At 38.7% G+C, this 72,089-nt stretch overlaps 1 protein-coding gene across 1 annotated transcript; it reads left to right on the forward strand.

Moving 5' to 3' along the window:
* The first annotated feature begins 222 nt into the window (after positions 1 to 222).
* ATP6V1C1 (ATPase H+ transporting V1 subunit C1) lies at positions 223 to 51,789 on the forward strand. The gene is made up of 13 exons (XM_008001268.3): positions 223 to 382; positions 20,175 to 20,345; positions 21,707 to 21,774; positions 27,595 to 27,680; positions 29,770 to 29,864; positions 31,435 to 31,526; positions 32,597 to 32,695; positions 34,583 to 34,651; positions 41,690 to 41,782; positions 41,869 to 41,962; positions 43,447 to 43,544; positions 45,037 to 45,163; positions 47,400 to 51,789. Exons 2-13 carry the CDS (start codon positions 20,214 to 20,216, stop codon positions 47,493 to 47,495), a joined length of 1,149 nt encoding a protein of 382 aa, XP_007999459.1. The 5' UTR covers positions 223 to 382; positions 20,175 to 20,213; the 3' UTR covers positions 47,496 to 51,789.
* The last annotated feature ends 20,300 nt before the right edge of the window (positions 51,790 to 72,089 follow it).

The raw sequence follows: 72,089 nt of genomic DNA on the forward strand, positions 1-72,089 counted from the left end.
CGTTTACAGGCGGCGGACAAAACGCCGCCTGCGACACTGGAAGAAGCGGAAAACCCCACCCATCCTGGAACAACCGCAACCAGCCCCAACGCTGGGGGTCCCCTTGCCGCCCGGTAGCCTCCTAGTCCCGCCCCTCTCCCAAGACCCGAGGGAGGCAGCGGCTGCGGCTGCGCAATGGCGCGCGCGTAGGCGGAGCGGCGCGCGCGCGGTCAGCTGACTGCTGGGCTGGCACGTGACTTGTTCTGTAGGCGCTGGGGTAGAGGAAGCCTTGAGGCCGGAGCTTAGGTCGGGAGGGGATGGAGCGCTGAGCCGATAGCGTCCGCCAGGCCGCCCGCCTCCGTACCTGTTACTGCTGTCACTTCCTCGTTTGACACCTTCCTGGGTCAGTGAGCGATGGCTCTCCCCCGATGGGGAGTCCTGGTCAGGCCGAAGCTTGCGCTGCGGTCGCCGTCTGGGAAGGACGGGGGTGGGTGCGGGGGCAGAGACCGTGGCGTTGGAGCTGGAGCTGGCTGGGTGGCTGTGTCTGCTTTCTCGGCGCCAATTCACCGTCTGGGGCCTAGGTTCCGTCTCTAAGGAAGAGAAGGAGGGAAAAAGAGAAAGCTCTCGTGGGTAGTTAATGACAGGCTGAAAGGAGAGATACAGCGATTTGGCACCTTTCTTCTTGGGTAGGAATGCACGCCGCCTGATTGAGGGGGATGAAGTGACAGAGAGGTCCAGGTGAGGCTATAGAGTGGTGTGTGTGAGGTCACAGCTAGCTCAAGTGCCTTCACTGGGTGTGTGTGGGGGGTAGTTCGCGGGTGTCAGGGGGTCGGGGGTGGTGGATGACAGTTTAAAGGCCTAATAGCCCCTCATTGCAGACAGGAAACCCTCACAGAGTACACAAGGTCCCTCTAGGAATGGGAAAGAAGAGGAATCCAGAGAACCCAACTATTTTTTAGTAGAATGGGGGAGGGTAGGCAAAAAACCAAAACAAAACCCTAGAAGAGAACTTGGTGAGAGTCACGTAAGGCATATTGAATCACTTGAGAAACAGGAGTGTGGGGGAAGCTAGTACTCTTTTCAGAGGAAAATTCTGATATGTTAGGGAAAAATCACATGCTTCAGTGAGAGCCCAGTACTTAGCACCGCTCTGGGAATGGAGCGGTGGGATGTAAACAGTCTATCCTTAGGAGTTTGCACTAATGTTGGAGAGAAAAGTCACACACAGGACACGTTAAAATACGATGCAGTTTATATATAATTACCAAAAAGAGAATGCGAAGTGCTTAGAAAGTGTGGAGCAACGACACGTGTAAACTGGCACTATGGGAAAGTATTCTGGAGGAAAGAAAACTTGAGTCTTGGCAAGCCCTTAGGATTTGAACAGGTTGAGAGAAATGGGAGTAATTTTACAGACGGGGAAAGCCACAGTATTTGAAAGCCTGAAGATGGGGTAGGGAATGCTTCTTGGGGAGTCAGAAGTCTAGCTTTTATAGTGGATTGCAGTGTGGAGAAGTGGGAAAGAAAGTTGGGAGTCAGGTAACGAGGACTTTTGAATGGTAGTCATTTACTTATTCATGCAAATAATGTGTATTGAATACATGCTATATGCAGGTACAGTGCTGATGGTAGGGTTTAGAAAATTGTCTTTATAGAGCTTACAGGCAAGCATAGGGGATGGATTTTAAAAATCAACCAAGCGTGAAATGTGCTTTGAAGGAGTAACAGTGGTATGAAAGAGTGTACTAGGGGCATGTGTATTATGGAAGATTTAAAAAAAGGCATTGCTAAGAATATGACTTTTTAAAAATTAAAACAATTTTATTTATTTTCTTCATACCCTCTCCCTGTGAGAGGGTATGACTTTTGACCTGAGATCTGAAAAGAGACTGAAAAAGGAATGTGAAGATGTGAATGAAAAGAATATTCTAGGCCTGGCAGGGTGGCTCATGACTGTAATCCCAACATTTTGGGAGGCTGAGGTGGGAGGATTGCTTGAGGCCAGGAGTTCAGGACCAGCCTCGGCAACAGAGTGAGACCCCCGTCTCTACAAAAAATAAAAAAATGACTAGCTGGGAGTGGCGTGTGCCTGTAGTGCTAGCTGCTCAGAAGGCTGAGGCAAGAGGATCATTTGAGCCCAGTAGTTGGAGGCTGCAGTGAGCTATGATCATGCCAATGCACTCCCTCCTGGGAAACAGAACTAGACCCTGTCTGTGAAAAACGAAAAAGGAACATTTCAGGCTGAAGCAACAGCGTATGTCAAGGCCCTGAAATGTGAAGAGGAAAAAAGCTTTTCAGCGTTTTTGAAAGGCTAGCGTGGCTGACACGGGGAGGGAGAGAGGCAGGTGGAGAAAGCTGGGGTCAGGCCAAGCAGAGCTTTTATTCTAAAAACAGAGGGAAGCCAGTGAAAATTACAGGCAGTGGATTGAGACAGGTTGTGGCTTTTTTTTGGAAATAATGGAGGGTGGCAAAAGTGAATGAGGGGAGACCCGCTCAGGGAAACATCGTTGTAATCCACTGAAGGATTTGAAGGCAGGATACCTTCTCTCTCCACTGAGGACTTCAGGAGAACGTTTAACTGTACTCACTTTTAGAGGGTTCAGGAGTTGGGGAAGGGAAAGAATGATTAGATTCTATCTGCACCCTTCACAGGGTAGTTGTAACTACCCTCGAGGCAGTCCTGAAGTATGTATCGGAGGCTGTTTTGCAAAAATTTGTTTTGGCTTTTCAAATTTATCCTTTTGTAAGGTAGTCTATTTCAGAATATCTTTTATTGAAATATAGTTAGTTACAGGGAGGGATCTCTTTCATGTCTATTTTGTTCTCACAGTTCTTTGAAAGACAGTGAATGAAAATGCTATTCTTTATATAGATGGGAACCTGGAACTAGAAACAGGTAAAGTGATTTGGCTGAGTCCGGAGTAACTGCCACAGTTTCTGACTGCTGATGTATTCCTGCTGATTACCTACACAGTACTAACCACAGTCACATCTAGAGAAAAGGGCGAGTTTTTTGAAGTGCACAGTAGTCTTTGATTCAGCAATTTTTTTTTTTTTTTTTTTTTTGGCGAACTTCTCCCTGAAGATTCAGCACTTTTGATGAACTTTTTCTAGTAGAACAGCTTCAAAGGAATTGGCAGTGGTGGGCTGTGTCTTATCTGTAATCTTGGGTAGAGCTGTTCAATTTACAGTTCATCTGGAGGAGACAATGAACAACAAGGTGAACTGAAAGTGCTCCGGTTGTCAATCACAGTTCTTTGGCAACAAGTGAGTCTCAAATTATGCTGAAGAGTGAGTCTCAGGGTTCTGTCTCAGAAGTCCTGGATCTTTTTCTCTTTTGGTATACCTTGCAGGGACTGGATAAAATCTAAAGAAACAGTACTCAGGATCTAACTAAATGTTGAGAGCTAGATAGTGTAATTCAGCTTTTAAAACTTGGCACAAAATACTCATTTTTATTTTTTTGGTATATTGGTCTTAGGAGCCTCATGTACATTAGTTTTTGCAACTTAAAAAGAAACTTTAGGGCTTCAAAAATCTGATTTTGTGATTATTTCCACAACTCCTGAGAGAATACCATTGGCCAACTGGAATGCCAAAGTAAACCTTTGCCAAAGTCTCCATGTAGTTTACCCATCCCTAAGCAGTAAGTCTTCTTTTGAACTTGATTCTGCTTAGGAGTACTGCAGTTTTGACTGAGTACCTCCTACTTACAATTTTGCTCTTGGACATACTTAAATCTCTCTACAGGTTACACCTTTTTCATTATTTGGATGTGCAATTATATATCATTTTATTTATAAATTAATTCATGTTAGATTTCCATTTTTCATCAATTTTTTAAGACAGAGTATAAACATTAGCATAGTGCCCTTGGGAAGCTTAGGCAATGAACCAGGGCAATCTAAAATTTCCTATTGACGTGAGTGATTCTTGGAACTAGAAATTTCAAACTATACTCTTGATGCTGAAACAGAATTTTTTTCCAGCGGTACATCTACTTCTAACATTATACCATGTGCAAATGTGCTATGTATTTATTGAGTTAAAAAAATGAGCCAGGTAGGCAGTGGAGGAGAGGTGCTTTGGTTACATCAGGGGATGAAAGTATTAACTGTCTATCTAAAATGTGGGGGATATGTGTGTGTCTGTGTGAGTATGTGTGTGTATTTGAAAATGCTAGGTAAGTGATGTTTTATAGAAAGGGATCAATGTATTTTCTAAGGTATTTTAAGCAGACTATCAATGAATAAGAAGTTATATATTAAGGCATGTTAACAGGTGGTTTAACTTTACCATGAAAGGTTTTCCTTTTGAATCAGCCCATTGTTTAGTGTTCCTGTGTGGGTGCTATTGGCAGTTTGGAGGTCTGTTTCGCCCCTCCCACTAAATGCTGATTAGCGATCTCCACATTGGGACAACCCAAAATGCTCCCATACATTTCCAAACTCCTCCTGGAGGAGAGAGGCACCATTTGGTTGCAAAACATGCATGTGGTGTCATTGTTTACTTGTTGGGCAACTATTAAGATGTTGAGGATACAGAGGTTAAAAGTAATATTTTAATAAACTGCATATAATGGAATTCAAGTAATTTAAAATCCAGTTTTTGATGTTTTAATGTAACTCCTTTAGTATAAAATTACTGAAACTGTATCCTAATATTTATTTGAGGCACTTGTGTTTCGTAAAACTGCATGAATAACTCAAATAGAGTCCCCTTAATCTCAATAAAATGTAGTCACTAACTGACTTTGGGCAACTAATTTCACCAGCTGTTCCCTCGTTTGCAAGTGGGAGTGGTGATAACATCTCTTTTGAACGAATTAAGTACAAAATTACTTCAGTAGATGGAAGTGCTTATCACTGGGCACGACACATGGTACATATTCAGTGATTGTTGTTACCTGTAAACAGAATCTCAACTTTACTTAGAGTCACGAATTGGGGAAAACTAACTTACCTTAAAGTCTTTAAGTTGGTGAATTTCATGCCAAAATACATTGTATTAGAGATATTAGCACCTTCTAGCAGAATGTGGTACCGTACTCCAGTCACTATTATAAATTACTGGCCCTGAAGAAAAGGGAAGTCATGTTTTGCGAGCCATGAGTGTAGATTCAGGGAATCCCCTGGCATGGAAGGAATTATTTGCCCTCTGGGTCACTGCTGAGTTGCCTGTGCAGAGGAGGAGTCTCTAGAAGCTGAGAAGGTTTTAGTGATTACTTGCAGTAATGGGTGTACGACAGGGCCCTCCTGGCCATGTCTACCAATTCAGCAGCTTTACCAGAAGTTACTAGAAATTTTTCCAGCATTGTATTGTGTATGTGTTACATCCCCAACCCCACTCCACGATGTCACAGTGTGTTTCCAGTTTTTATGATAGGCATCTGTGTGAAAGTAAGGCTTTGCTTTTACAGATTGCTTTCTAGGCAAATGTGGAATAAAAAAAATTGTAGTTGTTGATAAAATGTATCTAATAAAGATTAAATTGTCTTTCATATTTAAGTATACTTATGGCAATAAATTATGGTAGACTTAATAGGATTATGGAGCATTTATAAGTATTGTTTCCATTGAAAACAAAGCATGGAATATTTAAGATTTATTTAAGAACGGCGGGGCCGGGCGTGGTGGCTCACGCCTGTAATCCTAGTGCTTTGGGGGGCAAAGGCGGGCAGATCCCTTGAGGTCAGGAGTTCAAGAGCAGCCTGGCCAACATGGTGAAACTCCATCTCTACTGAAAATACAAAAAATAGCTGGGCATGGTGGCTCGTGCCTGTAATCCCAGCTACTCAGGAAGCTGAGGCAGGAGAATTGCTTAAACCCAGGAGGCAGAAGTTGCAGTGAGCCGAGATCGCGCCAATGGCACTCCAACCTGGGCAACAGAGTGAGACTCTGTCTCAAAAAAAAAAAAAAAAAAAAAAAAAAACCACATATATTCTGACAATTTAAACATCTCATTTCATATGAATCTTGGAAGTATTCCTTGAAAGGTAAAATCCCCCTTTTAGTTACTGAAAATGTTTAAACAAATTGTATTATGTGCAAGCCCCTTCCACAATCCCAATTAAGATGCTTCTGTTTTGAAGGATAGAATTTTTACATTCAAAGAGGAAATAGTTATTTTTACTTTTTATTTGTATGGTGTTAGTGATTTCTAGGGTAGGATGTGGCAGCTTTTTACCTGAGTGGATTGTGGTAAATGTTTCGCATAGACCAGTTCTGTTAAAAGTTGATGTGCACATTTAGAAGGTTAAATGATACTTCACTGATAGCTGAGGTATGCCTTCTTGTGCTTCTTAAAATAAGCTGCTTTAGTAAACTTGGTATTTTCAAGTATTGAAAAGGTAGTTGTTTTGCATGGAGACTACCTTCTAGGCTTAATTTATTGTGAAATTTAATTTACCATGAAAGGTGATTGCATTTAAGAGACCACGTTTGGTTTTCTTGAAAGCATTAAAATCAGTTAAGTGTTGGAGCGCTTAGTGGAGTGCAGTACTGTTTTCTGCGGTTGTCCCTATCTTGGGTCAATCCCATACCTTCCATTCACAGAAGCAGTGCCAGCAGCTGTCTTGTTCAGGCTTATAACCGCCCCCCCCCCCCACCTTTTGTGTTGTAATCGTTGTTGTTTTGTTGTCTTTGTATGCAAATCAATTGTGGTAGGAAAATAATCCATAGCCTTCAAACTCTCAGAAGTGGGAGATAAAGTAAATGAAATTAACAGTCCCAGAGCTTTGGATCCAGGTTTTTTTGTTTTTTGTTTTTTCCCTTTCCCCTTTCCTCATACTTTTTTCCCTTCCGTGTTGAAAAATAATTGTTACTTTTTTTTTTTTTTAAAGCAGGACGCTTATTGCAGTCAGACAAAATAGAAGTGCCTACAGAATTGACTAGTGTTTCCCTTTTACCTGCCTGTATCTTCAGTGTTTTTTTCTGTCTTGACATCTGTATGAAGTCTTCCTCCCACCCTCCCTGCACACACACCGACCTGCCTACTCATAAGATCTGCCACTCTCTCCCACCCCCAGTTGTAAGCTCCATGAGGACAGGTTCTACATTTTATTTGTTTTGTTTCTCAGAGCCTGCTACAGTTTTGGGAACTTAAGGACCCAAAATCTTTTGTGAGATGAATAAGAGCTTAAATTGAGAACAGTTACAGTCAGATGAGATGTGTGACAAAATATAAAATAGATGTCTACCTAATGCTGTTAATGACATGCGTGTAAGTAGACATGTGGGGGAAGTAGTGGAATTATAGTAACAGGTTTTGTGCATGGATGGACTTAGTTGGGAAAATCATTTTGTTAAGGGAGGCTTGAGTTGGCTTAAACTGGAAGAGAGAAGTTTTGTGCAAAACGAACAAAGGCAGAGTAGGAAAGAGAAAGGAGACCAGGGGTCAAGATGGATAAAGAGAGCTCAGGAGGAATGCGAGGATAAGGCAGAAAAACTCAGACAGGGACACTAGTAGTGATGACAGTGAAGACTGGCAGATTTGAGTTTTGTTTCCAAGAAAGAAGCCGGACTAGGGGTGTATGTTTTTGTGAGTTGTTCAGCCTTCTGTCCATAGCCTTCAAGAGTATTGCCATTTCTTGTAACATAAAATATACTGTATAATCATAGAAATGCCTGTTTTGTTACAATGGTTCTGAAATTTGGGTGAATTACCTGAGGGACTTAAAATAGAAAAAAAGAATCCTGGGCCTCACCTAGTATAGGTTCAGTTAATTAGTATAGGAGCAGAAGAGGATCCTGGATATTGTAATCCAGTCCTCTCATTTTACGAGTGAAGACATTTATGCAGACAATTATATGTAGAACTGGGATTAGATTTCCAGTCTTCATATCCTCAGCGCAGTGCTCTGGCGATTACATTGTGCTTCCTGAAATTGACGTTTGGGTTTCCTTTGGCTGTGATTCCCAGTGAGGTAAAAGGACTGTTTACCAACTTTGATCACCTCTTCAGACTTAGCTACAATTAACCACATTTGCCCTTCTCTTTTGTATGAACTCCAGGACTCTTTGTTATAATGCCATTTAATGGTCTCTAAACTTTTCAGTGTTTTCAATTATGAGGATACTGCCCTAATAAAGATGTGGTGGGGCATTTTTGTGTGTGTGTTTACATGTAATAATTTATTATTAAAGAATTAGGAAAAAGAAATATACAGAAAGGATGAAAACAGATGTTCATAATCACTCCCAAAAGGTAATTGTTAACAGGTTTTTTTTTTTATAATATAATGTTTATACCTATGCATATCTTTATTTCCTTTCTTAAGATTGGCATAGCTAGGTCAAAGGATATGCACATTTTGTGTGTTTTGATAAATATTTCCAAATTGTGTTCCAGAAATTGTCCATCTTTTGTTTCTTTTTTAGACAGAGTCTCTCTCTGTCACCCAGGCTGGAGTGCAGAGGTGTGATATTGGCTCACTGCAACCTCCGCCTCCTGGATTCAAGTGATTCTCCTGCCTCAGTCTCCCAAGTAGCTGAGATTACAGACGTGTGCCACCATGTCTGGCTAGTGTTTGTATTTAGTAGAGATGGAGGATTTCACCCTGTTGCCCAGGCTGGTCTTGAATTCCTGTCCTCAGGTGATCCACCCACCTCAGCCTCCCAAAGTGTTGGGATTACAGGCGTGAGCTACTGAGCCCAGCCCATCTGCAGAATTTTCTTGGGCTCTCGTGTAATATACAATTATTTTAGATTATTTTAGAAATAGATGATGCAGTGTATTTAAGATATATCTTACGTATTTTATTAATGATGACAAGTTGTTATAGTTATATTAATGCTTTATTTTATTTTATTTTTTAAAAAAATTTTTCGAGATGGAGTCTTGCTTTGTCAACCAGGCTGGAGTACAGTGGCACAATTTCGGCTCACTGCCACCTCTGCCTCCCGGGTTCAAGTGATTCTCCCACCTCAACCTCCTGAGTAACTGGGACTACAGGCGTGCACCACTATGCCCAGCTAATTTTTGTATTTTTAGTAGAGACAGGATTTTACTATGTTGGCCATAGTTGGTCTCGAACTCCTGAGCTTAAGTGATCTGCCTGTCTTGGCCTCCCAAAGTGCTGGGATTAAAGGTGTGAGCCACTGCACCTGGCCTATTAATGCTTTTAAATAAATTTATATTTTACCCATCAAGATAACACGCCTTACATTTGCAGATTACTGGCACATAAGTGAATGTTGGAGACATTTATTCAAGCTGCAGCTGTTTTTCTTTGTAAACAAAAATGAACATTTTCCTTGTTAGTACAAAAGCAATACATGTTCATTGTGTTCCATTTTTCTCTCTTTTTTTTTTTTTTTTTTTTTTGAGAAGGAGTCTCGCTCTGCCGCCCAGGCTGGAGTGCAGTGGCCGGATCTTAGCTCACTGCAAGCTCCGCCTCCCGGGTTCACGCCATTCTCCTGCCTCAGCCTCCCGAGTAGCTGGGACTACAGGCGCCCACCACCGCGCCCGGCTAATTTTTTGTATTTTTAGTAGAGACGGGGTTTCACCGTGATAGCCAGGATGGTCTCGATCTCCTGACCTTGTGATCCGCCCGTCTCGGCCTCCCAAAGTGCTGGGATTACAGGCTTGAGCCACCGCGCCCGGCCGTGTGTTCCATTTTTCACAAACACAGTAGTACACCAGTCTTTTAGCCTAGATTTGGTAAATTTTTGCCTTTTATTGTTGTCAGTCTTGTTTTCTGTTAAATGTTAAGACATGGGGCTGAGAGAGGTTGGGAGGTTGTGGCTGAATCCCTGCATAGAAACAAACAGAACAATTAGCAAAACCGAACACTTGTGACTAATACATACAACAAAACTAGATGAGACTTCAGTTTTTGTCTGTGATGGAGTAACTGGTACCATATTTGCTTTCCCACCATAAACAATTACCAATCTGGACAAGATATATTAAAAAACTGCTTCCAGACGTCGGACAATAGGCAGTATGGGAGCTGAGAAAAAAGGAAATGAGTAATTCCTCCTGCTTTTTCCTGTAGATACTCTCTGCACCATGTTTTAGGAAGCGGACACCCATGCAAAGTGTCTTGGTCTTGCTGAGTCGAGGAGACTGGACTTAGGGAGGGTTTATCTGGCTGAAATTCGCAGGTGGGATTGACAAAGAGAGGGAGCTAGGAAGAGAAATAAACACCAGAAACTTACAGGGGGATCTCTGCAGGAGCGCTAACAACGAATGACCAGAGAGCTTTAAAGAATTGACAGAGCTTATAGTGCTGGGAGGCATTTGAATTCTGACCACATATGGGGGAGAGACCTTATTGAATACCTGGGACATTCAATAGAATCCCCAAAAGGTCAGACCTCAGTATTAGAGACTAAGTTAGCCCTAGAGTAAGGCCTTAGATCTGTCCTAACAATGTTTGTAAACAAGCCTTGGGTGGATCAAGCTGATCCTCTGCTAACTTACCTGCCCACCAGAACAAAGTACAACACTCTTAAAAGGAAGACAGCAAAGTCCAGTGATAAACAGTGCAACATTTTTACAAATATGCTCAGTGTTTTAACAGAAAACATGAACATAATGAGGAAAGAAATGGAAGATATTTTAAAAATGGAACTTAAAGCAAAAAAATGCATAAGAAGTGAAATATTCACTGGTGAGAAGAATAACAGATTAGATACTCCAAAGAAAAGGTCAGCAAAGTAGAAGATACAGCAAGAGGCTGTTAGTCGTATTTGTTGCCATAAAGGAATCTGTGAGACTGGATAATTTATAAAGAGGTTTCTTTGGCTCACGGTTCTCTAGGCTGTGCAAGCATGGCATCCAGATCTCAGCCTCTGTTGAGGCTTCAGGAAGCTCTTGAGTCATGGCAGAGGGGAAGGGGAGCAGGAGTGTCACTTGGTGAGAGAAGGAGCAAGAGTTAGGGAGAAGGTAACAGTCACATCTCATGACAACTTCTTACTATGGGGAGGGCATCCTGTTTTTAACAATAAGATTTCAAGGTAGCTTATTACTCCAGGGAGAGCACCAAGCCATTTATGAGGGATCTGTCCCAGTGACCCAGACAGCCACCAGGCCCCAGCTCCAACAATGGGGTTTATTCAACATGAGATCTGGGGAGGACAGACATCCAAACTATATCACTATCCAAAATAAAACACAGTGAGAAAAACAACTGAGAAAAATGAATGAAAGCTCAGTGACCTGTGGAGCAGTATCAAGTAGTTTAACATACATGTGATCTTGTATGTTAAAAGAAGGAAGTGAAGGCAAAAACATTTGAGAAAAAATAATGGCTGAAAACATTTCAGATTTGATGAAAACTATGAATGGATCCAAGAAACTCAACAAACTCCAAGCAGAGTAAATACTTGTGACCTTGGGGTAGGCAGATTTTTCACATGCTACAGAAAGCATATATTATAAAACAAACAAACAAAAATAAACTGATAAATCGGACATTAGCAGAATTGCAAACTTCTATTCAAAAGCATCATTAAGAAAAGTCAAGCCACAGACTGAGAGAAAATATGTAAATATGTATATTTCACAAGGAAGTTGTGTCAAGATCATATAAAAATTTTGTGGAACTTAATAAGTGAATCTGGTATTCTAAAAACTGGGCAAAAGACTTGAATAGAAAATATACAAATGGCAAATAACATGAAGAGCCCCTGAACTTCATTAGTCCAATTAGAAATGCATCATGAAAATGCAACATAACCCTGCAACCCACTGGAATGGCTAAAAATGAAAAGACCAAGAACACTGAGTGTTGGTGGAGCGTCTGGAGCCTGAGTACCTTGCTGTTGGGAATATAAAATGTTATATATCTGCTTTGAAAAACAGTTTGGCAGTCTCCTCTCCCCTCCCCTCCGTTCACCTCCCCTTACTTTTTTTCTTTTTCTTTTTCTTTTCTTTTTTTCTTTCCTCACTCTGCCGCCCAGGCTGGAGTGCAGTGGCATGGCTCACTGCAACCTCCACCTTTTGGGTTCAAGCAATTCTGGTGCCTCAGCCTCCTATGTAACTGGGATTACAGGCCTGCACCACCACACCTGGCTAATTTTTGTAATTTTAGTAGAGACGGGGTTTCAGCATGTTGGCTAGACTGGTCTCGAACTCCTGGCCTCAAGTGATCCACCTGCCTCAGCTTCCCAAAGTGTTGGGATTATGGGTGTGAGCCACCACGCCTGGCCAATTTCCTATAAAATTAAATATACATTAATCATTCAACTTATAAATTCTACTTTTAGAACTTTTTATCCAAGATAAAAATATATCTTCACAGAAAGCTTTGTAGAGGAATGTTCATAGAATCTTTATTCTTAGTGGTCCCAAACCAGTAGTAACAATCCAAATGTTCATCAACTGGTGAATGTATGAACAGACTATAGTAGATGTATGCGATAGAATACTAAGTAATAAAACAGATTGAACTACTAATACACACAACATGGACAGATACCAAAGACTTGCTGAGCAAAAGCCAGATACAAAAGAGTATCTAATGCATGCTTCCATTTACAAGGAAATTCTAGATCAGGCAAAACTAATCAATAGTGACAGAAAGCAGACCAGCATTTGCCCAGGTTTGGCAGTGAGGTAGGGATTGACTGGACTGAGTGTGAGGGAAGGTTTGGGAATGATAGAAGTGTCCTTAGTCTTGGTTTTGACAGTGCTCACACAGATGTATACATTTGTCAAAAACTCATCAAACTCTTATTATGGGTGCATTTAATTCTATATACATTATATTTTAATGAAGTTGATTTTATAGAAAACAATGGGAGTGAGGGAAGCTAACCAACTATAATCCAGGTGCTTGATGTTATCTCATTTAATCCTCACAGTAGTTTTTATTGAAGAATATTCAGCAAATATTTTCTGAGATTCTACCATGCTGGTCTCTATGCCAGGTACTGAGGATAAAATGATGAGCAAAAACTATCATGATTTCCACTTACCCTCCTGGGCAGTTTATTTGAAAGACAGATATTAGTAAAAAGTGCCCCCCCTCAACCCTCAGGGAAATACTGCAAAGAAGGTGCTATGAGAGCATATAATACATTCATCCTTAGCATATATGTTCTTATATGATCTATGATGAGACACATACTACATAATATATCTTGTATAATATATAAGATGCTTTATGTGCCCCAGTTTGTAACTACTACCCCTCTACTGGGGTTTCTCTAACTACTAAATGAGTTCATACATGTGAAGTGTTTCAACTGGTGCTAGTAGGTAGGAAGTGCCCAGTAAGTGTTGGCTGCTATGAACATTTGACAGTTCTAATTGTCTAATATTGCAGGGGTACACCTGTGCTAACTCAGGGAACGCTGGAGTAGGACTGCATATTGGGGAAGAGATCATAAGTTTGACTAGAAGTGTTGGGTTTTAGCTGCTTTTGAGACATCCAAGTGGAAAATGTCTTGTAGTCAGATGTGGATACTGGTTGGGCACAACTCTAGATGCTGCAGAGGGCCCTGGGCTGGAGACATACATTTCAGAAAGTGTTCAGCATCTAGACTAGAATTGCCTCAAGTGTAGAAGAGATCATTAAGAAACGTGCTATACACACATTCACACATACACACATACACACACACACACACGTGCGGACATAGACCTGGATCCGAGCCTTGAGAAACTACCATTTAATCAGGGTGCCTTTTTGATCATCGCCTCTGTTTAGCATATGATTTGCTACATTTAGGCCAGACTTCCTTTGTATTCAAGATAAAATAAAGGGAAATAATTATGAATAAAACGAGCAGTGAAGGACGTGGTGTCAGGTTCTTGGTGAGTTGATGACAAATGGCCACCAATTTTTACAATTTGTTTCCTTGCAGCTGAGAGAAAAAGGGAAATATGTTTAGCAACATGGATCCCATTTTCCGATGAATAAAAACATACATACTCATCTGCAAAGATAATTTTTGTTTGAAACTAAACTTAAATTGTTCTTAAATTTCAAGGATAATTTTTTTTTTTTTTTTTTTTTGAAACGGAGTCTCAGTCTGTCACCCAGGCTGGAGTGCAGTGGCTCCATCTCAGCTCACTGCAACCTCTACCTCCCGGGTTCAAGTGATTCTCTTGCCTCAGCCTCCTGAGTACCTGGGATTACAGGCGCATGCCACCATGCCTGGCTAATTTTTTTGTATTTTTAGTGAAGACGTGGTTTTGCCATGTTGGGCAGACAGGTCTTGAACTCTTGATCTCAGGTGATCTGCCTACCTCAGCCTCCCAAGGTGCTGGAATTACAGGCGTGAGCCACTGTGCCTGGCCTCAAGGAGAAATTTTTTTACCTGACTTGTGTGACAAGTTGACAGTCGACATTGTTTAAAAATGGAAAAAACAGATTTTGCAAAATACTTATGATGTTACTGTCATAGGAAGTTCTTACATTCCTCCTTAGGTACTTAAGTAGCTTGTCTTTCCTATTAGGCTCTTTACTGAGAGTTAGTTTGCTTTGATGAGGGGTAGAAGAACTGAGGCCATGGCTTTGCCTGAAGTACAGATAGGTTCTTTATCAAAGCCTCTTTTTTGTATCTTTGACTTTATTCACCCTCGACATAAAAGACAAAAGCTTACTTAGGAACCTGCAGCTCTACCAATTTTTAATTTTTACTGTAAAATAAGGGTTTTCTGGAAGACTAAAAAACACATTTAAAAAACGTGAATATTTTTGCCTTTGTTTTATCTCTAATCAGACTTTTTGTTTGGTTCCATCATTGTTATATTTGAATTTGAATTTTATTTATTAATTCAACAGGCATTTATTAAGTCCCTGCTATTGCCAGGAATTTAGTGTATTCTGGCTCTCAGGGTTTCACAGAGAAGAAGATATGATTCTAGCTCTTCAGGATTTCTCAGTAAGGTGGAGAGGAAAATATGTTATAAAAATGAGGGAGAATATGATGAGTGTGTAGTAGGGGCATTTATAAAGTATGAGTAAGCAAAGGATATTTCCCATCTGGGATATGGGGGAGAGTCTTGGGAGGTAGGTTGAGGTGGGACAGCAGCAAATACAGTCACCCCCAGAAAGGGCGGCCGCATGGAAAGGGGAAGGTCTGGGTACATTATTTTATTCATACTTTCCGACAGCTGGGTGAAGAGAGGTGTCATATTTCCACTTTACAGATGAGGAAACTAGTAAGAGGGTAGAGTCAGAGTTTTAACTGTTGCAGTACTCCAAAGTTTGTGTTCCTTCCTCCATGATCTGGCAGGTCCATCGAATCTCTAGTATCTGATCTCTAGTCTCAAAGTATACTTTGAATCTTGAATTTTGTGTGTGTGTGTCCATTTGTTTGGAGGAATCATTGTTCCTTCTAGGAGGTAGGATAGTTTTGGATGCTGGGCAATGCTGCTTTAGAAATTGTGATGATCCAGGATGAAGGGAACAAGTAAAGGAAGCTTGGATCCCTTTATCAGAATTCACCGTACCAACAGGGTGCTCTGAGCCTGGAACCAAACATAGGGTGAAGGTGTTGTTGAAGCTTACATGTGGATCGCTCTTCAAAGAGGACAGCCCAGGCGCACGAGACCACAGAACATTCTTTTCTCCTAGTGTGACACAATAGAGAGAACATGGCCTGTAGAGTCAAACACAACTGAATTTGAACCCCATCTGCCAGTCTTGAAACCTTGGGTAAACTCCTGACCTCTCTGTGTATTACTGCCTATCTCATGGGTTGTAGTGATAATGGAATAAAGTTATGTATGAGAAGTGAAAAGCACGGCATCAGACTTAGAAGGCACCTTTTCCTTCCTTTCCTCCTCATCTTCTAACACCTAGGCTCTAGGGAGGTCTCACTTAAAAGCTAGAATTATGAGCACAGTGGCTCACACGTGTAATCTCAGCACTTTGGGAGGCTAAGGCAGGAGGATTGCTTGAGGCTGGAAGTTTGAGACCAACCTGAGCAACATATCAAGACTCCATCTCTACAAAAAATAGAATTTTTTAAAAGCTAAATTAGAGAACTTCTATAATATTTTTAGACTATAGTTTTGTTCAGAATTTATCATGACATTATTTCCTTTGATCCTAATAAAAGCTCAGTGAAGTAGATAGGGCAGGTATTATTTATAGATGAGAAATGAAGTCCTCTTTCCTATTCCTTGAAATCCTTTGAAAGCCTGTTAGAAGGAAAGATTTTCTGGAACTCTAAGTAGTATGATAGTGACATCTACTGTAATAGCTCATATTATTACAATCTTTGAGGAAGCGGCAGTTTAGATAATTTAGCACTATCATCAGGAAGAATTTAACGGTTGACTTTACTACCTGCCATTTTGGGAGGAGAGGAGATACAAAAATTTATCATTAAATATACTAACAGAAAACCACTTGCATAAAATTATTATAACAAAATCTCAATTTTCCAGAAACCACGATCACTTAGAAGATCTGGATTACTGAAAGAGGTTTAAAGCTGCTATTAGATTTTCTAGTAACTGAAAATGTTAAAATTCAAGATAGTTTGTGCTAAAAAAGCTAGATTCGGTAAGTGCAAGAGTATTAACTGGAAGAAACCAGAGATAGGTGGTGAGGTGATCCAGGTGTTGCGAAGAACAGAGACAGGATGACAAGAGGGCAGGAGATAGGTCCACGAGATTTCAGCAGGAATTTATTTTTAAAGCAACTTCTTGAGGTAGGTTCTGGAGTTAGTATAGGTATAGCCTGAGCCTTGCAACATTATGCAGTTAGATTGTCGAACATATTGACCCCCAAATACTTTTTTAAATTGATTTTTTAAAAATAAAAATAATTTCAAAAAAAATAGAGACAGGGCCTCGCTATGTTGACCAGGCTGATCTTGAACTCCTGAGGTCAAGTGATCCTCCTGTCTCAGGATCCAAAAATGCTTTTAAAACAAATCCTAAACTCTAAAAGCATTGTCTGCAATGTATTATACTTGGTCATAAGAAGATATAAACAGACTAGTAAGCATTTCTACTAGGTGTAAAACAAAAAGGTTGTACTTTGAGGATTAATTTGGTATCTAGATTATTCTCTGAATATCCCCTTTTAAAGTTCACTAAAATTTTATTTTTAATAAATTTGCTCTGCAGGTTATGTTTTAACTTGTAAATTAAATACATTCTTGTAACAATTTTACAAATATTTAGTTTTGAAGTATTTCAGATATACAGAAAAATTTTAATATTGCAATTAATGACATCCATGCAGATTTAGCAAGTATTAACATTTTGCTATATTTGCTCAATTTTTTTGATGAAATCTTACACACAAAACTAAAGCTCCTTTCTCCTATGCATATTTTAGTATTTTCAGTAAGTGTATATAACTCTGAACAATATATACTATTGTGTGTTTTTCAGTTGTGGAAATAGACTTACTCTGCTGGTAGGAACTTAAGTTGGTAGAGGCTTTGGAGAACAGTTTGGCAATACCCAAAAGAGTTGGCAGTGGTGTGTGTCAGTTGTCTCATGCTGCACAACAAACAACCCCAAAACTTATTGGCTTAAAACAGTGATTTCTTATTTCTCCTAATTCTGTGAGTTGCTGGGGTAGTCCTTCTGTTTGTTTTACCTGGACTCATTGATGCAGCTGCATTCAGCTGGGAGATTGGCTGGGCTGGAGGGCTCATAATGGCCTCAGTCACATGTCTGGTAGTTCATGCTGGTGGTTGGTTCTCTACATGTGGCCTTATCACTTGCAATAGGCTAAACTGGCTTCCTTATGTGGTAGTCTGAGGGTAGTGGTCCAAGACGCAAGACCTCTTGAGGTCTGAGCCCTGAACTTGCATAGTGTGGCTTCCATGTGTTTTGTTGGTCAAACCAAGTCACCAGCTCCACCTTTTGATGGAAGGAGTGGCAAAGTCACACTGCATAGAAGCATGGAAAGACATGTCGCCACTATCTTTGAAGACATATCCTGTAACTCAGCTATTTTACTTTTATCCCAGAGAAAATCTTTCATAGATAGAGACATGTACACATTGTTCACAGCAGAATTGTTTATAATAGCAATAAAGTAAAAACAATTTAACAGTCATTCCAGGAAGAAGCAGATAATAAATTTTAGTTTATTCATATAATAGAATATCATATATCAATTAAAATTAATGATCACTGGATAATTCTAAAAATAGGTTGAACGAAAAAATCAGGTTGGAAAAGAGTATGGTAGTATAATAGCCTTCAATTTCAGTATTTGAAGTTTCTCGGGTAGGCTAATGAAGATTTTGCTTTTGCTTCTGTTTTGAAATCAAAACTGATCTTTGGATGGTCTCATTAGAGCGTGGGGCTCACGAGTAGCTTCCATCCTTGGATGGCCAGTTCAGCTGTGCTGTTTTCTGACCAGACTGGCTGTCACTAAAAAGCTTGTGTTTAACGTCTTGGCCATTTGGGAAAGTGTAGCTCTTTAATTTGAGAAGGTGTAGGTAGAGCTGATAAAGGTTTAACTTCATCAGTGATGTCAGAAAAGTCCACGTACAGTACAGTTTCTTTTTAAATTTTTTATTTCTAGATTATGGTTTCTTAACATATTCATTTAATACCACTGTCTACATCTGTACTGGGTTTAACTTCCATTTCTTACCTGTAAATGGGAAGCATGATATTTACCTCGTAGAGGTGTTGGGAAGATGAATTGAGCTAATAATGCATTTAGAGCAGTACCTTTTATATGGTAGATCCTCTATAAACAGTAGTTAGAAAAATTAACAAGTATATAGGATGACATCTATGTTAAGTTCACTTTCAATGGTATTGTAATGAGTAGGTAGCATTGATTACCTAATCATAGGTACTTTAATTAAAATGGACTACTGTAATTATGAAAGTCCATTATGATTAACTATAATACTTTACATTTTAAAGAAAAGTTACATTTACAAACTTTTTTCACCTTAATTATCTGATTTTGTTCTCAGGACAACTTCGTAAGATAGTTATATTCAATTTAGAGACATTAAATATTAGTTTCAGGAGAGATTGAATAAACAGTGTTAACAGAAAGCTTATGTTGGTTTTCATGAGGGCACATTAAAATAGGAATAATGGTACCAAAATACTTTGATTTTTATCACTTGTGTTTATGTGCTTTACCTACCTAGATTCTGAATAGTTTTGTCTCTGTACTTTTTTCACCCTTCTGTGTGTGTGGGAAGGGGAAGGAGGAGGAGGAGGAGGAGGAAAAGAGATTGTAGAGGGTTAAGTGAATCTTAATGGGACTCTTTGGAAAGGGAGATCTGCAGCCTGCCTCTCAGATCCAAAAATGTTAATTAACGCTACCCTCCCAACTCCCTATATTTTAAAATAGCCAAGCAGATTGGCAAGTTTTATTTGTTTTTTTTGTTTGTTTGTTTGTTTTTTCAAATTTGTAAATGTTCAATGGCAACTAAGTGTATGCATCAAAGATTTGAGGAGATTTCTGTAGATTGACTATGGATTAGAATTAACCACCAAATTTACTAGCCTTGTAGGATTTGCTAAGCCAATGTGACAAATTTATTTGGTGACTGCTGTTTATAAATGCATTGATTCAATTAAATTCTTTCTTCAAGATAAAAGTTATGCTTTTTTTTTTTTTTTTTTTTAAATTTCCTTTTTTTGGTTGTAAGCTTTAAAAGTTTGAGATAGGTTGGGTGTGGTGGATCACTTGAGGCCAGGAGTTTCAGACCAGCCTGGCCAACATGGCAAAAACCTGTCTCTGCTAAAAATACAAAAATTAACTGAGCGTGGTGGTGCATGGCTGTAATCCCAGCTACTCAGGAGACTGAGGCACAAAAATCGCTTGAACCTGGGAGGCGGAGGTTGCAGTGAGCCGAGATTATGCCACTGCACTCCAGCCTGGACAACACAGTGAGACACTGTCTCAAAAAAAAAAAAAAAAGTTTAAGATAAACCTATAAATTTGTAACTCTCCACCTTTTTGGTTGAAGGAAACTATTGGTGGCTGGTATTTTGGGTAATCTCACTTCTTCACTAACTCCCATTAAGAATGTTTTATAATGAAAATAGGTAGGTACTTCACATACTAGGTTTTTATCACCTCACTTTCCTGATATCATAAATAAATCATTTTTTTCACCATTTATATAGATTTACTTTGAGATAGGTAAATTTCACTTTGCTTGAGATCATATGCCAATATCAGATTAGTTTTGAAACAGGTTATATGTTATAACATCTCCTATGACTCTGAAAGACTTTAGAAACAAATGATTTTAAATGTATTTCTTTTGTTTTGTTTTACATTTCAGAATCTCTCTTGATTTTTGAGGAAATACCCAGTAGCAAACATGACTGAGTTCTGGCTTATATCTGCTCCTGGGGAGAAAACCTGTCAGCAAACATGGGAGAAATTGCATGCGGCAACTTCAAAGAACAATAATCTTGCTGTGACTTCCAAGTTCAATATTCCTGACTTAAAGGTGAAGCTGCACTGTGCAGAATTGCATATGAGTTCATCATCCAGGGGAGGGCCAATTCTCTCTGTTAGTGGAAATGAGATACCCAGGTTCTTTCCAAAGAAAACCTCCTCTCCAGCCATTGGCATGATTTACAATGTATCTTCTTTGAAATACTGGAAGTAAACTACTAAATTGAAATAACATCTCTCTACTTAGGCTTTTTGTGATCTTCTAAATTGCAATGAAAAATCTTATGAAAATGTTTGATGTGTTACATTCACAAATACGATTTTCAGAAATTAAAACTCTTAGTAGTATATATTCTTAAATATCATAGTGAAGTTGTTAATAAATTTATATTACACTGATTCTTACATTGTAAATGTGTTACCATAGCACCTACTTAATCATACTTGACAAATCTAACCCAGTTATTTAATCTGGTTAATCTATTTAAGATTTACTGTATTAAAGATTAGTAATCTAGCAGCATCAAAGTGAAGCAGGTATCCACTAATCAGTTAATGGAACATTTGTAAAGAATGGAAAAGATCATGATAAATGACATTTTGCTAGTTAACTGAATGAGGGAGTCGTAGGCAACATTCATTTAAGAAATATTTAAAATGACTGATTCTTGGTGGGGTGCGGTGGGGCCTGTAAACCCAGCACTTTTGGGAGACTGAGGTAAGCGGATCTCCTGAGGTCAGGATTTTGAGACCAGCCTGGCCAACATGGCGAAACCCAGTCTCTACTGAAAATACAAAAATTAGCCAGGTGTGGTGGCAGGCGCCTATAATCCCAGCTACTTGGGAGGCTGAGGCAGAAGAATTGCTTGAATCCAGGAGGTGGAGGTTGCAGCGAGCCAAGATCACCACACTCCAGCCTGGGTGACAGAGCGAGACTCCATTTCAAAAATATAAATAAATAAATAAATACAATAAAATGACCAATTCTTAATATTTTTGGAGTTACGGATACCTTTGAGACAGGACGTTTCCTCCAAAACATACTCACTGTGCATGGTTTTGCATACCAATTTAATTACAGACCCTCTAGCACACATCTGTGGACCTCCTACTTGAGAGCCTGTGTTGTAAACTAAGATTTCAGATGATCCAGTGTCATTGAATAGTACAAGCACAAACCTGTCTTTGAGGAGTCTTCAAGTCTTAAGTGGTGCTTGTACCCATGAATTAAAGGATTATCTTGTACATATAAATAGCTTTGAAATGTCTGGCAAACATCTTTTAACATATTTACACGTTATGAAATCAAATAGGGAGAATTTAAGATTTGCAAGAACTTTAAGTCAAGATGTATCAGCTTGTATTTTTTAAAAAAGGATGCCAGCTAAATAACAGAATATATTTTCCTTTTAGGTTGGCACGCTGGATGTCTTGGTTGGCTTGTCAGATGAACTGGCTAAACTGGATGCATTTGTAGAAGGGTAATGTACTTACATTCATGGAGTAGAGCAAAATGGGAGACACTGTTATCAGGCTCCGTGGACACTGGGTTTATTATCACATGTGTACTCTGCTTACTGGAATGGTTTTAGAAAATGATGGCTTTTTTCCTTTTGCATATCAATTTTATGAAGGTACAATTTACATACTATAAAATGCACCTGTTTGAAATATGAAAATGCTGATTCTGTTTTTACTATCTTTATTAGGATATAGTTTACATGCTGTGCATTTCACCTTTACAGGTGTACAATTCAATGATTCTTAGTGTATTCAGACTTGTGTAACCATTGCCACAGTCAATTTTAAATATTTCATCATCCTCTATTCCTATTCCCATGAGCAGTCACTTCCTGTCCCCACCACCCACAAATTGTTCTGCCACTATAGATTTGCTTGGTCTGGACAATTCTTGTAAATGGAATACAATACACGGTCTTTTGTGACTGTCGTCTTTTGCTTAGCATAACGTTTTGAAGTTTATCCAAGCTGTTGCATGTATCAGTATTTCATTTCTTTTTATTGCTAAATAATATTCCACTATATATGTGTACACACACTTATCACATTAATCCATTCATCAGTTGATGGGCATTTCTTTTGCTTCCACTTTTTGGCTTATAAGAATAATGCCGCTGTGCACATTTGTGTACAAGTTTGTATTCTTAAATATCTTCATTTTTCTTGGGTTTGTACCCAGAGTGGAATTTCTGGGTCATATGGTAACTCTATGTTTCACTTTTTGAGGAACTGACAAACTGTTTCCCAGAGTGGCTGCACCATTTAATATTCCTGCCAGCAGTGTTTGAAGATTCTCATTTCTCTACATCCTTGCCAGCACTTGTTACTGTTTGTCTTTTTGATTATAGCCATCTCAGGGGGTATGAGATAATACCTTATTTTAAAAAATTTGCATTTCCCTGTTGGCTGATGTGATGTGATGTGTTGAGTATGTTTTCATGTGCTTTTTGGCCATTTGTTTTTCTTCCTTGGAGAAATGTCTATTCAGATCCTTTCCCCATTTTTAATTGGCTTGTCTTTTTGTTACTGAATTGTAAGAGTTCTTTATACAGAATATGCTAGATATAAATCCCCTATCAGATATAACTTGCAAATAGTGTCTCTTATTCTGTGAATTGTCTTCATTTTCTTTTTTTTTTTCTTGAGACAGAGTCTTGCTCTGTCAACCAGGTTGGAGTGCAGTGGCGAGATCTCGGCTCACTGCAGCCTCCGCCTCCTGGGTTCAAACGATTCTCCTGCTTCAGCCTCCCGAGTAGCTGAGATTACAGGTGCCTGCCACAACGCACAGCTTAGTTTTGTATTTTTAGTAGAGATGGGGGTTTCACCATGTTGGACAGGCTGGTCTCGAACTCCTGACATGATGCACCTGCCTCAGCCTCCCAAAGTGCTGGGATTACAGGCATAAGCCGCCGTGCCTGGCCATGTCTTCATTTTCTTGATTGTGTCCTGTGAAGCATGAAAGTTTTAAATTTTGATGAAGTCCAATTTGTTTTTTTATTTTGTTGCTTGTGTTTGTGGCATCGTGTCTAAGACACCATTGTCTAATCCACGGTCGTATCGTTTTATGTCTCTTTCCTTCTAAGAGATTTACAGTGTTAGCTTTCACATTGATTTGATTCATTTTGAGTTAAGTTTTATGTGTGTTGTGAGGTAAGGGTCCAACTTGATTCTTTTGAATGTGAATATCTAGTTGTCCCAGCACCATTTGTTGAAAAGACTGTTTTTTCCCACTGAATTGTCCTGGAACCCTTACCGAAAATCAATTGAACGTAATATGAGGGTTTATTTCTGGACTCTCAGTTCTGTTTCATTGATCTATGTTTCTCTCCTATGCCAGTACCACATTGTCTTGATTATTGTAGCTTTGTAGTTAAGTTTTAAAATCAGAAAGTATGAATTCTCCAACTTTTTTTTTTTTTTTCCAAGATTGGCTATTCTGGGTTCTTTGTCTTTTTGTATGAATTTTAGGATCACAGTGTCAAATTTCTGCATATAAGTCAGCTGGAATTTTGATGAGGATAGTGTTGAATCTCTGTATCAATTTGGGGAATGGTATCATCCTAACATTATTGTCTTTGATCCATGAACATGGGATATTACTCCATTTATTTGAAGATGGCTATGCTTTTGTCTTCAAAATTCAGTTGGAAGAATTTTTCTAAGCTGCAGTTTTTATTACTTTTGAAATTCAGGTACATGTGTATTTGAGCTGAAAATGGTTATAGGCTGTTTGATAGCTGCATTTTGATGAGTTGGCAGAATCAATCTACCGTTCCTTCAACTCTAGGGATACAAAGCTTTTATCTTAGAGTTTAGATACATAGGTGTGATTTGTAAAATACAGAATTTGGAGAATCTTAGAAATGTACATTCGATAGAAGCTTTAAGGGAATAATAGGCTTGGATAGGAGGAAATTTTTTTGTGAAGTCTATACGGAAGATTTTCTCATTTCTGCTGTTAAAATGCTTTTCTGAATTGGTAGAACCACCTCAAAGCGACGCTGTGGCAATAGAGACTGAGGTCAGGGTTGCAGAGAGAGAGATCTTTTAACATAACACCATGTAGTGAGGAAGTAAACAGATCTAAGGATGTATTGATGGTCTTTAATATTGGAATCAAGAAGGCCACTTAGCAGACAGTTTCACAGTAGATTAGTTAAGAGATAGTAAAAGCTCAATTGGGACCAGACACTTGGTCATTAGAATGGAAAAGAGAAGATGAAAGGAAAAGCAACTTTTAGGATTATAATTCCATATATTCATATAGAGCAAATGAGTATTATGAATTATTATACATATAGTGAAAATAATTATGATACACTCAAAGCACGAACTGATGGAAAGAATAGTCTCTTGGTTTCTTGCTTACACATTTTTAATTGAGAAAAAAATTTGAGGGAACTTTTTTTTTAGTTGTCATCACTGGAGTGAGTCTTTCCTGAAGTCTCATCTACCTCATTACAGTTACAAGTTATGACAACCAAAGAGACACTGAGAAAGGAGGCCCCGAGAATATAATTATTAACATTTATTTGTACCCATGTCAGTCACCTTGATGGCTTTATAGTTCTTTCTTTAAATTGTTAATGGGATGTCCTGAATATAATTTAAAGTTTGCCCAGATTTTAAATTTTATTTATTTTTTTAGAGACAGGTTCTTGGTGTCACCCAGGCTGGAGTGCAGTGGTGCATTCATAGCTCATTGCATCCTTGAACTCCTGGGCTCGAGCAATCCTTTTACCTCAGTTTCCTGAGTAGCTAAGACTATAGGCTTGCACCACCACACCCAGCTAATATTTTTATTTTTATTTTTGTGGAGACAAGGTCTCGCTATGTTGTCCAGGCTGGTCTCAAACTCTTGGCCTCGAGTGATCCTCCCACCTCAGCCTCCCAAAGTGCTGAGATTACAGGCATGAGTCACTGTGCCCAGCTGGCTCAGAGTTTTTAGGGAAGGAATCTGAAAAGTATTAAGGGCAAATGTAGTTAGTTTGGTGAGTAGAATTTAAAGTTACCTGTGCAGTGTTCTGAAGTCAGCTGTTCTTTTCTGCATTGTTCCACAAGCACATCTTCTTCAGTCCTCCTGAAAGATACGAAGAATTTAAAAATCATATTGTTGTTAGACTTGGGTAGTATTGACAGATGATAGCTTAATGACTTAAATGCTCCAAGTGTTAAAGTCCAAACATTGTAGAATATGGTATATGTGGTAAATCATAGTTTATACTTTCTTAAAAATGTAATCATTGGAGCAGATATTTTTGAGGTGACAATTTGTACATTGACACAGATCCTCTTGTAAATAGGCTTAGGGAGATCTCGAAGTTCTGGGTTATGCGACATTAAGTTTATAAATTTGACACCAGATGATTCTGCACTCTAAAGTACTTCTATGGGTGAACATGCAACATTTTAGAGTGTTCATAGCAAATGGTTCTGTTTACAAGATGCTTGTCAAATTTTATGAGAATGATTTGGCCCTTTTGAAGGAATGGGTGAATTTTGGAGACATAGGCAAATGTATCTACAAACCTCAAGTTAAGCATGTTGAAGACTTATGACTTACATGATTATTTCTGAAATTGTTCTAATTTTTAGGTTTGAGACCACTCAGCATAGGATTGTCATTTAAATTTAGCTCTTCTATCACCGTTCCTGGGCCGTTGTTTAAACTGTCGACAAGCCATGCTCTGTGGCTCATACCTGTAATCCCTCCTGCTCGAGGGGCCAAGGCAAGAGGATCATTTGAGCCCAGATGTTCAAAGCTGCAATGCACTATAATGGCACCACTGCACTCTGACATGGGCAACAGAGCGAGACTCTCTCTTAAAAATATATATTTTTGTACACACATATATATATGTACACACACACACACACACTTTTTTAAGGGGAAAAAAAACCGTTACAGGAATTTCTTAATTTGTCTTCCAGTTTCCCCTCCTAGCTGTTGAGCATATAGTCATCAAAATACTTGTCCTGAGCCCTGTTTCAGCTGTGTTATGTCCCTCTCTAGAGTGTGGCTTCAGAGGCTATATATCTGCAATCTGGCATCCCGCTTTCCTAGCCTAAGCTCCCCTCCCTACTTCTCAGGCTGCGGCTCCCATCAGTCTGGACTCCTCACCATTCTCTGGATGCCTACTGCTTTTCCAGCTCTTATCTTGACTCACATTATGCCCCATGGCAAGAATATGCTTTCTTCCCAGGTAATCATCCTTGTAAAACCATTTCTGTCCTTCATTGCCCTGCTCATGAGCCTTTGGGCTTTCTTGACTACGGTAGCTGCAAGTGATCCCTTTTCCCTTTATCTCTCTCTGTCTGCAACCTGGCAATCTCAGCTGGCACTGACCTCAGATTGTTTTATATTTAGTAATTTATATATTTTTGTATCTTTCCAATGAGATTTTAAGCAATGTGTGAAGGTAGTGATTTTGTCTTGTGTGATTCTGAATCCCACCCAGGGCCTAGAGGCAGACATGGAATGAGGAAGAGAACGCTGGACTCCAAAGTCAGGACAATGTGTTTCTAGTCACGTCTTTGATATTAACTGGTCTTGTGACTTTGGATAAGTCACTTATTGTTTTATACCTCAGTGTCTTATAAATGAAAGAATTGACAAGGTCATATGTAGGTGCCTTGGTTTAGGTTGGTGCAAAAGTAATGGAGTTTTTGCCATTTTTTTGTTTCTAAAGTAATGGGCAGAACCACAATTACTTTTGCACCAACCTAATAGTTTTGGCATTATGGCTTCCTCTATAGCATAGCTCCTTGTAGATAGTAGATGCTCAATAAACAATTAATTAATAATGTAGGACCTAATTTTTCATCATGACTATTGTTTACGTTCTCTTGCCTGTAAGATCCCTTTTTTCCTAAGGGAAACCACAGTGTCTTGCATGTCGCAGGAATATGGTGAGTGCTAGTTCTCGGCCACCTCCTTTGTTCTTGGTCCTTGCATTGTCCAGTTTTTGGCGTTTAAATATATGCCTCTTTACAGACTGCTTCTCACTAGCTTCCCACCACTTTCTTTCTAGACTAGTAGACACACTGCATGTAGTATCCTTAAAACTCTACAGTTACTCAGTTGACTTTTGCATGTAACAAAATCTTGGTCCATTTTATCCTTAAGACATTATAAGGTAAAATCCATTTATTGTATATTATGTGGATAGGTATAATGGGAACATACATAGTCAAACTCATGTCTTTATATAATATGTTCATCATATAGAATGCAATTTAGATCTTTTTCCTTAAAATGGTTAATTTTTTTTCCTCCTCAGAGTGGTTAAGAAAGTGGCTCAATACATGGCTGATGTATTGGAAGATAGTAAAGACAAAGTTCAAGAGAATCTGTTGGCTAATGGAGGTAAGCTAATGCTCATGATTGATCATTATTAACTCATATAAAGTGAATAACTAAGCTACAGAAACAAAAAGTAATGTAAAAAAGTCTATAGAAAAGGACACTAAATACAATAGAAAGCCATTAAAGTACGATTATCATTACTGAATTTGGTGATACTTCCAGGTACATCCTGTTCCCTGAAACATAATCTAGTAGAAGACAGTCTTACATAATATATAATATGGCTTATGATATGATGCCAAGTCCCCTGCAAGAGCAGTATTGTAAAGATTTGCCTTAGTTCTTTCCAGGACCTATTTGTTCACTCATTTACAAGTTTCCAAGTTGTATATCTCAGCATTGTTCCAGTTGAATACCTGCTGTCTTATGTAGGTTTTTGTATTTCATAGTATATAGCTATTAAAGCCTTAGAACAGAAATTATTAGTTTTATTGCAGAATAGTGCCTCCCCCCAATATGATTTTGGCATTTCTTTACTTAATACCCATAAAATAGCTTACTGACTTCTCTGTAGATAGAAGCCAGTATTTATATAGAGTTTGCTCTATGTAGTAATGACTTTATAAAGATGATTCTGACCCCATTGTTTTCACTTGTACTTGCATTTTTTATTTTCTTATGAAATGTCATTTTAGCATTTTACTTCATTTAAAATTAAACCCATCTTTAGTGATATGTCATTATAATAGGAAATAATGAGCTGGGCATGGTGGCTCACGCCTGTAATCCCAGCATATTGGGAGGCTGTGGCAGGAGGATTGCTTGAGTGCAGGAGTTCAAGACAAGCCTGGGCAACGTAGGGAGAGCCTGTCTCTAAAAAACCCAAACAAAAAGAAAGAAAGAAAAAGAAAAAAATTACCTGAATGTAGTGGCGTATGCCCATAGTCTCAGCTAGTCAGGAGGTTGAGGAGAGGGGATTGCTTGAGCTCAGGAGTTCAAGGCTGCAGTGAGCTATGATTGTACCTCTGTACTCTAGCCTGGGTGACAGAGCAAGACCCTGTCTCTTAAAAAAAAAAAAGAAGGAAATAACGCTTTCCTTTCATTCTCTACAGGATCGCCTACTCTGATAAGGTTACTATATTTTAAATCCAGTGTTCCTGAAATCTCATTTCTTCTTGCAAATAATAGCTGCTCAATAAATATTTAATCAGTTAAAAATGTAGTAACTTATTCTTGCTCTTTGTTATCAAAGTAATTCTGATCTCATTGTTTACTGTGTCTGTTAATTTGTGTTTTGAGAAAGAACAGAAGGTATGTTAGATATTAATAAGTTAATTTGTGTTGTCCTTACTGATCTTCTATGTATTTTATGAACTAGGGCAGTCAGTCTAGTAGGTGGAATGGTGTTGACCAAGAGGGGCAGTGCATCCAGATAGAGTTGCTTTCGGAAATACCATCTGTGTTGTTGACTCACTGGTATTATGTAAGGAGATACTGAGAAGAGAAAGATATTTTTATATGAATTACTTTTGTCAGTGAGTGCTGCCATAATTGCCATTTGGTTTCACTGTCCTTGATCCCGTTAGGGGTGAAGTCACTTTGATTACTAAACTTCCGAGGAATAAGTTGTTGAGTATTTTTTTAGCTCTGCATGTTTTATTCTTTCCATTTGAAAGTGAAAGGGTCCATGTTTTGAAAATTGTTAAAATGTGAACTCCTGGAAACAGTCATCACATGGTTTTAACAGACAAGTTTATTTTCAGTTTGCTTGGGTAAGTTATCAAAGAAAGAACATACTTTTGTGAAATTCTACTTGTCGAGGAGACAATTTGAAGTAGTTTCTTAATCTTTGTGTGTCTCTCCTACGTATGAAGCATATTAGGAATATGTACATATTTCATTTTTAAAGTAATCAAATTAGAAGGAGCATCTTAATTTGTATTACATTTTGAGTAAGAAGAGATTACAAGGTAGAAATTTTGATTAATCCATGTTACTTAATATAGTTCACATTTAATCAGGATTCTTTAGAAATGACATCTTTGCTGATTTCCTCAATGCCGATTTCAGCGTTAAAATATATTGCTGTGTAAAAAACTGAACAATTTTATTGCTTCTCTTCAGTAATTAGTTTATTCCCTTATTTCAGTGGACTTGGTTACTTATATAACAAGGTTCCAGTGGGATATGGCCAAATACCCAATCAAGCAATCCCTGAAAAATATTTCTGAAATAATTGCCAAGGTAAGATAATACTTGAGACAAGTAGGACACATTGATTTATAGTGGCTTTGCTTATTTTATAATTTCACTATGAAATACTTTTTAGGTTTTGATAAGGCAACTTATATGTCACAGATAGAGGGTATCCTTACTACAACTTTAGACATTAAAAGATGTTAAAAAGTATAACACTTTCATGTATAGATTATCTAAATTGTATACTTAGTTATGTAATTAACTTGAATATTACATCAACAGTGTTTAAGAAAGTGTGAAAATTCTGTATTATTTATACAAATTTTAAGGGTACCTGAGATTGTGTAGAATAGGAAATTGGAGTCTATTAAGATTTCTTAGTCGTTCAGGTAGGTGATAGTAGTCACTGAAGTATGTTTGTGTGCATAGTGTACTTGTTCAAACATTAAACCCTATGGGTTCTCTGACCCCTTCCGACTATTTAGTTTTGATCCTCTGCCTGGAAAAATTCCCCTATTCATGTGCCACATAATTATGTAGTTTCAGTGAGTACATGGATCTTGAAGCCAATGCATGAACTCACCAAGAACTCCTTTTATATTGAGAAATCCTTGAACTTGAGAAGAAATGTAAAAGTCTGTTTTTTCCCCCAAGATCTGTTTGTGGAATAAAAGTCTTAACAGTAACTATAATGAGACAAATAGACAAGGACCTGTTAATTGTTTGCCAGCATTCTTATTGACCTGGCTGGGGCAAGAAGTGTAAATTATTGGACAGACTTTCCTTTGCTCCCAGTAACTTTAGTTATGCAGTGTGTTACATAGTTAAATGTAAATAAATAGACTATCAAAGATTTCAACTAAAGTCATCATATAATTTGATGACTATAGTTTAAGAAACTATTATTTTACATTATTTGATAATATAAAGTGGTGTTCTTACTGTGACTGAGCCTTATTTTCTGGATCCTTAAGGAGTAGATCATTTGCTCCCTGATGCTGCTGTAGATAGGGAAGCAGGCTTAGAGACGTGAAGTGACTTACCCTCGTGCTACACAGCTAATAATGCTAGAACTATGTTAAAGTCAGTTCTTCAAATATTGTTTACTTCACATTTTCTCTCTATGTAGTTAGTTTAGTATTCGTTTGAAAAAGCAGCTTTTGTAACATTTATGAATAAATTCAACTATAATTTTAATTTCATAGAAAAATATTCTATGTAATAGTGATGTTTGCAATAATTAAAAGTCTTCATGTAATTTAGTTTATTTTGGAAAATATCCTTCAGTCTTGTGAATTGAAGCCTTGTAATTAGTAGTCTCCAAACCCAGTAGCCTAGATTCCATTTCCATGGTTTAAGAAGTAATATAATAATAATTAAAATACGTGTGGACTAAAACATTATTTTTAGTAGAAAAGATTTATGTGGAAATTATATTAAAAATGAAGTAGACTGTTTTTTAAATGATCTCCTAAAGTCGTGCTTTTAAAATAATAGAATATTCTTACACTAGAAACTAGTGGGTTTTTTTGTAGAAGTTAAAGTTTAGCTACTTTGTTAGTATTAGTAGAGGCAGATTTAGGAAAATTTTGTCTATTTTTCTTCTTTTTCGAAGGGAGTAACTCAGATTGATAATGACCTGAAATCTCGAGCATCTGCATACAATAACCTGAAAGGAAATCTTCAGAATTTGGAACGAAAGAATGCGTAAGCAGATCAAGTATATTTGAGTATTAAGAACTCGGGAAGCACACTAGCATACACCGAAGGAGATATTTTTGGGATTTAGTTAGTTTCAGTTTATGTTGTTTCTATAATCAAAATGGTATTTCTTTTACTTCATGGAGAAAAGCTCACTAAGGTAAGTTTATAGAATTCAGACTAGTCAAAACAGATGTGAGGCTGATTTATTATACTTGTTTTATAACTAATACTTGTGAACTGGGTCCTGGCGTATCCCTTTATCCATTTGATGTTTCATTGGAAAATAGTCTAAAATTAATTGTTTTAAATGAAATCATAGTTTAACTGCATAGTAATTACCTATCACTTAACTATAGAATAATCCTTTTATGATGTAACAATTATTCTCTTACTTGTTTTCAGAGTTTAGGTTTTTCACTCATTAGGTTTTTAAAAACAGGACTGAATTGTTTTGGTTGATCCCCTCGTACTATGACTACTACAAGTGCAGCTTTAAGCATGAAAGTATTCAAGTTGTGCCTTCATATCCTAGAGGGAAAGTTGGTTGGATACTATGAGTGATACAAACAGGGCAAGACATATTTATTATAGCAAAGTGATTACTGGAAGGCAAATGAAGACTGATTTGAAAGAGTTAATTATTGGGTTAGCTACCAAAATTACCTGGTATCAGGTGATACCCAAGGGAGGGAAGAACACCGAAGGTGGTGTGCTTAGATGACATAATTTCATAATTATATGATAGAATAAACTTTAATTGATATCTAATGAGTAGATAGCACTTTTCCAGTCAAGATATTACATATGTAGGCAAGAGAAGAGCTGAGTTATAATAATTAAAGCAAACACAAAACACTAGAGGCAAATTTTGATAGAAGATATTTCCTTGGTTGCCAGGGTAGGGTATATTCAGCTAAATGATGACTCCTTACAAAGTAAAACTCTTAACTAGGACTAATCTCTCTCAATGTATATATAGTATATGTGAAAGTGATTAGCCTACTGTTTCTTTACTTGTGTTACAGAAGCACATAATTATCAGCCTAATGATTTTTTTTTTTTTAATTCCTCAGAGGAAGTTTGCTAACTAGAAGTCTAGCAGAAATTGTGAAGAAGGATGACTTTGTTCTTGATTCAGAGTATCTCGTCACATTACTCGTAGTAGTTCCCAAGTAAGTCTTTCTATTACAAAAGGTTTTACTTGTTAAAATACAAGAAAAATGTTAGTATCTAGTATTGTAGTTTGAAGTTTTCCATAAAATCCAAGCGTAAAAGAAATATAACCTTGCCATTCATTCTGTCAATCAGCATTTGCTCATGTGGCACATAAAGTAGAAATTAGATCATAACCTGGCAATGGAGACTTCAATTATAAATTGAGTTTCCAAATAAAATTTAGCAACTTGGTAGAGTTGGCTCATTCAAACATTAAGTAATGCTAAATTATTGATTGTTTAACAAATACAGATTTTAAGATTTCTCAAAATAGGTCTTTGCATTTTTTCCCCAAAAAATCTTTATGACTGGTTAGGATGAATTAAGCACTGTAAGACACAAAGAATGGATTAGAGCAGAGATTAGTAATTTTTTTTCTATGAAGGGCTAGATAGTAAGTATTGTAGGCTTTGTAAACAATGTGATCTCTGTCACAACTACTCCACTGTGTCAACTTTGTGGTTATAGCTTAAGTAGCCATAGATGATATATAAATGAATGGATGTGGCTGTTTGAATAAAACTTTATTTACAAAACAGGCTTGGCTATGCGCATAGTTTGCTAACCACTGGACTAGACAACCTTTGAAATCTCCTTAGGATTAGGCCTTCTGTGTTATTTAATATTTGATCATAGTTAATCTTGAATGAAATGAAGTGAAACCTTTGGGTACTTGTAGGAAGACCTGGACTGTGTGCGTGTCTGTATAGCACTATTAATGGTTTCACTTTTGACTTACACTGAAATCTTGCTATCAGGGAATGTTTGGGGGATCCGAACTCAGGTGGGAGATTTGGGTCTTTTTCAGAGTATCATTGCATGAAGACTTCCTTGCCGTGCTCTGCATTTTTATCTGGTTCAGAGATTGGGAGTACTAGAAAATGATGCCTCCGTGGAATTTGCAGTGGCTACAATATTATCTCAGTTCTGCATTTTTCCCCCTTTATTGCCGTAAGCTACCTTTTGGATTTTTCTTTGCAGAGGGAGAAGGCCTTAAATCTAAGGATTTCACTCCAGAAGTTTTATTTTGTGTTCTAGTTACATAACTCCTCTCTGCTACACTGAAACACTGATTATTTATAACAAATTCTGTGTATCTGTGCTTTTTTATACTATGTAGGAAAATAACTTTTGCCCAGATAAAATATTTGACTGATTCAACCTTTATTTAAAACTCGGGGTCAAAACCAGAAATTTTTATGGTTTTCTGTACCTCGTAATTGAAACATAGGACCTAAGATATCTTACATGATGAATTATTCTCTATCCTGGCCCATCAACACTATAATTATTTGTTTTCAATCTCAAACATAGTTGTCTCTCCCCACACCCTGGGAAGCCAGTGGCCTCTAGAGAAGGTTGTTGCACAATGCTTTGTGGCAACATAGTTTACTGTCACTTCATTTACTTACTACCTCATGGTACTCTGTGCTTTCCATAAATACAGTTTTTTTCAGTCCTTCATAACTGCCACTGAGCAGGAATGATAGTGATTTTAGCATGACCATTTTTTAAAAATGAGGCACTGTACGTATGAACTATGCAGCTTGAAAATAATTTAGAATCTATACTGTGCTTTACTTCCTTTCCAAATGTAGTTCTAGGATGTGACTCTTCTGCAGTAGTTACTGGAGGTAGGGCGGTGATCTGTATTTCCTGCATTACTCAGTGTATTGGAAATTCATTCTCAGTAGGAAATCTGAGTTTTTTTTTGTTACATAGAGTTGGAGTTTACTTACTATAGCCAGATTTCCTATTTGTCACATAATTTTTTTCTCTTCCTTGATATGGCAGGAAATAGGACTTGTTTTTCTTTTCCAATGTGTCTTGTACCTTTCCTGCAGGTTAAACCACAACGACTGGATTAAGCAGTATGAAACACTAGCCGAAATGGTAGTTCCAAGGTCTAGCAAGTAAGTAGAAGTTTTTGTAAAACCATTTGGTTCCTAGAATTCCTTTTAGAGTTTGAATGTTGGCTGAGGAAATATGTTTGCTGTCTTGCCTTTGTGATAAGTTAACCTCATGAGTGAGTTCTGTGAACTCTAGTTGTAATAATTTTAGACCTAGAAGGGACTTGGCACAGTCTGACAACCTCCTGTTTATAGACTTAGAAGTTTGAGGCCGGTGCGGTATTAATAGTTTGCCCAGGGTCACACATCTCATTTGTGGCAGGGCTAGAACTAGAACCTAGGTGTCTGGTGTGGTACTTTTTCTGCCTCACTGTGCTGCCTTTTGAAAATTCTTTATTCACTATTGCATACCTACTATGTGTCTATAATTCCTCATTTTACTTGGCAAAGGAAGTGTACCAGAATGGCTACTGGACTGCCGTATTTATCTCCAGATGTTCACCATCACTTTGAGCTTAGATTTTACCCAATCTGTATGTTCCTTTTATTTAAAAAACAAACCTGTTTTTATTAAACACTTTTTAATTTTATAGATTTAACATGCATTGCCTAATTTGAAATTTACAAGTCTGTGAAGAAGCATGGACAGGTATCACTCTTATTCTCATGGAAGAAGAAGTTAAAATGCTTAAATAGTTCCCTGAGGCATATGGCTGTGTAAAGCGTCCAATGGCAGAGTTAGGGCTAGAACTCACATCTTTTAGCTCCAGGTCCTGTACCCTTTTAACACTATTCCATGTCACTTTTCCATGTTCTGCCATTGTCACACCAGATATTCTTTGAGAAAATATAAATACAGTGTATCTCCACCCATTCTTTGAGAAAATTTAAATACAGTGTATCTCCACCCCAAAGGATTCTTATAGATACATATATGCTTCAAGGGGAGGCAGCAGGGTGGAAGATATAGGAGGTAGTAAAGAAGTGGAATTAGTAAGGTCAGGCCCATGAAATATTTTCTTTTCCAGTTTCATTGTGTTATGTGGGAAGTAGCTTAATATAATGGAAAGAGTCCTGGACCCAGAGATCTGAGTTCTATTGCTGGTTCTATTACCGGTAGAATATGTCACTCATAGGGTCTGTCAACGGTAGGGTTGTGACTTCAGGTTGTCCAGGTTCTTGGTGTTTTAAACAAAGAATTGGACAAAATGGCCAGCAAAGCAAAATAAGAATGAAGCAACAAAAGAACAAAAGCAGGGATTTATTAAAAACGAAAGAAAGTACACTCCACAGTGTAGGAGCGAACCAAGCAGTGGCTCAAGGGTCCAGATACAGAATCTTCTTGGGTCCAGATAACTCCTACAAGTTTCCCATTGGCCACTTCATGCTCACCTCATGTAAATGAAGTGGTAGCCTGCAGTCAGTCTCATTGGTTGCAGAAAGCAGCCAACTAGAGGCTGAAGTGAAGTTACAAAGGTCACACTTCTGTGCAAACATCTGATTGGTTGCAGAAAGCAACCAATCAGAAGCTAGGGTGAAGTTACAAAGTTATACTTCTCTACAAATGAAGACTTGGCCTGGAATCAGTCTGATTTGTTGCAGACAGCGAATTTCCCATCTGCCATGCGGGAAAGATCAAAAGGAGTAGCCTCTGGTCCTTTTGTTACTTAGGCATGGAAAGTTAGGGTTTTCCTTTCAATTTAGTTCTAGGAAATCGGGGTGAAACAACCTTAGGTTCCCTGCCTCCAGACCCTATTCTCCTGCCTCAGTTCTGCTACCAACTTGCTGTGTGACCTGGGGTAAGTCTTTTAACTTCTCTGGCCTCATTTTCTTTGTCTGTAAATGAACATAGCCCCTTCCTTGTGTATATTATGAAGATATTTTAAGGCTTGATGAAGTATTCAAAATACAAGATAATGTTACTGTATTTTCACAAATGTTGATCTTTTAGGAATGAAACAACAAACTTGTGCTTATCATGAATTTTTTTTTTTTTTTTTTCATTTGAGGGAATACCTTCATTCATACCAGCTCTTCACATGGTAACCTGAAGACTACAGTTGTGTCTTCATACTAGTGTCTCACTTAGGCTGTTGATACTGACAGATCTGTAGGGCATTAGAGCCATAGAGGTTGACTCTGTGTCTAGGAGGCAGGTGGAGGAGGAGAATGAGGACCCGGTGCACACAGAATGTCCTCCAGTGGCGGACATACACCAACCCAGATGTCCAGATAGTATGTAGGCTCATTAAGTAAGCTCAGATTTACTCTGATAGAAGGACTTTAAAAATATTCCATCAGAGATTTAGATCTTTGGACAGTCACTCTAGTAGTTTAAAGGGCAAATTTCAGGCAGGGAACAGTTTAGTGCAGTCAAGACTTGTTTGCAAATGACTTGTAAGTGCACACTAATCTTCTGAGAGCTCCCAGCCTTTCCTTGCTCAGTGAAAACATCTGTTCTACCTATTTCTCAGTTCAAAGTACATTTAGAATCACTGACTCAAAAACTTACCTGTTTAAATTTAGTCAGAGACAACATAGCACTAGGTCAAATAGCACCATCAAGAGTACGTGCAGTTCATGTAGGGGCAAATAGGCTTTTTTGAGTGAGCCTGGAATTTTGTCTGCCATTTAGGAAAGATCTCTATGACCTGATGCTGAATTTTTGGTTTATCACACCCAGCATTTCTAAGTAATTACTATGAGCTGGTCATTGTTCTATGTGCTTTACACAAGTTAATTAATTATGGTAGTAACATCACTTTTTGGCATGATAACTTGAGTGATTATTGTTGGGAGTAGTGAAGATGAAAGTGGAATTCTGAGGTAGAATCGATTGAAAAATATTTATTCTAATATCCAATCTAATATTTTTCAATCTGTTATTCTAACTGTCCTCAAACCTGAAAGAATTTTAAAATTCACAAAATATAACTATTTGTAAAATGTTCTACAAAGTTTGGACAGTTTTGAAATACTACCGTTACTGTGAGGCTAAATGCAGCAATGTATATAAATGCCATGTCAAGGCTGTGGACAAAGAAGTGGAGGCTGGGCTGTTGTTCTGCTTTTTTTTGTAGAAACACTTCAGAAAGAGGTGCTTTTCACTTGTCCTTTCAGAATTACCACTTTCCTTTTTTTTTATTTTTTTATTTTTTGTCTGCTTTTGCTTATTAAAATAGTCTGATTGAACCAGATCACTGGTTAACGTTTGCCTTTTCTGTGTCATTGGAAGCAACATCACAAACTCATGGGTGCTTCACAGAAGTTCTTGTTTAGGGATCTGGAGTCCCCAGTGAAGCAGAACAGCCTAGCTAAGAAGTGCAGGAAAAATGATACTGGCCACTGTCCAGAAGTTTCTCTATGTTTCAGAGTTTCTGAGGGAGATGATCTGTTCTCCTCTCAGTATCACTTCAACCACACCCATGGCTCTAACTTCAACTGCAGTTTTCGGACCCCTAAATCTTTATCTGTGGCCAGCCTTCCCCCCATCTACAAACTCACATACCTGGGTCCTACTGGACCACTTCATGTGGTATTTCCTAGGTAACTGACGCCCCAATCTCAGATTCAAACTCTCTCGTTGCCTTGAAGTATATGGCAGCAACATCTGCCCAGTGATCCAAACCGCAAGTGTGATAGTCATTTTAGAATCTTCCTTCACCCTTGCACCCCACCACCCCAACAGGCCCCCCGCCTGCATTAGTCTAATGAGTTGTGGCATTTCCACCTTCCATAGTATTTGGTTGAACCATTAAAAATTGCTGTTTTGTAGGTCAAAAAATGGTCAAATATCTACAATTTCATATGGTTAAATCTACTCTCCCCACTCCCCCAAGACCCACTGCCACTGCTCCAGCTCTGACTCCCTCATCCCTTGCCTGGACCATGGTAGTTGACCCTAGCTGGTCTCCTTTTCTCTGATATTTTCTCTTCTCATCAGTCCTCCACATTGCTGCTGTTTTCACCTTTGTGACATACAAATGTGTTACTTCCCTGTCTAAAACCCTGCTTGTCCCTCCCCATTTTGACTGCCTGCACTCAGCGCGCGCGCGCGCGCACACACACACACACACACACACACACACCCTTCTTGTACCCTGTATTCCAGCCATATATGTGTATATATATATTTTTTCTTTTTTTTTTTGAGACACAGTCTCTCTCTGTCACCCAGGCTGGAGTGCAGAGGCGTGATCTCGGCTCACCACGACCTCTGCCTCCCAGATTCAAGTGAGTCTCCTTCCTCAGCTTCCCAAGTAGCTGGGATGTGCTACCACACTCAGCTAATTTTTGTATTTTTAGTAGCGATGAGGTTTCACTATGTCGGCCAGGCTGGTCTCGAACTCCTGACCTCAAGTGATCTGCTTGCCTTGGCCTCCCAAAGTGCTGGGATTACAGGCATGAGCTACCATGCTGAGCCCCAGTTATGCATACTTCTTGCAATTCCTCAAATGCACCATGCTATTCCACATCTGTATTCATTTGCATATGGGGTTCTGTCTGGAACGTTCTTCTCTTTTTTGCCTTTCTTTCAAACTTCCGGAAACCTGGTATATCACCTGTTTGGTAAAACTCCTTTGAATCCCCTCAGATAAAGTAACTAATTCGCCAGTGTATCATGTATATTTTCTGTTGCAGCACTTACAACTCTGTATTGCAGTTACTTGTTTATGCCTATTTCCTTTACTAAACCCATACCTGGAGATCAGGAAATGCTGTCTTAGTTTTATAGTAATGTCTAGCAAGCACTTGCATTACAGAGTCTTAGTACATGTTAAATGACTACAAATCCATTATAGTAAAGACTCATAGTTTATTTTTTTATACAGTTTTTAAGAAATACCTTTCCTTAGGGGAAAGAGGAAAAGCAAGTGGCTTTTATTTATTTTTCATAATAAGATGGCAGAGTAGAAATTTTAGTTATAAGGTGAGATGGAAGTTTTATCTTGACTTTTATCACCATCAGGATTTTGAGTAAACCATAGGAATTTGCTGTGTCCCAGATCTCTGCACAATAGCTAGGAACTTGTTTAATAGGTAACCTGTTCATTGACACAGGGCCGTGTCAAGCACCAAATGCTTTTGGAAGGGTCTTCAAAACAGCAAAGTGTTGGATACTAAAAGATTAGTATGCTAATGGTGAAGCGTTATTTGTGGCTCTGAAATAGCCTGCAAGTTAGATTTGGATTTGTTTTGATCTCAGGCAGTTCACACATCACTGAGTAAATCTTGGCAAAGCAGAAGATCCTTAAACGGCTTTTTTAATCGAGCTCTGTCCACTTGGTAGCTGCCCTTCATTGGGTTTGATTCATACCAGGAGCAGGAACCTAAGGGTAATCATTTTGAGAAGATACAGTCTAACAGGAGGTTTCAGTGTTCTAAATCCAGAGTACTTGCGTTTTCTCTGCGTGTCAGCAATGACAGTGATCAGTACTCCCAGAGCTGTCTGCTGGTCATTCGCTAGGGAGGTGCCCCTGCTGGCTGGCTGACCAGAAGTGGGGTAGATTCAGTACTTAGAGCCATCCTGTGATTAAACACTGTAGTTGCCTCCTGAATTTACTTGGCTAACCAGGTGGTTCTTAGGCTTCAGGAAAAACTACACTTGCTTTAAAATTTTTTTAATATAGTATCTTTAAATTCCCCAGCATTCCTCCATTTTGTAAAATTTACTTTTTCTGATTTCAGAAGTACCACATTGTAAGTAAAAACGAAACGTTAAAAAACAAAGAAAACAGTCAACAAAAGGGCACACAGGACCCTTTTGGTAGTGAGGGGTATATTTATTGTCTAGATTGTAGTAATGGTTTCATGGGTATATGCGTATGTCCACACTTCAGATTATAGACATGAAATGCATACAGTTTTCTGTATAATGATTATATCTCAGTAAAGCTGTTTAAAAAATACTAAACATTAGAAGACCTCCAATATGTGAAAGATAGAAAGGAGAAGAGACTCCCCTCAGTAACATTCCCTGCCCCAAGGTTATCCCTGTGAAACAGCTGCCCGTGCAGCCTCGTGGACCTCACGTAAGGACTTCTATACAGGAGGCACTGTAGGTAAATTCTGAAAGCCAAATTTGGGCCATACTATCACAAGCAATACCATTCCCCTTTCAAACAGTGGACTTTCACCCAAGGTATTACAGATTTAAATGACCATTAAAATTTCCTGGCAGTTGTATCTAGAAAGGTCTTTCCAGTGATGTCCATGGAGCTGTGACTGAATGGAAGTTCTGACCTCACTGGGACCTTCTGAAGCCTAAAATGGAGCCATGGGATGCATACAAGCGCATTTATTCAGAGATTATTTAGACAGTTGTGTTCATCAGGTTTTTTTTTTTTTTTTTTTTGACAGGATCTCACTCTGTCACCCAGGCTGGAGTGCAGTGGCACAATCTTGGCTCACTTAGCCTCAACCTCCCCAGCTTCAGTGATCCTCCCACTTCAGCCTCCTGAGTAGCTAGGACTACAGGCGTGCACCATCAAACCTGGCTAGGTTTTGTATTTTTTGTACAGACACAGTCTTGCCATGTTGCCCAGGCTGGTCTCAAAGTCCTGGACTCAAGCAATCACCCACCTCAGCCTCCCAAAGTGTTGGGATTATAGACATGAGCCACTGCACCTGGCCTGTCAGTTTTTGATTGAGAGATGTCATGGGAGCAAAGGAAAGATCCAAGGTTTGATGTACTGGCAATACAGAGAGGCTAGGCTGGGCCTCAGTGGGGCTGAGTTGGCCTGGAGAAAGGAAGAAAGAATTAGGTTTCCAGAAAAGTGTGCTTATATCAAGGAGACGCTGGAAACAAAGCAGCCTGGTGCTAATGTTGTTTGAAAAGTGTGGTTCTTAGCGTTTGGATGCTTTACTGGAGTTAATGTCTAATTTTGTTGGTTAATAAGAAAAAAAGTATCATTAGCAAAATAAATCATAAACATTCAGTGTCTTCAGTGTTTGAGGCACATTGAAAAGCTTTGAGGTAATTTGGGAAGGGCTATTATACCCTACTTTTCTCTTCCACCTGTTTCTGAATTTTGCCCTTAATATGAAAGACAGCAATACGTATAAATCTTTAAATGGACTTCTTTTTTTTTTTTTCCATAGTGTTCTTTCAGAGGACCAAGACAGTTACCTGTGTAATGTCACCTTGTTTAGGAAGGCAGTTGATGACTTCAGACACAAAGCCAGGGAAAACAAGTAAGATGATTATTTTTGTGTGTATTTACTTTGTTAGATCAGCTGTATACAACATGAACAATTTTGTTTTTTTCCCCCAAATTTAGATTCATTGTTCGTGACTTCCAGTATAACGAAGAGGAAATGAAAGCAGATAAAGAAGAAATGAACAGGCTTTCTACTGATAAGAAAAAACAATTTGTATGTGTTTTAAATATTTAGTATTATCAATATTAAGCAGAAGAAAAAGTGGTATTACTTTCCTTTGATTTAAAAGAAAGTAAAAATCTGCTTTGGTTTTAAGACATTCGATTTTAGTTTGTTTTTTTTTTAATTGGATAATTAGAATGAATTTCCTCTAGAGCTTAACTATTCTAGAGATAACTATTCTATTTCTAAGAAAGCTTTCTTCTAAAGCTTACATGTGTCTTAGATCGAATAGAATAGTTACCTTAAAATACATACTTAAATTACTCCACCTAAATCCATATCAGATATTACTTTTAAATGCAGTTTTCTGGTTAACGTCCTTGTAGGTGAAGGGAGATTTTAGTTAAGTAACAAAGTTCTTTTCAGTAAGACTTTTCACTTTCTTGAGGCAGATTTGTTCAATGCCTCAATCTTTTATTGAAGCAATTTGTATTGAAACTGTTGGAGAATTGGTGTGTTCTAGGTGTAATGGGAAACAGGTGGAATTGTGAAAATGAAAGATGGTGTTAACTTTCTTGCCATCTTCAAGTGTGGGATTACTGTGAAGACTAAAAGCTTGTTTGGAAAGGGAAACATGAGTGAAAATGTGTTTCTCTTAATAATGTGAAGGGAAATGAAGGGATATACTGAAAATTATTTCCAGGTACTTTGTAAGCCATATCATCTCAACTAGGAGGAAACTAATTCCTCCAAGTAATGTCCAAAATAACCAGCTTTTTAGGGAAAACCCAAAATCCTTTTACAGAATAGGTATTTTGACCGAAGATTTCCACTTTGTTTTGCTATTCCTTTTTGCTTAAATTAATTGGTTTGTACATCCAAATGAGCCTAATAATGTTATCCAAGTAAGTGTTAGCTGAATTGTTAATGTATGTCTTTTAAGTATCGAGAGAGAAGGTATTTAAAATCCGCTTAATCGTACTAAATATATGAAGTTTAAAAAGAACTTACACTATATAATTTAGAATGTAAAGAGATTTTAGATGTCTAGACCAACTCCCTTTTTTACAGATGGGAAAACTAAGAGCTAGGGCTGTTAAATGACTTGCCTACATAACTGTTTATCTTTGTTATGAAGTTGTTTGTAAGTTGAATTTTATTTTACATGTATTAAATGTTTTAGAGTATTGTGTAGTAAATTCAGATCTTTGTATTTTGATTTTCAAACCTAAGGCATTTCTATATTTTGTACCGGTTTAACTACTTTTATTAAAATATGTACCTTTTTCTGTGTTAGTGAATTGTTTCAATGCATTTTAGCATCTGTTGAGATCACTCAGTAGTGGCTAACCTTTTAATCTAATTTAAGGTAAAATATCTGAGATAATGAGAATAATAGTGAAACATGTAGAAAGTGAATTATATGACTTAATTCTTCTATAGATTCCTAATATGTAGTCACTTAAAAAAATTTGGTCTATCTAATTGCTATTTCTAAGACCAAATTTGTGGTAATTTTTTTTTTCTTTTTATAGGGACCACTTGTACGGTGGCTGAAAGTGAATTTTAGTGAAGCATTTATTGCATGGATTCATGTGAAAGCATTACGGGTTTTTGTTGAGTCTGTTTTAAGGTAAAGAAAGTTAATTGTCAAACTTGGAACTGAAGAGTTCATAGATTCCTTACATTGGACCTCTTTATTATAACAGAGTCCAGCAATAGGAAATTGGTTTGGAGAAACCAAAGGGCCAATCATGAGACAGAGGTTGTCAGTATCATCATACAGCTTATACAATGCATATTAGTCTTGTTCTTTAGCCCCAAGTTTAGAAAAAGAGATTTATGCTGCCGTACCCTCAGGTTCTTTTTCTTGTGTAGGTACTTAAAAGTAGATTAAATATTAACCAATATTTGTTTAAAAGGAAGATCTTTCAGATGTTTTATATGTCATTGGATACATACTATGCTGATGACTTATTGGAATCATTTCATATTAACCTAAAGTATTTTTATATTTTGAGATACTTAAAACATCACATTCTGATCCTATGTATGGGTTGCTCATATTAGAAATAGTTTTTAAAAACCCAAAACTTGGCCGGGCACAGTGGCTCACACCTGTAATCCCAGCACTTTGGGAGGCTGAGGAGGGCAGATCATGAGGTCAGGAGATTGAGACCATCCTGGCTAACATGGTGAAACCCCGTCTCTACTAAAAATATAAAAAAATTAGCCAGGTGTGGTGTCAGGCACCTGTAGTGCCAGCTACTTGGGAGGCTGAGGCAGATGAGGTGGAGGTTGCAGTGAGCCGAGATTGCACCACTGCATTATTGCACCACCGCACTCCAGCCTGGGCAACAGAGTGAGACTCCATCTGAAAAAACAAAAAAAACAAAGAAAAACACCCCAAAACTTATGTGTAACTATGCTCACTATTTTAAAATTTTTTCAAATTTTCAAAGTAGATGTGGGTAACCTCATGCTATTACCATAAAAGTATCTGCTGACCTTACTTCTTATTATTTCCTGAGGATATTCATATATTACCTTAAAAATTGAATGGTAAGCCAGGTGCAGTGGCTCACGCCTGTAATCCCAGCACTTGGGGAGGCCAAGGTGGGCAGATCACGAGGTCAAGAGATTGAGACCATGCTGGCCAACATGGTGAAACCTCGTCTCTACTAAAAATACAAAAATTAGCTGGGCATGGTGGTGTGTGCCTGTAATCCCAGCTACTCGGGAGGCTGAGGCAGGAGAATGGCTTGAACCCAGGAGGTGGAGATTGCAGTGAGCCAAGATTGCAACGCTGCACTCCAGCCTGGCGACAGTAAGAATCCGTCTCAAAAGAAGAAAAAAATGGAATGGTAATTGAAGTAATTCCTAGCAATTGGCTTAGAGATTTCTAGTGGACAGTGAGTACCAAAGGTTTACGTTTCTGTTTATATTAAAGTTTTTTGTGTATATTAGTTTCAGTTTCTATATATATTAGTTGAACTTGTAAAAGTAAAGTGAGATACTGTCTCCCTGTTAACCATGATTAAAGAGTAAGAGAATATTTGCTTTGAAAAGAAAATCTCTTTACATGTTTGCTTGTATTGCATACTGTATTTCTGCTTTTTTGTAAGGTATGGCTTGCCAGTGAACTTCCAAGCAATGCTACTTCAGCCTAATAAGAAAACTTTGAAGAAACTGAGAGAAGTATTACATGAATTGTATAAACATCTAGACAGCAGTGCAGCAGCTATTATTGATGTAAGTACATGTTAGCCCAGTAGAGTAAGAATTGAAGTGAATTTCAGAAAAAAATGATTGAAAGAAGATAGAAAAGGGAGAGTAAGTATGATACTTAATCATTTTTTATTACTTTGAGGTTCTCAATTTGTTATATAAACATAGTAATTTACATCGTTTACCCTGTTTTATACTAATTATAGCTGTGTTTTGCTTCTTGGCATTTCTACAAGCTGGTAGTTATCTTGCTGTGTATCAGATGTTTATAGCTGCAGAAATACAGAAACCAGTGATACTAGTTATTTATAAAAACTATAAATTCCAGAGAAGAAGAAAATAAGCAGTTATTTTAATTTTATTTGGTAGAAGCGAGAGTCAATAGATGAGTATTTTCAAGGTAGGTTCATTTTTCTAAAATGGAATATCTGGGCATGGTGACACATGCTGGTAGTCCCAGCGACTCAGGAGGTGGAGGCGGGAGGATCACTTGAGCCCAGGCCTTTGATACCAACCTGGGTAATGTAGCAAGACCCTATCTGAAAAAAGAAAAAAAACAGACCAAAAAATAAATATATGTGTTTATATCTTCTTTTAAACGAAAGTGTTATTTTTTAAACAAAAGAAGATATAAACAGAGTTACTCGTATTTCTTTGTTATTGCTATTTAAAATTGTAGTGGGCCACCGGGCATGGTAGCTCATGCCTGTAAACCCAGCACTTTGGGAGGCTGAGGCGGGTGGATGACCTGAAGTCAGGAGTTCGAGACCAACCTGGCCAACATGGTGAAACCCCATCTCTACTAAAAATACAATAATTAGCTGGGTGTGGTGGCGGGTGCCTGTAGTCCCAGCTACTCAGGAGGCTGAGGCAGGAGAATCACTTGAACCGGGTGGGGGTGGTTGCAGTGAGCCAAGATTGCGCCACTGCACTCCAGCCTGGGTGACAGAGGGACACTCTGTCTCAAAAAAAAAAAAAAAAAAATTGTAGTAGGCTTTTATTTTATATTTTTGGTTTTAAATATCTTGCTGATGTTTTTTTTTTTTTCTTTTTAAAAGTTTAGGGTGGATGGTAGTATCTCACATAGGCATTAATTAGAGCTATGAAAAATCAGTTTTTCTTGATAGAAGGAAATGACTTGCTAAACTTTTTCTATTTTTCTTTCTTTCTTTTTTTTTTTTTTTTGAGATGGAGTTTCACTCTTTTGCCCAGGCTGGAGTGAAGTGGCATGATCTTGGCTCACTGTAACCTCCGCCCCCTGGGTTCAAGCGATTCCCCTGCCTCAGCCTCCCAAGTAGCTGGGATTATAGGCGCCCGCCACCACGCCTGGCCAATTTTTGTATTTTTAGTAGAGATGCGGTTTTGCCGTGTTGGCCAGGCTGGTCTTGAACTTCTGACCTCAAGTAATCCACCCACCTCGGCTTCCCAAAGTGCTAGGATTACAGGCATGAGCAACTGCACCTGGCTGACTTGCTACGCTTTCATGAAATTGTGGATAAAGTAAGAGGTCTAATTATTTGATACATAAATGTTCTAGCAGTAAATTCTGACAACATGCATATATAATAAGTGTTATCCTTGCTCGTTTTTTGTTTTGCCATCAGATCTTGCTCTGTTGCTCAGTCTAGAATGCAGTGGCATGATTCTGGCTCACTGGAGCCTCAACCACTATGCTCAAGTGATCCTCCCACCTCAGCCTCCCATGTAGCTGGGACTATGGGCATGCACCACTACTCCTGGTTAATGTTTTTATTTTTATTTTTTGTAGCTATAGAGTCTCATTATGTTGCCCAGACTGGTCTTGAACTCCTGGGCTCAAGGCGTTGGCCTCTCAAAGTGCTGAGATTACAGAATAGGCATTACTTTTAAATCATACTTGCGTTATTTTTATTCCACATTTTGTAAGTCTTGTATCGCATCAACTCAGTATTCTAAGTCCAAGATTTACAAAGTTAATTTTTACAGTATACATAAAAAAGGTTGGTGGGATCATGCTAAATACATATGCAGGCTTTGCAGTCAGAATGCTTGAACCTGGCTTTACCACTTACTGTCTGTGTTTCCTAGGAGAAGTCAGTCTTTCAGAGGTTGTTTTCTCATTTGCAAAATGGGAATAATGTCTAACTTAGATAAATTAACCTTAACTGCATACATTTAGCCCAGAGTAGATGTTCAATAAAAAGGTAAATGTTAATACTTGCTTTCTTTTTTTCTGAGTTCTGTAAATACAAAATTGAATAATTGTCTGTTTTTTCCATAGGCTCCAATGGATATTCCAGGTTTAAACCTGAGTCAACAAGAATACTACCCCTATGTGTACTACAAGATTGATTGCAACTTGCTGGAATTCAAGTGAAAATGGGCTCCTCCCCCGACAATCCTGTCCTTGTGTTGGTGTGTGCTAACAGAAATAAGTTGCAGTATGGTCGTACTTTCACCTCTAGTATCCTTTGCTTGCTTCTGACCCCCTTTCCTAGGTGAATTCTCCCACAGTGGTCTGTATCTCAACATTTTCTTTTTAAAGGAAAAAATATATATATATAGTTTCTTTTTATTGATCAGGTCTGTAAATGTGTACTAAAAAAATCAGAATTTATTTATAAACAGAATAGTTTATTTAAAGAGAAGGTCTTTTCCTTATTGATATCATGGTATGCATTAATTCCATTTGTTACCATTGTGCACAAAAGCCCTGTTCACAAGGGAATGGTGTAAACATTTATACTGTTTTGTTCACTGTATTTAGTAGACATAACTGTTGAATAGTTACTGAATCGTGATGTAAAGAATATGTGACCATCTTCAGGTATGGGATTTCTGAATGTTTCACATTTCAATCAATGAGCACTGTCAACACCCACAGGAGGAATAAAATTACCATGCAAAGGCGTATTGTGGTGTCTGTAACTTAAGATTACAGTTCGATTTGAGAGTTAAATGATGTCATAGCTCGCTTGCTATGACACTTCCAGGATTTTGTTATATGCTGAGGTGTAACCATTTGTGTTATCTGATGTATGATTTAATTGAGCCAAATTTGGGTCAGAACTAAATTTGAAGATTACTTCTCAGTATATGATGGGTATTTACATTTGAACACTAGAATTTTAGGTCTCTCAAATAAGTATAGGGCCAGTTTTGAATAAAGTCTAGCAGAACTATGCAGCTTTAGTCATTTGTTTTGTCTAAATCTGTTTTTTACGTATTTTCTTCTTAAGATCTATAATTTTGGCATTTATGTCATTTGTGACATAGTCTGAAAATAGAGACATTGTTGGCCTTTAAAATCTCAGAAATGAATGACTTAGTGTAGTGTCCTGAAAGAGCTTTTAAAAGAGGATTTTGTGGCAATGCTTCTCTTACTATGTACTTACAGGTTTGCAAATGGGAAAAAGAAGTTTACATTTCAGTTTAGGGGCATGTCTAAGCTGTGCTATTCCCTTTAGAAAATTAGCCTCCAAAATCTTTTGTTTCAAAATTTTATATTATTTCATAAATAACTTTAAGCAAATACAAGCGTCCACAATGTAGAACATGAGAGACCCCCTCCATCAATTTCCACCTCCCAAGGAAGTTTATGTATTTTTCTAGACCCTTTTCTATGTCTTTACTTCTCTCTCTCTCACACACACATACACACACACAGAGTTTATTTTTAATAAAATAGGATTATACTATGCACATTCTGTCACTTGCTTTTTTGCTTAATAGTATATCTAAGATAATCCTTTATGTCAGTGAAGCTAGAGCTACCTCATTCTTTTAACCAGCTACATGGTGTTCCATCGAGTGTCTGCCATCATGTGTTTAGCCGAGTGAATGGTTAGTCTGCTTGTTTTTGGTTTTTGCTGTTAACAAACACTGCTGCAGTCAGCATCCTTGCATAGATTTCTTTGTATACTTGTATTAGTTTTTCTGAAAGATCCCAGAAGTAGAATTTGCAGGGTGATAGGTTAGTACATTTAAGTTTTTGACACTCACTGCCAATTCATCTGTCAGAATTCTAAACTAAAGACATGTTTGGAGTGTGGATTTATCTTCAGTTTTTCCTTGGACAAGAGAAAGCTGTGAAAAATTTTGATACCAGAAAATTCTGTTTTTTGGTCTTCTTTTGCACATGTTCTTTCAGTCTTAGTATCTTTAACATGGGGCCACTCTCTCTATCATAGGGGGGCATGTTTTGACAATAAATTGACTTTTAAGAAAAACATGTCACTAACCTGGAGCTCAGCCACACAGTGACTTTTAAGGTTTTATTTAGACTTTACTGTTGTTCTCATGAGAATAGGTACAGACTGCGCAAAGTTTAAAATCCCAGCATATGTCGAAACTACGGGACTTTCACTGTGGTTTCCGCCAGGGGACTTATAGCAGAGTGGCTGAGCGCATGCTCTGAGGCCAGGCCCCAGCTCTGCTGCCGACGAGCTGTGTTGTCCTGGGCAGAATGGTCTCCGAGTTCCAGTCCCTCCTCTGGAAAATGGGCATGGTTAGAGTGGCCACCTCATTAGGGACGTTGGGGTGAGTCGGTGTGACCCCATGTGCACAGAGAGTGCTGCGAGTGGCGCACTGAGAGGCTGATGCAGGTACTTAGCCCTTGGGGAACACATGTAGTTCCTTTTCACTGTGTTTAATTTGGGAAAATCCAGGTCCACATCATTGTAGAGTCCGAGGGTTAGAAGGAAGTCATTGTGTCTAACATAACATCGGAGCAGTTTGTGTCACTGAGCTCCAGTCTGTGCTGGATTATTGATATTGTTGGTGGCGGTCACCATTCCTGGGAAGGGACTGTCCCAGGCCACTTGCCTCCCCGAGGAGTCTACTGGTTCTCCTTGAGGATAGTGCTTAGATAACAAAGACTCATTAAACATTTACTGAGCGTCTGTCAGGGATCATTCACATCCACACCATCCTCCCGGCCCCTCCCTGTGGTGTTCATGGAGGGAGCACTGGCGGTCCCCATTTTCATGTATGGAGACTTCAGGTCAAAGAAGTGAATTCTTTGTTGAGTTACAAATTTTGAGCCAGTCAGAATTTGAACCTAAGATTTCTGACTGCGGGGTGTCACACTTCCCGCCCCACACTCAACTGTTGTATGAATGAGCCAGACACATTCCTTGACCTGAGTCCGAGATGGACAATGGTATAGGAAAGATATTAGGTATGGAGAATCAGATGTTAACTTGTATTGCTATTTGTTTTGTTTTGTTTTGTTTTGTTTTGAGACAAGGTCTTGCTCTGTCACCCAGGCTGGAGTGCAGTGGCATGATCAGGGCTTACTGCAGCCTCAACCTTGACTGCCTGGGCTCAAGCAATCCTCCCACCTCAGCCCCCCAAGTAGCTAGGCCTACATGTTTGCGCTACCATGCCTGGCCAATTTTTTAAATTTTAGCACAGATGAGGTCTCACTATGTTGCCCGGGCTGGTCTCGAACTCCTGAGCTCAAGGGTTCCTCCTGCCTCCAGCCTCCCAAAGTGTTGGAGTTACAGGTGTGAGCCACTGTGCCTGGCCTGTGTTGCTATTATTTTTGGCAGGAACCCAGGAGTCCAGAACATTTCATCTGTGATGGGTTAGATAATGTGTCTAGTTGTTTGCATGCCAATTTTAGTAGCCTCAGTTATTCAACCTAGGAGATTTTTCTACCTCTCTACTACCCAGCTGAAGTTGCTCTTCAGCAGAAAATCTTTGTGGAACATATTCCACACTTTGAAATCTTCGTGGGACAAAAGATCTTTGTGGAACCAATCTTTGTGTAACATATTCCAGCTTTTTGAATGAGTGCATATCCAGTAGTACCTTTAAAGTTATACTTTGTACATAACAAATACTCAGCAAATGTGAACCTTTATTTGCTCTTACTTCAAAATTAGTCCCAAATGTTGGAAATAAAATATAGGACATTGATCTAGATATGGGGTTTTTCTCCTTCCTTCTCAGATGTTGAAGAAATCAAAGTAGCATATGCACAAGGTTAAAAACCACATATACAAATATTATAGAACAGCTTATAATGAAAACTTTGCCTGCCTTTATAAAAAATGTGATTATCTTCTTCTGTTAATGTCAATAAAAGATGGTTTGTCCTAGAAGGTCTATAAATGGTATTATGTTCTGGAGGAAACCTAGCAAAAACTTTCCTAGTTTAGTACTTGTCTCTAAATTGATGTTCACCCATTTCAATATTGCAGACTTGTTCATGGTCTTTATTTTTCTAGCATAGATAACAGTTGATTCTTTAGATTCATATATGCAGGCAATTCTTGCTTTCTAAAAAAAGGGATATGGGACATTGGAACCATTTTATTCACCAGTGGATTTACCCTTAGAGTATTTTTAGATCTGAGCTGATGACTTGTTAGAGAAAAAGGGAACAGAGTAAAGCCATGAAGCCATGAACAGTAGGAGACTGCCGCCTGGCATGGTTTCTTCTTCTGGAGAAGATGAAACTGAGGAGAAACAAGACAACATCCTTCATACCAAGAATGGTCAAGATGATGCAAGAAGAAAAAGGCTTTCAAACAAATCAGAAGGCAGTCAACAAACACAAGGGGGACATTCCTTCTCTGGCAGTTGCTCAAAACTGAAATTGCTTATTGTGTACACTGGGGCTTGTACTTGGGGAATTGAATAAAAATGCTCATTACCAAACTCCATAGAGATGTGGTTTAAAGTCTTAAGTAGATCCGAGGAATAACCTACATTTTAAACAAATACTCAGGAGAATCAGAGGTTGGGGGTTAGTCAGTTATTATCGGATACTATCTTTTAAAGATTCTTCCTCTGAACCCTCAGATTTGGGTGTTGATTTAGAATTTATAAGCATCTTGAGGTCTCATTCAAATAGTGATTCCTCTCTATTCACAGAGACCACACTTCCTAGAATCTTCATGGGTAAATCAGCTTTTACTACTGTCACTTGAAGAAATATTCCACATCGTTAAATCAGTAGAACTGGAGAGTTCTGTCTCAGCAGAAATTGATCAATAAAGATGTCTTTTGCCCTTGGAAGGCCATAGAATATCAAGTTGAAATTTGCAAAAACTCTAAGATGATCAAGGTCACATTTTCATCTTTTAATTGAGAACTCATTCTGGACATGATTTATCACTGCTTGTAAAGTGTAAAAAGGAACAACCAAAACAGACTTTGAAAGAATGGTTTATATGAGGAAGGCTTCCTCCCCCCCAGAAAAGGGCTATTAAGATGAAAGTGAAAAAAGGAGTTGGAGGCAGCAAAGGTTATGGTTGATGTTGGACAAAGGAAGGAATAAACTGTATGATGCCACCTTGAACTTGAAAGTCATTTGTTTTTAACTAGAAGATGAACAGGAACTATTTAGAATATCAAATCCCAAGAGCAGCTTTCATGTATTTTGCTAGTTCCTAGATATGTGGATGACCTCACCACGAAGTCCTGTGACAAATCTTATTTTTTTCACCAGCACAACTTGCCATATTTTACATAAACTATTTAGATACATATTTAGACTGTTTCTCAAGAGTGCTTTATAGTCCAGTACAGGTTTTATGCATTGTTAGACACTTGTTTTTTAAATAGAAATTGTGACTATGCAGATACCATATTTTACCACAAGAGGGCACTCTGGTGCCATTGAAAAGCAAACAGTTTCTCCTCCCTGCATTTTTGGTTCTGACATGTACAGTCAGTTTAGAGAAACCTATATTCCACTGCAGTCTGGTCTGGTATATTTTGTTACAAGCGTTTATTAATATAAAGTTCTCAAAAAATTTTAGATGACTTATTTTGTGACACTCTAGCCTCTGTGTGTGTGTGCATAAAACCCACACACCTTTCAGCAGACGGGTGCCAGCCAGTGGCAGTTTTCACTGAAGATCAAATGAAAAAGGTAAGGATATATGTATGTGTGTGCATGTGCGTCATCACTTACTCAGATAGTTACTGAGCATGCGCTATGAACCAGGCATTGCATTAGCTGTTGGGGATTTAATGCAAGCCGTCAGATGGGCACAGTGCCTACCTGCCCTGATGGGGTGTGCAGCCTGGTGATCTGGTGGCAGTCTTACTGGACAAAACACAAACCTGGCAACCCTAAGGTAGGAAAAGGATTTTACTGATCTGTGAAACCTACAGTCTGAAAACATACTGATTTAAGGGTATCTGTCCAGGAAAGTCAACCTATGTTGTCAGTCAGTGGGTAAAGAATAGACACATCATTTTGTCACGTTTGACCACCTAGTCGGCCTGGCTTAGCACTGTCCAAAAGAATTTCCTATGATGGACATTCTATAGCTGTGCTACCCAATGTGGTAGCCCCTAGTCACATGTGACTGAAGATCACTTGAAATGTGGCTAGTGTGACTGGAACTGAATTTTTTTTAATCTATTTTTTTTTTTTTTTTTTTTTTTTGAGACAGGGTCTGGCATTGTCACCCAGGCCGCCTTCTGGGCTCAAGCCATCCTCCCTCCTCAGCCTCCCAAGTAACTGGGACCACAGGCACACACCACCACATCCGGCTATTTTTTTTTTTTTTTTTTTTTTTTTTTTAAGGAAGAGACTCCTCACTATGTTTCCTAGGCTGGTCTCAAGTTCCTGAGCTCAAGCAATTGGCCTGCCTTGGCCTCCCAAAGTGCTGGGATTACAGGTGAAAGCCACTGCACCTGACTAACCTTATTTAACTAAATAGCTACATGTGGCTGGTGGCTAGTGTGCTGGACATACAGGTCTAGTTGGTCACACCTGGCTAATGAGCCTTTTTGACCTTGAGTTTCCAGTATAGCCCATATCCTTCGGCTTTTTCATTTGTTTTTATGACTGTACGAGCCAGCCTTGCTTCTGCTTACTTTAATTGCCACATTTAACATCTACGCAAGCCTGAGAAAGAGAGGAAAGGATTGCTCTTGGTATCATTGTTGATGTGCCTCAGATTGCTACGCAGGTCAGCATTCTCTTTGATCACAAAAGACAACTACATATACTTTGTGCATTGATGTGCGCAAGAGTAAACTGGTTGTTGTATTGAAAGACCAGAAGCTGTTTCTGACGGGAAATATTGAATCAGCAGAATTGAAAACACAGCTGTGTGGTTCTAATGGGAATATAATTTCTCCTGTCAATCACTGCTCGCTTAGTATCCATTGTGTGCAGGGCATTCACTATTCCAGCCTCTACGGGGAGACATCTCACCACGTGCTTTTGAAGGACATTATTTGTCTTTATTGACTGAGAAATGTAAGAGGTTCATAAAACATTGAAACCATTAAGGCCTTATTTGAGAAGTCTAGCAACTCACCGTTGCCCTTGGAAAGAGGCAAATAGGAAGGGGAGAGCCCTCTGTCAGAGACTTGTTTTCCGTCAGTGACACGTGGCATGGATTTTACCTCCTGCTGTCAGCTGGCCACCCTCTGCGTTCAGGCTTGTGAAGCATTCTGGAGGCCTCCCGCCCCATCCTCCACTCCCAGGTCTTCTTTTGGCATCTCCACTGGCCATATTTCTTTCCAGGTCTATTCTGACAGCCTCCTAACTGGCCACTTGTCCCCGGTCTCTGGTCACCTTCACTGGCAAGTCACTGCTCAGAAATCCCGAATTGCTGCTCACTTGCCCTCAGGATAAAGTCTCTGTTCAAACTGGACTTCTTTCCGTTTTAGAATTGGCTTCTCTATGTGTTCTCTGAAAGGAGAATATCGTTTACTGTTTGTTGATTCGATGGGGGCCGCTTTGGAGGAGGAATTGAGACCATAGATGATTCCTAGGGATGCTCCAGCAGTCTCCTTTCCTACCTCCTCCAAGCGGGACACATGGGCCAGCTTCACATCTGTGCTCTCTCAGGATGTAAAATTGTGGGCAGCCTAGCATCCCAGGGTCTGAATCATTCCTTCCTCTGTAGAAGAAGGATAATGAGGATCACACTCTAGGACTATTGTGAGAATGAGGATTAAACTGCAGGTCCAAATCTTCTAGCAAGATACATGGCACAGATGAGGGGCTCAACATATTAACTGCTGTTGTTATTGTTAGTACTACCCTTTTCCATGCTGCATGATTTGTGTTTCTTTTTTGCCTATTGCCTCATATCTTATGTGAGTTGAAATTAGTTCCTCTTTAACTGCATCTGTTTAGAAGGCAGATTTCCCATTAAAAACCTGCTGGCATCACATGACCAGCAAGTTCAAATCCAAGACAACTGAAACCATATATTCACACAAAAACTTGTACACAAAACTTCTTAACAGCATTATTCATAATGGCTAAAACTGGAAGCAACCCAAGTGAACATCAACTGATGAATGAGTGGATAAACAAAATCTGGTGTATCCACACAATGGAATATTACTCAGCCATAAAAATAAATGAAGTACTGACCCATGCCACAACATGGATGAACCTAGAAAACATCGGGCCAAGTGCAAGAAGCCAGACACACAAGATCACATATGACTTTATTTATAGGAAATGTCATGTGTAGTGAAATAAATCGGTATAGAAAGAAGATTTGTGGTTGCCAGGAACCAGGATGGGAAGGGATTTGGTGGTGACTGCTAATGGGTACAGGGTTTCTTTAGGGGCAATCACGTTCCAGAGTTAAAATAGTGCTAATGATCACACAACTTTATGAATATATTAAAAACCACTGAATTGTATACTTTAGAAGGTGAATGTTGTGGTATATGAATTGTTTCTCAATTTAAAAAACCTACCAGGAATTAGCTCAGATTTTCTACAAATTCTCTTAATTCTTTGCTTATCTGTTTATATCAATAGAGTTTTAAAAAATTAATTTGAATTCCCTTTTATGAACGGTAAGGAGATTTGCCCTTTGGGGTTTCACTCCGTCCAGTGCTGTTGCTGTCGATTCTGTCTGTTTGCCTTTTTTGGTGTTTTCGTTTGTCTACTCAGCATCTCAGTTGGCCTTGGCTGCAGCCATCTGCAGCCACCTCCTCCACTTGGGGGTTAGGTCGCAAATCTGTCCCAGAGTAGCTCATCTCACTGGTTATCACATTAGCAGTCACTCATGTCAGCAGTCCCTGAAGAAAAGATAGCTGGCTGGCTGGGGATAAAGCGTCTGAAACTTTGCTGGTCTGATGATATCTTTCTGTTGTTTCAGTACATGTGTCACTGACAACTTGCTTAGGTAAAAGTGCCCATAGTTCCGTCATTTGTTTAGCAACCATTTGCTGAGGGCAGAATCCTCATTCACTTAGTGAATACTTAGTGATTGTTCAATACCTGGGTGCTAGGGCAGGAGGAGCCAAATGAGAAAAAGGACCCTGTCCGCATGGAGCCTACCTGCTGGTGGACGATACACAATAAACATAGTGAACAAGGTTAAGACGTTTCGCCCTCTGCACCTGTAAGGCCACTGAGGACTGACCTGGGCTGGGAATGGGTAGGAAGAGCTGCTTCCGAGGGGTGTCTAGATATACCCCAGAAGATGCCAGCCACGTGAAGACGTAGGGGAAGGAAGTGGCTCAGAGAGGTTGGGTAACAGAGGGTCAGCATGGCAAGAGCCGAGTGAGTGAGGGGTGTGGAATGTGCAGCAGATGCACCAGGCAGGGTCTTCAGAACATGAAGAACTCAGATTTTTTACTTCTGACAAAGGGAACCCATTTTAGGGTCTCATGTGCATGTTTCGAGGATCACCCCAGCAGTAGTCATACTTGTGTGTGTGTAACCCCAATTTCTTACGTCGTGCTTGACACATGTCATAGTAGGCACTGGGTTCTGGTTCACAACTGAAGTGGATGAATTCATGGAGAATGTGCTAAACCCAGAAGTGTGCCAGACTGCACCCGAAAGTTCTCTGCAGCTTCTCAGACTTTAAGAGTGTTTTGCAAACATACTGAATGCTTTGCCTGGATCTTTCCGTGAAGATCCAGACAGAACTTAGTAGTAGTAATTTGTGAAATTTATTATTAAATTCTTTTGCGACTGCCTTGATTTCTTCACATAGTCATCATCTGTTTATCAAATTGGAATTTTAAATAATATTTGACACATCACTAGCTAACTCCACAGCTCCAAATTAGTCACACGGTAGTCTTTTGATGATAGCCAACATGTGACAACAGAGATATTTTGCACGAGGCAGGGAGCATTCTGGTTTCCTTTTCATTTTTCCAATATGTCATATTTCTCGCTTCCACTCTTCTTAGAGGGGAGGGTTGTCTTTTTGCTTCAAACTATTATAGGCTTTTGCTGAGAGACAAGAGGCTATGATCCCCACTTAGTAGAAGAAGTGTTTAAGTCTATCATATAAATTGTTGCTGCTCCAACTTCACTCTGTCCCTGCCTCTTAAGTCATTTAAGGTATTTGTTTGGGTAGCTATATCGGATTTCTTCTGGTTTTCCAGGGGAAATACAGCAACCAAGACGTTAACATGGGAATATATGAATTGATTGCTTGAGAAGTGTTAGTGTTAGTTCTGGAATGGGGTCCTGTGTCATTAGGTACTTACGTTGAAAGGAAATGTAAAATTTTCCATAGTCACAGCTTTCCAGATTTTAATTGGCTGCTTGCCCTTGTGTCAGACTTTCTTTTCTAAAATAAATGTTTTGGATGGCTCTTATCTTTACAACCAGGCACACAGCTTCAGTTCCTCCTGACTAGGAAAGTTAACTCTTCAGCTACATGGTGGTACACAATGTTGTCCCTGCTCAGCAGCCCTTGAACACTCATTAAATCCCACATTAGAGTTGCAAAGAGACAGTAATATTTATTTGGTGCCTCATTTTTTTTTTTCCTGAGATCAGATCTCGCTCTGTCCCCCAGGCTATATGGTGCAGTGGTGCCATCAGGGCTCACTACAGCCTCAACTCCCAGGCCCAAGTGGTTCTCCTGCCTCAGCCTCCTGAGTAGGTGGGACCACAGGCACACTCAGGTATTTTAAAAAATATTTTGTAGACTATGTTGCCTGGGTTGCCATTGTTTATCCATTTATTTATTTATTTATTTACCTTTTTTTGTTGCCTAGTTTCCCCCCTGTTCTTTGCTTCTTAATTTTGGTTGTTCAAAATCTTTCTTTTAACTTTTTGGTTCCTCTTCAACCTTGGGAATTCTTCTGTTTCTATTCTTTCTTGGCTTTTCCTTGCTTCATTTCAGGACTCCTTTCCAATGAACTTGCCATTTTTTTCCCTGCAAGGATTGTAGTTTAAATGAAAGCCCACTTGCTTGAAACTTTATGTAGCTAAGCAACTATTTCAAATTCTTTCTCAGGTTGACGGTAATAAATGATAAAATCATGCAGTGAGGTAGTGTGTTAGTTCTCCAAAGACAAGAGTTCAGAGTTCTGAGTTCTCTAAAGACAAGAACCAGTATATGAAGAGGTTTATTATAAGAAACTGGCTCACATAATTACAGAGGCTGGCAAGTCCAAAATCTGCTGAGTAGATGTCCTGGTTTGAGTCGGAAGGCTGGAAGCTGCTGTAGAACCCAGAAGAGCTGAGGTCCCAGTGCAAAGGCATCAGGCAGGAGAGTTCAGTCTTACCAGGGTCAGCCTTTTGTTCTATTCAGCCTTCAACTGATTGGGTGAGGCCCACCCACATTATGTCTGCTTTACACAAGACAACTAATTTAAATGTTAATTTCATGTAAAACACTGATATGGTTGGGCTGTGACCCCACCCAAATCTCATCTTGAATTGTAGCTCCCATAATTCCTTTGTGCTGTGGGAGGGACTTGGTGGGAGATAATTGAATCATGGAGGTGGTTTCCACCATCCTGTTATCATGGTAGTGAACAAGTCTCACGAGGTCCGATGGCTTTATAAGGGGAAACCCCTTTCACTTGGCTCTCATTCGTCTTGTCTGCTGCCATATGAGATGTACCTTTCGCCTTCCACCATGATTGTGAGGCCTCTCCAGCCACGTGGAACTGTGAGTTCATTAAACCTCTTTCTTTTGTAAATTGCTTAGTCTTGGGTATGTCTTTATCAGCAGCCTGAAAATGGACTAATGCATCCTCACAAAAACACCCAGAATAATGTTTGACTGACCATCTGAGCACCCTGAGGCCCTGTCAACTTGATGCATAAAATGAACATCTCAGGCAGCTCTTGCTTTCTCAGTTACAACAGGCCCCGATCCTGGCCTTGGGGTTATTTGTTGTTTGACATATACAGAAATTAAACCCAAATTTTTTTTTAGAAAGACTGAAATCTCAATTCCTAACCATGGCATTATTTTTACATTTATACTGCTCCGATGCCTGTTTACCACATTTTGTACGCATTCTTTGTACTGGTCTCTGGTCATCTGTCTCCCATTCTTCACAAGAATTGTTCCAAATATTCTCCCCTTTTTACAGAGTCCCTTCCCAAAACTCCAACTCCTTTGTGCTTTGCTTAAGATCTGGCCTCTTCCCGGATAGGAGAGGTTATTTACCTTGCTGAGGTCACACAGCTACTGTGTGATAAGACTGGGATTTAATTTGAAGCCGTTGGTCTTGGTAGTCGTGGGAGCCTGCTGGGTGTTGGCACTGTGCCACGTGCTAAACGCCCCAGACTTCCCCATGCTGGGTCCTCCTCGTGTTGGGAGGGTGTGTCCTCTTCTAGCCAGCGTGCCCTGCCCCTTCTGCATGCCACACTCTGCTCTGATCTTCCACCCAGCACCTGTCCCTCTGCACACAGGCCTTTGCCGCTTTGTTTGCTCCTATTTTCTTCTCTTTTCTGTCTAATTCTCTCCTTTTTATTTGCATTATATAAACACAGTTCTGTTTCTTTCATTAAGAAAACACCTCTCCCACCAGGCACGATGGCTCACACCCATTATCTTAGCAGTCTGGGAAGCTGAGGTGGGAGGGTTGCTTGAGCCCAGGAGTTCAAGACCAGTCTGAGCAACATAGTGAGACGCCCATCTCTATTTAAAAAAAAATTAGCCAGGCGTAGTGGTGCACACCTGTAGTCTCAGCTACTCAAGAGGCTGAGACAGGAGGATGGCTTGAGCCCAGAAGGTTGAGACTGCAGTGAGCCAGGATCACACCACTGCACTCCAGCCTGGGTGACAGAACCAGATCCTGTCTCAAAAAATAAAAATAAGACAACCCTTTTCTTTGACCCCTATGTCCCTCTCATTTGAGGAACTATCTATCTTTTCATTTTCCTCCACATTCTTTATTCTTTTTAACCTCCAAAGAGACCCTCCACCCGCATTATGTGCCTTGCCCTGTTAATAAGGTACGAGTGCTATGTATGCTTCATTGTACATAAATGTTTTACTGTGCATTAAGGTCCATTCCCCATGCATATGCGCAAGTACATTGCACTAATTACAATGCACAGCATGTTATAGTGCAAGATTACATAAGATAGATTCAACACTTGGATATTGTCCAGTACATTAATTCCTTTATTTTACATAGGACATAATATCATTGATTGTACATGGCACATTGCATCAAATCAATCCTCAACAACATGCTTATCACCTCCAATAGGATTGCTTTGCCGCAAAGCTTTGATAAGCCAGCAACCTACTCGGGAAATGTCCTTCTTGCTTTGGGCCCATAAAACCTGGGGGCTTCTAGACTTGAAACTCTACCTGACATCTGGTTCTCACTTCAGGGCCATAGATTTGAAACCACTCATTTGTTCCCCCTAAATAAGACATCTCAGTGACTGATGACTAACTAGCACATGATCACATGTAACTGTGGTGTCATGTATTTGGTATTTTTTAATTTTGGGGGGTGCTGGGATCCAACGTGGCTGCCAATGCCTTGGCACAGTCAACTAGATTGTAGCTGTGCTTAAATGGAATATTCTTTACTCACATAAAATCATTTGGTGCTAACTGATTCATGCTCAATGGTCATAATAAAAACAAGATACAGACGGACACATACAAGCAGTTCTTCCTGCCATGTATGGTTAACTTTGCAAACCCCTCTACCCTCCTTAAGCTCTTGTAGTATCTGAATAAGTCTTTTATTCTTGCCAACCCTGCCCAAATAAGAAATCTTGTATCTACTGACTGCTAGCTAAAGCTCCTATATATACTCACATGCTATTAAATTTAATTATAAGTTCATCTAGTGTTAGCCCAACTCCTAATTAAAGCATTTTTCAAAAATCCAAACAGCAATTAAAAATTAGGCTTTCTAGGCTAAAAGTTTTTTCTTACTAAGATTATCAAAAGAGCCTCCAATGCCACATAATTTAGCAGTTTTTCCCCAAGAGACAATTTTCTAGATATAAGTCGATGTAGCTCAGTCCACTAAAGTAAGGCACTGAAAATGCCTAGATGAGTTCATGTAACTCCATAAACACACAGGTTTGGTTCTGGCCCTTCTGTTAATTCTTAGTAAGATTACATGTGCAAGTATCTGCATTGCATGTGTAATCAGTAAAAGGAGCAGGCATCAAGCACACTAATTGGTAGCACCTAACATCATGCTCAACCACACCCCTACAGAAAATAGCAATAATCAAAAGCAATAAATGAAAAGTTTGACTAAACTATGCTAATTTTCCTTAGGGTTAGTAAATTTTATGTCAGTCACTACAGTCGTAAACCTAAATTAATAAAATCTGAAAAGCACGTTTGTGTTTAGGATAGTGCAAATAAACTACAAAAATGACTTTAATATGATCTGAATACACAATAGCTAAGACCTAAATTGGGATTAGATACCCCACTATGTTTAGCCATAAACTTAAAGTTATTCACTAGAGTACTATCAGCAACAGCTTAAAACTCAAAGGACTTGATGGTATGGTATTTCCATCCCCTCTAGAGGAGCCTGGTTCATCATTAATAAGCAGTGATAAACCTCACTATTTCTTGTCTATTCAGCCTGTATACTACCATCTTCAGCAAACCCTAAAAAGGTCATAAAGTAAGCACAAGTACTTACATGGAAACATTGGGTCAACGTGTGGCTTATGAGATGAAAAGAAATGGCTTACATTGTCTGATTAAAGTACACCCAACCCATGATAAGCCTTATGAAACTACAGGCCAAAGGAGGATTTAGTAGTAAATTAAGAATAGAGAGCTTAATTGAATACGGTTGTGAAGCATGAATAGACCACCCATTACCTTCCTCAAATGCTTCAATAAACCCAAGTTTATAATTAACACAGACCCATCTATAAGAGGATATGTCAGAACAAAGAATACTGGAAAGTGTGCTTGGACAAACCACGATGTAGTTTAACTCAAGGCACCTGGCTTGTGCCTGGAAGGTTGAACTAAAACTAACAAAATTTAACAACTACATACACATTTTAACCAAAACATTATTTACAACAGGGAGGATAGGAGATAGAAATTTATTTAGATGCTATAGAAAAAGTACTGTAAGGGAAAGATGAAATAATAAACTGAAAACAGAATAAAACAAAACAAAGCTTACCCCTTATGCCTTTTGCATAATGAATTAACTGGAACAATTTTACAAAGAAAACTTTAGCTAAAAACCCCAAAACCAGGTGAGTTACTCATGGACAGTTACAAGAACAAACTTGTCCATATGCTGAAATTGTGAGAATATCCTTCAGTAGAGGTAAATGCCAATTGAACTGGGTGAGCGCTGAATTTCAATTCAACCTTAAATTTACCTAAAGAAATATTTAACCTTAATGTAAATTTAAGTGTTAATTTAAAGAGGGACAACACTTTAGAAACAGGAAACCACCTTTTGTAGCATGTAAACTATTAAATTCTCAGAGTTGGCTTAAAAGCAGCCACCAATTAAGAAAGGGTTCAAGCTCGACAATCAATATCTTAATTCCAACTATTTATATAAACTCCTAATATTTTACTGGACTAACTTATGTATAAATAGAGGCAATTCTGTTAATATAAGTAACAAGAAAAAATTTATCCTTGCAATAAGCTTATATTAGATACAATAGCATTCCTAATGTTAGCTGATAGTTGCCAACTCAATAAATTAAACCAGTCAATTGACTGTTTATCTAAACAAATATTGCAGGGTTCAGTGGCTCACACCTATACTCCAATGTTTTAGGAGTCCAAGGTGGGAGGATTGCTTGAGGCCAGGAGTTCCAGATCCCATCTTTACAAAAAATAAACCAATTAGCCGGGTGTGGTGGCATGTGTCTATAGTCCTCACTACTTGGGAAACTGAGGTAGGAGGATCCCTTGGTCCCAGGAGTTGGAGGTTGCAGTGAGCCATGATCACGCCACTTGCCCTCCATTCTGGGTGACAGAGTGAGACCTTGTCTCTAAAAAACAAAAAAGACCAGTTGTTAACCCTACACAGGCATCCACTACTGTACTACTTAAGGAAAGATTAAAGAAACTGAAAGGAGCTCAGCAAATACAAACCTTGCCTATTTACCAAAAACATTACCTCTCATATAACTGGTATCAGACTAGTATGTCACCTGCCTGGTGACATATGTCTAACAGCTGCAGTATTGTGACCATGCAAAGTTGGCATAATCATTTGTTTCCTAAATAGGGACTTGTATGAATGACCACAAGAGGGTTCAAGTGTCTCTTACTTCCAATTAGTGAAACTGACCTTCCTGGCCCTGCAGAAAGGCAGGGATATTAAAATAAAACAAGAAGACCCTATGGAATGTAAATGAATTAGTCTACATAACACAACTTTAACCTAACTACTTAAAGGAATAACACCTAATCTACCAGACTAAAAAGTTTGGTTGAGGTGACTTCAGAGCACAATACAACATCCAAATGATTAAAATCTAGACTAGACCAGTCAAAGTAACGTAATTACTTATTAACCTAAGCAATTTAATCAATGGAACAAATTACCCTAGGGATAACAGCACAACCCTATTTTAGAGTTCATTATCAACAACAGGGTTTGCAACCTCGATGTTGAATCAGGACATTCCAACCGTGTAACTACTATTAACGGTTCGTTTGTTCAATAATTAAAGTCTTATGTGGTCTGAGTTCAGACCGGAGCAATCCAGATCCATTTCTACCTATTCAGTATTTCTCCTAGTACAAAAGAATAAGAGAAATAGAGCCCATTTCAAAAAACGTCCTCAATTTTAATAGATTATATATAATCTCAACCTAATATACTATTAAATGTCCTGCCGAGGACAAGGGCTTATTGAGATGGCAGAGCCCAGTTATTGCATAAAACTTAAAACTTTACAATCAGCTCAACTCCTCTTCTTAACAGCATGTTTATGGTTAATCTTCTACTTATTAGTCCCCCTCTCCTTGCAATAGCATTGCTAACAGCTGAATAAAAAGTATTAGATTATATACAGTTTCATAAAGGACCTATAATATTGTAGGCCCCTATGGCCCATTTCACTTCTTCACTAATGCCATAAAACTATTCATTAAAGAACCATTACGACCACTAACATCTTCTTTACTATCATATGCCATTGCACCCACCCTGGCCCTGACCATTGCACTTACTATGTGAATTCTACTAACCTTACTGTACCCACTAATTAACATGACTCTAGGAACACTATTCATTTTAACCACATGAAGCCTACCCATGTATTCCATCCTTCAATCAGGATGAGCGTCAGTTTGACAATGTGCATTAATTGGTGCACTATGCGCAGCAGCACAAATGAATTTATATGAAGTTATCTCAGCCATCATTATTTGTTCTCTCAATAAGCAAATCATTTACATTACCAACTTTAATTGATACCTGAGAATACATATGATGATGTTTTTCATCATGATCCTTAGCCATAGTATGATTTACTTCAACAGTAGCAAAAACTAATGGAGCCGCATTCAGTTTGACACAGGTGTTGGAACGTGTGTCAGGCTTTAACATTCAATATGCTGCAGGCCAATTTGTCCTTTTTTTTTTTTTAGATAGCATAGTACACCAACGTCATTATCATAAATGCCCTAACCACTATCCATCACCTAGAAGAACTCCATGATATTCACATACCAGAAATTTATACACTCAACTTCATCCTGAACACCCTTTTCCTATCTTATAGTTCTTGACTTTGAGCATTATACCCATGATTCCACTATGATGAACTCATGTACCTTCCATGAAAAAATTTCTAACCACACAAACTAGCCTTATGCATATGACACATCTCAGTACCTATTTTACTACTGCATATTCCCCCACACACGTAAGAAATTTGTCTGATAAAATAGTTACTTTAAGAGAGTAAATGATAGATTTAAGTCCTCTTATTTCCCGAATGATTGGAATTGAACCTACTCTAAAGAATTCAAAAATCAGCCAGGTGTGGTGGCTCACACCTGCAATCCCAGCACTTTGGGAGACTGAGGCAGATGGATCACCTGAAGTCAGGAGTTCGAGACCAGCCTGGCCAATATCGTGAAACCCAGTCTCTACCAACAAAACAAAAATTAGCTGGGTGTGGTGGCACACGCCAATAATCCCAGCTACTCTGGAGGCTGAGATAGGAGAATTGTTTGGACCCGGGAGGTGGAGGTTGCAGTAAGCCGAGATCTGACCACTGCACTGCAGCCTGGGAGACAGAGTGAGACTCCGTCTCAAAAAAAAAAAAAAAAAAAAAAAAAAATCAAAAATCTCTGTGCTGCCTAATATACCATATTCTATAGTAAGGTCAGCTAAATAAGCTACCAGGCACATATCCCCAAAAACATTGGTTTATATTCTTTCCATACTAATTAATCCCCTATTTTTCTTACCATTCTATTTACTCTCTTCATAGGAAAACAACCATAATATTTAGCTCACATTGATTAATAATCTAAATGGGATTAGAAATAAACATATTAGCCATGATTCCCATTTTAATGAAAAAAGCAAATCCATGATCCACAGAAGCAGCTACCAAATATTTCTTAACACAAGCAACCGTATCTATACCCGTAATGATAGACAGCATCATTAACATATTGTATTCTGGGCAATTAACAGTCATAAGAATTCCCAACCAAACAACATCCCTAGTAGTTACCATAGCACTAATGATAAAACTTGGACTCTTCCCTATTCCATTTCTGAGTCCCAGAAGTAACATAAAGAATTTCACTAATACCAAGCATAATCCTATTAACATGACAAAAACTGGGACCAAGTTCAATTATATTTTCAATATCATTATCATCAATTAATCTAAATATAATACAAATAATCACCATATTATCTATTCTAATAAGAGGATGAGGAGAATTTAATCAAACACAACTATGAAAACTCTTAGCCTATTTATTCATCAACTGTGCATATAGTCTGAATAATAACTATCCTTATTTATAATCCCCCACAATAATCATAAACCTTCTAAGTTTTATCATTCCACTGGTTACCATATTCACAATATTTAGTTTAAACATAAATACCACAACACTATCACTATTGCACACATGAAATAAACTACCAATAATAACTTCTATAATCCTTATGACTCCATTATTCTTAGGAGGCCTACCCCTATCTACAGGATTTCTACCCAAGTAAATTAACATTCAAGAATGTTATTATGCCAACATTCATAATTATTTTCTTTTTTCTTGCCCCATTCATAACTGTTATAGTGTTACTCAACTTATATTTTTATGTATGACTATTCTTTATCATTAACTATATTTCCAACAACCAACAACACAAAAACAATATGACAATTGAAAAATATAAAACAGCTTGGGTAACAGTGAGACCTTATCTCTATTAAATATTTAAAAAAAAAAAAAAAAAACTAGCTGGGCGTAGTGGCATGCACCTGTAATCCCAGCTACAAAGGAGGCTGAGGCAAGAGGATCACTTGATCCTGGGAGATCAAGGCTGCAGTGAGCTGTGATCATGCCACTGCACTCCAGCCTGGGTGACAGAGTGAGACACCATCTCAATAAAAAAATTAAAATATGTATGTATAAAACAAACATTCTTTGTCCCATCACTTGTTATACTATCAACTCTTCGCCTCCCACTTTCACCAATATTCTCGACATCAAACTAGCAATTTAGGTCAGATTGACTAAGAGCCTTCAAAGCTCTAAGCAAGTGCCCTATACTTAATTCTTGAAACATAAGGATTTCAAGACTCTTACATCAATTGAATGCATAAAAAACCAAAAACAAAAACAAAAAACCCCAAAAAACTGTAATTAAGTGAAATCCTCACTAGATTGGTGAGATCCAAAGTCACAAAAACTTAGTTAACAGCTAAAACATTCTTTTTTTTTTTTTTTTTTTTTGAGACAGAGTTTCCCTCTGTCGCCAAGGCTGGAGTGCAGTGGCGCGATCTCGGCTCACTGCAAGCTCCGCCTCCCGGGTTCACGCCATTCTCCTGCCTCAGCCTCCTGAGTAGCTGGGACTACAGTCGCCCGCCACCTCGCCCGGCTAATTTTTTTTTTTTTTTTTTTTTTTTTTTTTTGTATTTTTAGTAGAGACAGGGTTTCACCGTGTTAGTCAGGTCTGGATTTCCTGACCCCGTGATCCGCCTACCTCGGCCTCCCAAAGTGCTGGGATTACAGGCGTGAGCTCCTGCGCCGGCCAACAGGTAAAACATTCTAATCAACTGGCTTCCATCTACTTCTCCCACTGTCGAGGGAAAAAAGGCGAAAGAAGACTGGGCAGAATTGAAGCTGCTCCTTTGAATTGGCAATTCAGAGTGAACATTCACCTCAAGACTGGGTGAAAAGAGGGTTCAACCTCTGTCTTTAGATTTACAATCCAATGCTTACTCGGCTACTTTATCCTCATTAACCCTTGATCATTCTCAACAAACAACAAAGATAGCGACACTATAATTTTCTACGTGGTGCTTGAGCCAGAATAGTAGGGACTGCCCTAAATCTTGTAATCTGAGTAGAATTAGGTCAACCAGGAGTCCTATTAAGTGACAATCAAATTTATTTATTTATTTATTTATTTTGAGACCGAGTCTCGTTCTGTTGCCCAGGCTGGAGTGCAGGGGTGTGATCTCAGCTCACTGCAACCTCCGCCCCCCCTGGGCTCAAACTATTCTCCTGCCTCAGCCTCTCGAGTAGGTGGGACTACAGGTGTGCGCCACCACCACACCTTGCTAATTTTTATAGTTTTGAGACAGAGTTTTGTCACATTGGTTAGGCTGGTCTTGAACTCTTGACCTCAGATGATCCACCCGCCTCAGCCTCACAAAGAGCTGGAATTACAGGTGTGAACCACCGCGCCGGGCCAAGTGACAATCAAATTTATAATGTCATTGGCACCATATCTTTATGGCATACCTATTCCAATTAGGCTTTCAAGATGCAATATCACCTATATGATAGAAGAACTTCTACACTTCCATGATTACAATTTAATCAGCTTTGTATCTATAATAATCATTTTACTATTTATGCTATTTTAATGAGAGAACGTGGCAACTGATCAGTCCCCTTATTAATCAGAGACCCTGATATAGCATCTCCCTGAAGAAATAACATGATTCTGACTTCTCCCACCATCACTTCTACTACTGCTTGCTTCCTCAATAGTGGAAATCAGCGCTGGCACAGGAGTAGCCACCTGTTCTTCTTAGGCAGAAGTCTTGAGCACACAGGAGCCTCTGTAGATTTTGCCATTTTCTCACTATACCTAGCAGGTGTCTCATCAACCTTAGAAACTATTAATTTATTACAATTATTAACATGAAACCACCAGCTGTGTGCCAAACTCAGACACTACTATTTGTCTGATCAGTGCTAATCACAGCTGTATTATCATTTCTCTCCCATTCTGCACTAGCAATCATATTCTTAAAAGACTGAAACCCTAATATCACTCTTTAAAAAATCTAGGTGCAAGAGGAGATCTAATTTTATACCAACATTTATTCTTTTTTTTTTTTTTGCCACCTGGAAGTATATATTCTTATCTTCCCTGGCTTTGAAATAATCTCACATATTATAACCTATAATTCTGGGGAAAAAGAATCATTTGGTTATATAGGAATGGTGTGAGTCATGATATTAATTGGTTTTCTAGGCTTTATCATATGGGCTTATCGTATGTTTACAATAAGGATAGACATTGACACTCAAGCTTATTTTACGCCAGCCACTATGATCACTGCTATTCCCACAGGAGTTAGGCTTCAGCCAACTGGCAACCCTGTGCAGAGGTAACATTACAAGATCTCCAGCTGTATGATGAGCTTTAGGCTTTATCCTTTTATTTACAGTTGCTGGCCTCATAGAAATGGAATCAGCTGACTCATTGCTAGACATTGTTCTTCACAAAACATGTTATGTGGCAGCACATTTCCACTATGTCCTATCAATAGGAGCAGTCTTTGCCATTATAGGAGGATTTCTTCACTGATTCCCACTATTTTCAGGTTACACACTCAATTCAACTCAAGCCAAAATTTATTTTACAATTTTATTTGTAGGTATTAATTTAGCTTGCTTTCCATGATACTTCCTTAATTTATCAAGAATTCTCTGAGTTACTCCAATTACCCTGATGCCTATAAAACATGCAATTCCATCTCATTGGTAGGCTTATATATTTAATCAATGGCAGTAATATTAATAATCTTCACAATCTGAGAGACTTTCACGGTAGTGGAAAGAAGCCAAGAAGTGCCAAGAAAGTAGCGAGAATTCTCAGTAGTGGAACTTTCAACTACAACTTGAATGGCCTCCTGGCTGCCCACTAGCATATCAGATATTTGAAGAGCCTGCTTACACAAGAGCTTAGAATAAGAAACAAAGGGGCTTGGCATGAAGGCTCACACCTGTAATCTCAGTACTTTGGGAGGCAGATGTGGGTGGGTCACCTGAGGTCAGGACTTCGAGACCAGCTTGGCTAACATGGTGAAACCCCGTTTCTACTAAAAACACAAAAAATTAGCTGGGAATGGTGGCGTGCGCCTGTAATCCCAGTTACTCGGGAGGGTGAGGCAGGAGAATCACTTGAATCTGGGAGACGGAGGTTGCAGTGAGCAAAGATGGCACCATTGCACTCCAGCTTGGGCAACAAGAGTAAAACTCTATTAAAAAAAAAAAAAAAGAGAAAGGAAAGAAGGAAAGAAGGAAGGAAGGAAGGAAGGGAAAGGAACGAAGGAAGGAAACATACCGCCTTAACTGGTTTCAAGCTGATTTCATCACAATTATGACTTTTTCTTTTCTTTTCTTTTCTTTTTTTATAGGGAGGCAAAATTTTACCTCTACCCTTTCAGGGTGCTTTTTATTTTTTATTTTTTACAATGTGCAGGTTTGTTACACATGTATACATGTGCCATGTTGGTGTGCTGCACCCGTTAACTCGTCATTTACACTAGGTGTATATCCTAATGCTATCCCTCCCCCCTACCCCCACCCCACGACAGGCCCCGGTGTGTGATGTTCCCCACCCTGTGTCCAAGTGTTCTCATTGTTCAGTTCCCACCTATGAGTAAGAAGATGCGGTGTTTGGTTTTCTGTCCCTGCGATAGTTTGCTCAGAATGATGGTTTCCAGTTTCATCCATGTCCCTACAAAGGACATGAACTCATCCTTTTTTATGGCTGCATAGTATTGATGGTGTATATGTGCCACATTTTCTTAATCCAGTCTATCATTGATAGATAGTTGGGTTGGTTCCAAGTCTTTGCTATTGTGAGTAGTGCCACAATAAACATATGTATGCATGTGTCTTTGTAGCAGCATGATTTATAATCCTTTGGGTATATACCCAGTAATGGGATGGCTGGGTCAAATGGTATTTCTAGTTCTAGATCCTTGAGGAATCGCCACACTGTCTTCTACAATGGTTGAAATAGTTTACAGTCCCACCAACAGTGTAAAAGCATTCCTATTTCTCCACATCCTCTCCAGCACCTGTTGTTTCCTGACTTTTTAATGATCGCCATTCTAACTGGTGTGAGATGGTATCTCATTGTGGTTTTGATTTGCATTTCTCTGACAGCCAGTGATGATGAGCATTTTTTCATGTGCCTGTTGGCTGCATAAATGTCCTTCTTTTGAGAAGTGTCTATTCATATCCTTCACCCACTTTTTGATGGGGTTGATTTTTTCTTGTAAATTTGTTTAAGTTCTTTGTAGGTTCTGGGTATTAGCCCTTTGTTAGATGGGTAGATTGTAAAAAATTTCTCCCACTCTGTAGGTTGCCGGCTCACTCTGATGGTAGTTTTTTTTGCTGTGCAGAAGCTCTTTAGTTTAATTAGACCCCATTTGTCAATTTTGGCTTTTGTTGAAATTGCTTTTGGTGTTTTAGTCATGAAGTCCTTGCCCATGCCTATGGCCTGAATGGTATTGCCTAGGTTTTCTTCTAGGGTTTTTATGGTTTTAGATCTAACATTTAAGTCTTTAATCCATCTTGAATTAATTTTTGTAAAACATGTAAGGAAGGGATCTTCAGCTTTCTACATATGGCTAGCCAGTTTTCCCAGCACCATTTATTAAATAGGGACTCCTTTCCCCATTTCTTGTTTTTGTCAGGTTTGTCAAAGATCAGATGGTTGTAGATGTGTGGTATTATTTCCGAGGGCTCTCTTCTGTTCCATTGCTCTATATCACTGTTTTGGTTACTGTAGCCTTGTAGTATAGTTTGAAGTCAGGTAATGTGATGACTCCAGCTTTATTCTTTTGGCTTAGGATTGTCTTGGCAACGCAGGCTCTTTTTTGGTTCCATATGAACTTTAAAGTAGTTTTTTCCAATTCTGTGAAGAAAGTCGTTGGTATCTTGATGGAGATGGCATTGGATCTATAAATTACCTTGGGCAGTATGACCATTTTCACAACATTGATTCTTCCTATCCATGAGCATGGAATGTTCTTCCATTTGTTTTTTGTCCTCTTTTGTTTCATTGAGCAGTGGTTTGTAGTTCTCCCTGAAGAGGTCCTTCACATCCCTTGTAAGATGGATTCCTAGTTATTTTATTCTTTTGAAGCAATTGTGAATGGGAGTTCACTCATGATTTGGCTCTCTATTTGTCTGTTATTTGTGTATAGAAATGCTTGTGATTTTTGCACACTGATTTTGTATCCTGAGACTTTGCTGAAGTTGCTTATCAGCTTAAGGAGATTTTGGGCTGAGACGATGGAGTTTTCTAAATATACAAT

Source organism: Chlorocebus sabaeus, chromosome 8 (assembly GCF_047675955.1).
Source record: "Chlorocebus sabaeus isolate Y175 chromosome 8, mChlSab1.0.hap1, whole genome shotgun sequence".
NCBI lineage: Eukaryota > Metazoa > Chordata > Mammalia > Primates > Cercopithecidae > Chlorocebus > Chlorocebus sabaeus.

What these genes read in the sequence shown, in the direction of transcription:
- ATP6V1C1 (XM_008001268.3), top strand. Translation starts at nt 20,214, where the DNA reads ATGACTGAGTTCTGGCTTATATCTGCTCCTGGGGAGAAAACCTGTCAG. An exon ending in TCAATATTCCTGACTTAAAG is followed by an intron (nt 20,346 to 21,706) that starts GTGAAGCTGCAC and finishes TTTTCCTTTTAG; the next exon opens with GTTGGCACGCTGGATGTCTT. An exon ending in TTACTCGTAGTAGTTCCCAA is followed by an intron (nt 32,696 to 34,582) that starts GTAAGTCTTTCT and finishes CCTTTCCTGCAG; the next exon opens with GTTAAACCACAACGACTGGA.